General features: G+C 49.6%; 2 protein-coding genes and 2 long non-coding RNA genes across 6 annotated transcripts; all 4 read right to left on the reverse strand.

Annotated features, from left to right (window-relative positions):
- Window positions 1–13,539: 13,539 nt before the first annotated feature.
- Window positions 13,540–23,606, reverse strand: LOC142908915 (volume-regulated anion channel subunit LRRC8E-like). The gene is made up of 7 exons (XM_076059573.1): window positions 23,453–23,606; window positions 19,746–20,050; window positions 17,947–18,456; window positions 17,542–17,689; window positions 16,640–16,798; window positions 15,840–15,989; window positions 13,540–15,647 (listed from the first exon to the last, which is right to left on the reverse strand). The coding sequence occupies exons 1-7, from the start codon at window positions 23,561–23,563 to the stop codon at window positions 14,637–14,639; spliced, it is 2,394 nt and encodes a 797-aa protein (XP_075915688.1). The 5' UTR covers window positions 23,564–23,606; the 3' UTR covers window positions 13,540–14,636.
- Window positions 23,607–35,177: 11,571 nt separating this feature from the next.
- Window positions 35,178–43,036, reverse strand: LOC142908916 (cyclin-J-like). Of its 3 annotated transcripts, none has more exons than XM_076059574.1 (7): window positions 42,840–43,036; window positions 41,314–41,437; window positions 40,589–40,799; window positions 40,358–40,470; window positions 39,175–39,346; window positions 38,459–38,618; window positions 35,178–37,038 (listed from the first exon to the last, which is right to left on the reverse strand). In XM_076059574.1, exons 2-7 carry the CDS (start codon window positions 41,377–41,379, stop codon window positions 36,801–36,803), a joined length of 960 nt encoding a protein of 319 aa, XP_075915689.1. In that variant the 5' UTR covers window positions 41,380–41,437; window positions 42,840–43,036; the 3' UTR covers window positions 35,178–36,800. The 3 variants fall into 3 exon arrangements, with proteins under 3 accessions (XP_075915689.1, XP_075915691.1, XP_075915690.1); XM_076059576.1 differs by having other exon boundaries at window positions 36,953–37,038; window positions 39,120–39,346; XM_076059575.1 differs by lacking the exon at window positions 35,178–37,038 and having other exon boundaries at window positions 37,505–38,618; window positions 39,120–39,346.
- Window positions 43,037–51,108: 8,072 nt separating this feature from the next.
- LOC142908994 (uncharacterized) lies at window positions 51,109–51,895 on the reverse strand. The gene is made up of 3 exons (XR_012932052.1): window positions 51,766–51,895; window positions 51,375–51,436; window positions 51,109–51,204 (listed from the first exon to the last, which is right to left on the reverse strand). It is a non-coding gene; the product is annotated as an uncharacterized LOC142908994 (long non-coding RNA).
- Window positions 51,896–52,704: 809 nt separating this feature from the next.
- Window positions 52,705–57,903, reverse strand: LOC142908995 (uncharacterized). Its single transcript, XR_012932053.1, has 4 exons — window positions 57,696–57,903; window positions 56,754–56,871; window positions 53,510–53,661; window positions 52,705–52,758 (listed from the first exon to the last, which is right to left on the reverse strand). It is a non-coding gene; the product is annotated as an uncharacterized LOC142908995 (long non-coding RNA).
- Window positions 57,904–72,089: the final 14,186 nt, after the last annotated feature.

Raw genomic sequence — 72,089 nt, forward strand, 5'->3', positions numbered from 1 at the left:
AAGGCTATACGGGGGATCTTTGTCTCATTCATAGGCACTGCTGCTGCTACTCGCTGACAGCACTTGCCCCATCAGTCTGTGAAGGCTATACGGGGGGTCTTTGTCTCATTCATACGCACTGCTGCTGCTACTCGCTGACAGCAGTTGCCCCAACAGTCTGTTAAGGCTATACGGGGGATCTTTGTCTCATTCATAGGCACTGCTGCTGCTACTCACTGACAGCACTTGCCCCAACAGTCTGTCAAGGCACTTTTATTTGATTTTGGAGAGCGATGGTGCAGTGATTAGGGCCACGCTTGCGCTGAAACCCCATCTACCCGAGTTCAATTCCCGCTCAAGGCCTGCATCGGTGACGGCAATTATTTGAACCGGTCCTGGTCCTCACCGAGGTCGACTCGGACTTAAATGAGTGCTCTGTGCGATGTGGAATCATCGGCAGTGGGGGGACGTGGCGATGCTACTCGCCGTGACGGCACTTGCCCCGACAGCTTGCAAAGGCTACCCGGGTGGATGGAAGGCATCTTTATCTTTGTGCGTGTGTGTGCGTGCGTGTGTGCGTGTGTGTGTGTGCGTGTGCGTGGGTACGTGGGTGCGTGGGTGCGTGCGTGTGTATGTGGGTGCGTGCGTGTGTGGGTACGTGTGTGGGTGCGTGTGTGGGTACGTGGTTGCGTACGTGTGTGGGTACGTGCGTGTGTGCGTGGCGGCGCAGGCGTGCATCGAGTCGTCCCTGGAGGTGCTGCACCTGCAGATCGCTCAGCGACGCTCGCACGAGCAGCAGCAGCAGCAGCGGCTGCTGCTGCAGGCCGACCTTGTGCACCTCCGTGCAGACGGCGCCCGGCTCAGCCGGGTGAGAGGGACCCCCATGCCCCATCCCCTCACCCTCCCATCCCCTCAACCTCCCATCCTCCCACTCACCCATCCCCCACCCGATCACCCCCCCCCCATCCCTCTCATCCCCCACCCAATCAGAGGCGACCTGGCCACAAATGTTGTGACCGTCACTCGTTGTTGTGACCGGTTGCTCGTTGTTGCGAGCGTCGCCCGTTGTTTGTCACCGCCGTCATCATCATCGTCACCATCGTCGCCGCCATCGTCATCGTGGCCATCGTTTTCGTCATTGCTAGGAGCGGCCCAAGAGCGCGATGGACGCGCTGTACCCGGCGGGCGGTCCCGGTGCCGCCCGGGGCAAGATGACCGTGGAGGAGCAACTGGAGCGGCTCAAGCTCAATCAAAAGGCGGCGGCGGCGGCGGCCGGGAGCGGCGTCGGGGGGGACGCAGCGACGACGGTGACCCCGGGGGGATCGGGCCGACGCGGCCACGCGATGACGCTGGACCGCCGGACCGTCCTGGCGGCGCGGTCGCCCACACGGCCCGCGTCCGTGGACGTCTCGCGGGTGTGTGAGTGTGTTGGGGTTGGCACGTGCCCTGTATGTGTGGGTTGAAGGTGGCACGTGCCCTGTGTGTGTGTTGGCACGACCGTGGTGCTGGCCAGCCCACCCCCTCGTGTGCCGTGCCGGCCTTCATAGGTGCTGCTACTCGCTAGCAGCGTTTGCCCCGACGGTTTGTTTGTTGGCACCAGTAGGGGGGCACAGGTGGTGCATCTGCCAGTCTATCTCAGTCAGTCAACCCATGGCACGTACAAAGTAGCACAGAGAGGACGGCCATCCCAGTCAGTAGACACTTTCCACGAGCCGTGGCTTTTCGCGCCGTTGCTACGTTGAGGTGCCGCCATTTCCGCGTCATTACCACTCGGTGGGCCTGGCGTCAACCGATGTGGCGCATTTTATCGCGGGGGAGACACCGTGGCGAGACGGTGGGCGATGCCGTGGGCCATGAGGTTTTGGGCCAAGAGGCCGTGGGCCACGAGGCCGTGGTGGTGTGGTGTCCGCCTGCCTTATCCAACACCGCCGCCGCGTCATTGCAGCTCACGAAGGTGAGGCAGCACCAAGACGACCTGGACATCGCCGAGATGGAGCGCGCTGTGCAGGACGCGCCGGCGCCAGAGACGCCGGCGCAGGAGATCGCGCGGCTCCGCATCGCATGCACGGAGCTCGACGGCAGCTACGATCCGGGGTCAGAGGTGAGATGCAGCCGGGGGTTCGGGGTGAGAGACGGTGAGGGTCAGAGGTGAGACACAGCCAAATCCTGGGTGAAAGTCGGAGGTGAGATGGCAGGGTCATAGGGGTGGGACACAGCCTGGGTCAGAGTTGAGACACAACCGGGGTCAGGAGTGAGACACACTAGCGCCAGGGGTGAGAGACAGCCAAGGTCAGAGGTGAGACACAGCCAGGGTCAGAGGTGATCCAGGGTTAGAGATCAGTGGGTAGAGATCCGGGTCTGGATTGAGAGCTATATCCGGTTGATGAGTGAGAGGTGGGGGGGGTAGGTGTTGGGATGGTGAGAGATGTGGCACTTGGCGGTGATGTTTCAAATGCTGCTGAGAGTTCTGGGATTTTGGGCTTACGAGGCCTGGGTTCCAATCAGGAGTCGGAGGTCAGGAGCGAAAACAGCTGGACCCGGGCAGGAGGTCATGGAGAGAGAGATCCAAATCTGAGCATTGTTCTGCGTCTGTTGTTAGGTGCTGGTGATCACAGCCATAAAGGCAATGGTAGCGTTGTGATGTAGAAAATGATTTTGATTATAGCAATGCTAATTATATATATGATGATGGCAAAGGCAGCAATGATAACCGTAGTTGCGACGACGATTGTCATGACGATGACAGTGGTAAAGAGAGCCATGACGATGTCAGTATTCATGACCGTGGTTACGATGTTTGCAACGGCATGTAATGGTGACGATGACAGCGAGCGATGACGACGATGTTTACCGATGATAACGGGAGCGATGATGTTGATGACGAGCCGGTCACGGTTATGCCCCCGGCACGCAGGTGCCCCCCCCTCGTCGCCACGTGACGGTGCCTGAGCGCCACGTGGACGAGGACCCCGAGGAGCCGCCGATCCCCCTGGGAATGGAGGCGTGGCAGAAGAACACGGAGCGGATCAAGGCGATGCTCGCCAAGTCCAGGTACAGCGTCGTCACGCTCGCGTCGTCACGCACGCGTCACGGTGCGTCGCGGTATTAACCGGGGCCGCCTTCCGGTTTTGCACCGCCGCGACCGCCCGCCGTCACATTTCCCCGCCCCCTCCGCGTTGCCAGCGTGCAGAACGCGGCGCCGCCGCCATCGCCGGCGAACCGCGAGGCGACGCGGGGCAAGGCGGAGGTGCACGTGCAGGAGCGCATCGTCAGCATGTCGTGCGCCCTCGCCGCGGAGGCATGCCAGCGCAGCAAGGCCGGTACGGCGCCACCGCCGCGGGTGGCCCGGCCGCGCGTCGGCGGAACCCGGCGCGCGGTATTCCAGGGGTCCCCCTCACGGGGTTTGGCGCCTCGCCATTTGTTCACCGGGTCGCCGGTAAACTGCGGTAGGTGGCGCTCGACTCCGTGGTATATCGGATGCGGTGTGCCGGAGCGGGGATATATTTTCCGGGTGACCAACCCGGCCGAAGCGAGTCTCCGCGTTCCTCACGCCCGTCGCTCCGCTCTCTGGTTTTGTTTCCTGCCGCCCGCCCGACAGCCAAAGTCGTTTCCCCGACGAAGGAGGCGTCCCCTTCCCAGAATGCATCGGCGCCCGGCGGCGGCAGCCATTCTACGCTTGTTTAAAACGCCAAGGTTTCCGCTCAGCTCAGCGGTGAGAGACTCACTCGCTCACCCACTGGCTCATCCGCTCGCTCACCCGCTCATTCGCTTGCTCACTCACCCACTCGATAACCCGCTTGCACGCTCACCCAATCGCTCAACCTGCTCGCTCATGGACTTTCTCACCCACTCGCTCGCTTGCTCAGGCACTCGGTCACTCACTCGCTCACCCACTCGGAACAATCTCGGGCTCACGGCCACCGCTGTGGTTGACATCTCGGCATGAGTACTCGTGTTGCCGGTGGTACCCTCAGTTTCACCGTTGCTCTTGAAATCCCCTACCCCCCCCCCCTAGGTGTCATCCACCTGACGGAAGAGGTGAAGGAAGAGGACGACGACGATTAAGGGAACAAGAAGAGGTGTCCGCGAGAACGCGGCCGCACGGGGAGGAGGGAGCGGGGGGAGAATGCAGGATGCCGCCGCGAACGGCCGTGCGTCTCTCACCGTCGTCATCCCGACGATCGTTACAGAGCCCCAACGACGAGCGGCGTCGTTACCGGATGAAGAAGTGGCGGTGCGGGCGGTGCAGGTGGTGTGGGCGGTGCCCCTTCTCCGCTCACAAAGAGTTTCTTCAAGTGTTCGATTCTCGTAGAAGGGAGAGGGAAAGTTGTATCGGCATTCTTAGCAGATTTCATAAAAGTGTACAGTAGATTTAGCGACCCTAGGGAGCTACTGTTTGTATGCCCACGTTAAATGGTGATAACTTTAAAATGACCCCCAAACGATTTTATAACCACACTTGCATTTGGAATATTAGAAACATGCTTTAATAATGACGATGACGACGATGCTCAACCGTCAAAGACAGGATAACAACACGTGACGATTTCCAGACGCACGCATTTTGTTCAAATGCTCTCGCTGCGGGGAGAAAATGGCTTTTGATTGTATTCTTACCCCCAGGTATCCTTTTTTGCAAGAGACTTTAGCCCCCCCCCAACGCCCATATCGATGTCTGGGTTTTAATGTGGAGGTCGGCGAAGGTAACTCTCTCTATGGCCTTCCTGGGTGCTCTGGGTGAGTCGACCCACGCACGCGGCACCTGGGTCTGTCCCCTTCGTCACGGCCTCAGGAGGGCCGCCACCTCGTCTGGCGCACAACGCCGTGGCGGACGTCGCCGCCAACTCGACAACGAGCAGCGGTTGTTGTTTGTTTGTTGTTTGTTGGTTGTTTGTTGGGCCAGGGACGCGCGCCCTCTCCCAACACGCGCGTGCCGCACCCCGACCTCAAGCGCGCCCGTGTCCGTTGTGACGTGGCCCGTTGTGACGTGGTCCATTGTGATGATGAATGGTGTCAGCCAATCAAATCCATCGTCGCACGCACGCGCCTTGAGTCACCCCCCCCCTCCCCCCCCCAAGATTGCGTTTTTAGACTTTGAGCGACAGCATCTCGGTGCCTATATATCGACTTGCCGCATTTGGCAAAGCAATGCACCCCCTTTTACCCGATGGGTGGCATTTGCACACAAAAGTTGCTGCAAAAAAATAAAAATAAACTACTAGCGGTGTATTAAAAGTTAATTTAAAAAAACTAAGTGATGCAAAAATATGTAAGACACGCAAAAAAACATGACACTTCAATACAGCACGTTGATAAATTATCCCGTTACATTTGTGGTGGTTATAAATTGACGAATAAAACTTCTGATCAGGCAACACATGTATCGTCTTTTATGCAAGGTCCCTAACACAAAGGGTTTATCGGTGTTGAGTGTGTGTATCTGTCCCTTAACCCGATGCCTGGGGAGGTATGGCCTCTATGAGCCCTATCACTGGGCAACTCGCTCCCTATCACTGGGCAACTTGCTCCCTATCACTGGGCAACTCGCTCCCTATCACTAGGCAACTTGCTCTCTATCACTGGGCAACTCGCTCTCTATCACTGGGCAACTCGCTCCCTATCACTAGGCAACTTGCTCTCTATCACTGGGCAACTCGCTCCCTATCATCCTCCGGCTGGGACCTAGGGGAGGCTATCTGACCCCACCGTCCCGGTCCGTGGGTTCTGACCACTGGCCTCACTGAGCTCCGGCCTTTAGAAGGACATCAGAGCTTGGGGTCCAGGGTCCTCTCTTCAGCCCAGGTCTTCGTTCTTCAGCTTGCAGATGACTGAGCCAGACCTCTGAGAGGTCCGGCTTATATACTGGTTCGTGGCTTGCTCCGCCCTAGCCACGCCTTCCTTCTGGAACATTCTGGAAGGTTATGTCATCCCCTGGTTCCCCCCTCCCGGGGCCCCGGGGAATGTGTCCCAGGATCCGTTTGCTGGGTTTTGTCGTTGGTCCCTTTTTGGGCCCATGGACATTTGCCTTGTCGTGGTTTATTTATTTCAGTTTTTTTTTTGGTATAGCCCTGTGAGCCATTCGGCTCTTGAATCGGGTGCAACCACAACAAAAAAACAAAAACATTGCTCAACCTATATCATCTGACCTAATAATTAAGAGTAATCAAATTAGTAAACAATAAATCTATGTTTTAACGGAGCTGTGAATATATAAGCGTTTTGCGCATGCGCAAATGTGTGCTGTCGCGCGCTGAGTGGTAAAATAATAAGTAAAAATCTCACTAAATCGTTAATTAAACTACCTTAAAGTTTAGGGATGGGAAAACGGAATAGCCTATGCCAAGCAGGGGGCTTAGGGCTTGCCGCCCAGCAATGTTATTTTTCTACGCGAACCCCGCGGTTAGAGAGCCAAATCCCTCGCAAGCGAGCGTCGTCGCTTCAAGACGATTCTAAAGGAATCTACAATCGTCGATTCATTTGCGCGATTGAAATAATCGATTCTTGGCGCGCTCGGATTTTATTTTAAACGGATTTTATTTGAAATTAATGAGTTATCTTTTCATTTGTATGTTATGTTTTTAAGTTTTCAGACGTTTTAAAATGTTTCCCCGCTAGTAGCAGTATATATCGACTCTATAGCACAAAGTACTCACATGACAGATTGCCGTGACGAGGCCTAGTCCCGTGCAAAGCCTCCGGCCTCGCCTAGATTGCCCGGCCGGCCGTGGCCTGGGCCGCTACCACCCCCCCACAATAATCCTATTTAATCGCTATATTTTTAGTATCTACGACCCTATAATAGTAAGTGCACACATTGGGGTGGAGGGGGAGAGAAGAGGACGTGACACTTTGATGAATTTACCTCAGCGTCGCGTGTAAATTTTTGGCATTTTGAAAATCGGCCATGTCCATATATTTTATCTGTCTAAAACGCCGCCAACAACAGAACCATCATCTATTTATTATTACTATATAATCGGCCACTTCCATGTATTATATTGTCTAAAACGCCGCCAACAACAGAACCATCATATAACTATTATTACCATATATCGGCCACGTCCATGTATTATATTGTCTAAAACGCTGCCAACAACAGAACCATCATCTATCTATTATTACTTTATTTCGGCCACGTCCATGTATTATATTGTCTAAAACGCCGCCAACAACAGAACCATCATCTATCTATTATTACTATATATCGGCATCGTCCATGTATTATATCTGTCTAAACCGCCGCAAACAACAGAATCATAATCTATATATTATGTCTATACATCGACCATGTCCATGTATTATAGCTGTCTAAAACGCCGCCAACAACGGAACCATCATCTATATATTATAACTATATATCGACCATGTCCATGTATTATATCTGTCTAAAACGCCGCCAACAACAGATCCATCATATAACTATTTTTACTATATATCGGCCATGTCCATGTATTATATCTGTCTAAAACGCCGCCAACAACAGAACAATCATCTATATATTATGTCTATATATCGGCCATGTACAAGTATTATGCCTGTCTAAAACGCCCCAAACAACAGAACCATCATCTATATGTTATGTCTATATATCGGCCATGTACAAGTATTAAATCTGTCTAAAACGCCACTAACAACACAACCATCATCTATCTATTATTACTATATATCGGCCATGTCCATGTATTATATGTCTAAAATGCCGCCAACAACAGAACCATTATATATCTATTATTACTATATATCGGCCAAGTCCATGCATTATATCTGTTCAAAACGCCCCCAACAACAGAACCATCATATATCTATTATTACTATATATCGGCAATGTTCATATATTATATCTGTCAAAAACGCCGCCAACAACAGAACCATCACCTATCTATTATTACTATATATCGGCCACTTCCATGTATTATAGCTGTCTAAAACGCTGCCAACAACGGAACCATCATCTTTCTATTATTACTATATATCGGCCATGTCCATGTATCATATCTGTCTAAAACGCCGCCCATCATCTGTCTATTATTACTATATTTCAGCATCCTCCATGTATTATATGTCTAAAACGCCGCCAACAACAAAACCATTATCTGTCTAAAACGCCGCCAACAACAGATCCATCATATATATATTATTACTATATATTGGCCATGTCATGTATTATGTCTGTCTAAAACGCCGCCAACAACAGAACCATCATATATCTATTATTACTATATATCGTCCATGTCCATGTATTATATCTGTCTTAAACGCCGCAAACAACAGAACCATCATCTCTCTATTATTACTATATTTCGGCCATGTCATGTATTATATCTGTCTAAGACGCAGCAAACACCAGATATAATACATGGACTTGGCCGATATATAGTAATAATAGAGAGATGATTGTTCTGTTGTTGGCGGCGTTTTAGACAGATATAATACAAGGACATGGCCGATATATAATAATAATTATAATAGATATATGATGGTTCTGTTGTTGGCGGCGTTTTAGACAGATATAATTCATGGACATGGCCGATATATAGTATAGTATTCTGTCTAAAACGCCACCAACAACAGAACCATCATCTATCTATTATTACTATATATCGGCCATGTCCATGTATTATATCTGTCTAAAACGCCGCCAACAACAGAACCATCATATAACTATTATTACCATATATCGGCCACGTCCATGTATTATATTGTCTAAAACGCTGCCAACAACAGAACCATCATCTATCTATTATTACTTTATTTCGGCCACGTCCATGTATTATATTGTCTAAAACGCCGCCAACAACAGAACCATCATCTATCTATTATTACTATATATCGGCATCGTCCATGTAATATATGTCTAAAACGCCGCAAACAACAGAACCATAATCTATATATTATGTCTATACATCGACCATGTCCATGTATTATAGCTGTCTAAAACGCCGCCAACAACGGAACCATCATCTATATATTATAACTATATATCGGCCATGTCCATTTATTATATCTGTCTAAAACGCCGCAAACAACAGAACCATAATCTATATATTATGTCTATACATCGACCATGTCCATGTATTATAGCTGTCTAAAACGCCGCCAACAACGGAACCATCATCTATATATTATAACTATATATCGGCCATGTCCATTTATTATATCTGTCTAAAACACCGCCAACAACAGAACCATCATCTATATATTATGTCTATATATCGGCCATGTACAAGTATTATGCCTGTCTAAAACGCCGCAAACAACAGAACCATCATCTATATATTATGTCTATATATCGGCCATGTACAAGTATTAAATCTGTCTAAAACGCCACTAACAACACAACCATCATATATCTATTATTACTATATATCGGCCATGTCCATGTATTATATGTCTAAAACGCCACCAACAACAGAACCATTATATATCTATTATTACTATATATCGGCCACGTCCATGCATCATATCTGTTCAAAACGCCCCCAACAACAGAACCATCATATATATTATTACTATATATCGGTCACTTCTATGTATTATATTGTCTAAAACGCCGCCAACAACAGAACCATCATCTATCTATTATTACTATATTTCGGCCACTTTCATGTATTATATCTGTCTAAAACGCCGCCAACAACGGAACCATCATCTTTCTATTATTACTATATATCGGCCACGTCACGTATTATATCTGTCTAAAACGCAGCAAACACCAGATATAATACATGGACTTGGCCGATATATAGTAATAATAGAGAGATGATTGTTCTGTTGTTGGCGGCGTTTTAAACAGATATAATACAAGGACATGGCCGATATATAATAACAATTATAATAGATATATGATGGTTCTGTTGTTGGCGGCGTTTTAGACAGATATAATTCATGGACATGGCCGATATATAGTATAGTATTCTGTCTAAAACGCCACCAACAACAGAACCATCATCTATCTATTATTACTATATATCGGCCATGTCCATGTATTATATCTGTCTAAAACGCTGCCAACAACAGAACCATAATATATCTAATATTACTATATATCGGCCACGTCCATGCATTATATCTGTCTAAAACTCCCCCAACAACAGAACCATCATCTTTCTATTATTACTATATATCGGCCACGTCACGTATTATATCTGTCTAAAACGCAGCAAACACCAGATATAATACATGGACTTGGCCGATATATAGTAATAATAGAGAGATGATTGTTCTGTTGTTGGCGGCGTTTTAAACAGATATAATACAAGGACATGGCCGATATATAATAACAATTATAATAGATATATGATGGTTCTGTTGTTGGCGGCGTTTTAGACAGATATAATTCATGGACATGGCCGATATATAGTATAGTATTCTGTCTAAAACGCCACCAACAACAGAACCATCATCTATCTATTATTACTATATATCGGCCATGTCCATGTATTATATCTGTCTAAAACGCTGCCAACAACAGAACCATAATATATCTAATATTACTATATATCGGCCACGTCCATGCATTATATCTGTCTAAAACTCCCCCAACAACAGAACCATCATATATCTATTACTATATATCGGCCATGTCCATATATAATATCTGTCTAAAACGCCGCCAACAACAGAACCATCATCTATCTATTATTACTATATATCGGCATCGTCCATGTATTGTATCTGTCTAAACCGCCGCAAACAACAGAACCATAATCTATATATTATGTCTATAGATCGACCATGTCCATGTATTATAGCTGTCTAAAACGCCGCCAACAACGGAACCATCATCTATGTATTATAACTATATATCGACCATGTCCATGTATTATATCTGTCTAAAACGCCGCCAACAACAGATCCATCATATATCTATTTTTACTATATATCGGCCATGTCCATGTATTATATCTGTCTAAAACGCCGCCAACAACAGAACCATCATCTATATATTGTCTATATATCGGCCATGTACAAGTATTATGCCTGTCTAAAACGCCGCAAACAACAGAACAATCATCTATATATTATGTCTATATATCGGCCATATACAAGTATTAAATCTGTCTAAAACGCCACTAACAACACAACCATCATCTATCTATTATTACTATATATCGGCCATGTCCATGTATTATATGTCTAAAACGCCGCCAACAACAGAACCATTATATATCTATTATTACTATATATCGGCCACGTCCATGCATTATATCTGTTCAAAACGCCCCCAACAACAGAACCATCATATATCTATTATTACTATATATCGGCCACTTCCATGTATTATAGATGTCTAAAACGCCGCCAACAACGGAACCATCATCTATATATTATGTCTATATATCGGCCATGTACAAGTATTATATCTGTCTAAAACGCCGCAAAACAACAGAACCATCATCTATCTATTAGTACTATATATCGGCCACATCCATGTATTATATTGTCTAAAACGCCGCCAACAACAGAACCATCATCTATCTATTATTACTATATTTCGGCCACTTTCATGTATTATATTATCTAAAACGCCGCCAACAACAGAACCATCATATATCTAATATTACTATATTTCGGCCACTTTCATGTATTATATTATCTAAAACGCCGCCAACAACAGAACCATCATATATCTAATATTACTATATATCGGCCATATCCATGTATTATATGTCTAAAACGCCGCCAACAACGGAACCATCATCTTTCTATTATTACTATATTTCGGCCACGTCCATGTATTATATTGTCTAAAACGCTGCCAACAACAGAACCATCATCTATCTATTATTACTTTATTTCGGCCACGTCCATGTATTATATTGGCTAAAACGCCGCCAATAACGGAACCATCATCTTTCTATTATTACTATATATCGGCCATGTCCATGTATCATATCTGTCTAAAACGCCGCCCATCATCTGTCTATTATTACTATATTTCAGCATCCTCCATGTATTATACGTCTAAAACGCCGCCAACAACAGAACCATTATCTGTCTAAAACGCCGCCAACAACAGATCCATCATATATCTATTATTACTATATATTGGCCATGTCATGTATTATGTCTGTCTAAAACTCCGCCAACAACAGAACCATCATATATCCATTATTACTATATATCGGCCATGTCCATGTATTAAATTGTCTAAAACGCCGTCAACAATGGAACCATCATATATATTACTATATATCGGCCATGTCCATGTATTAAATCTGTCTAAAACGCCGCCAACAACAGAACCATCATCTATCTATTATTACTATATATCGGCTACTTCCATGTATTATATTGTCTAAAACGCCGCCAACAATAAAACCATCATATATCTATTATTACTATATATCGGCCACGTCCATGTATTATATTGTCTAAAACGCCGCCAATAACAGAACCATCATCTATATATTGTCTATATATCGGCCATGTCCATGTATTATAGCTTTCGTGACTGCAGGAATTCATATTCTTTGGTTCTTTCGGTAAAGTCATGTAGGTAGAAAAAATATAATAGATCACGACGTTTCGATCGCAACACAAGCGACCATCTTCAGATGTGAAACAAACACAGGACTGCTGACGTAGGAGAAAGAGCCGCTGCAGCAAGAGGTTATATAGGATATTGGTGGGCCCAACCCACTGATAAGTGGGTGGAGCTAGAGAAGGAATTTGCACATAAATGTAAATGTGGGAGATTAGCATGTCAACGTGAGACGGCCCAATGTCAGAGAGCCGGGCAACAGGAACAAAAACCCCTAAGAGCAAGAGGTACACATGATGTGAGACACACAGAGAGTCGGAATAACAGCTGACATAGGCTGGTAGGAGGGAAACATCACAGTCAGTTAAGAATTTACTTGGTTAATAACGTTCTTCCAATGATTGCTCAGTTTGCACCCATCTCGGTTGAAGTTGTCTGTGTTTATATATCTGGATGGCTTCATGAGCAAATCTCTAAAGGTTGCCGGTAGGTTTGCAGAGTAACTCCGTCTTGGAAAAATCAATTTCGTGTGAGCCCACAGTGTTAAAACAATGATCGGCAATGGCAGAGGTATTGGTCCTACCGTGTTTCAGATCTGCCTTGTGTTCACGAACACGGTCCGAGACATGTCATTTCGTTTCCCCAATGTAACTGCTGCCGCAACCATAACTCCGTTTCTAGACAACAGGGTATTGCATGTCAGGAATCACATCCTTTACAGATGGGATTAAATCACACACACAAACTGACACACACTGACACACACAGAGGATTCATAATGGTTGTCTCTCTCTCTCTCAGGGGATTCATAATAGCTCTCTCTCTCTCAGGGGATTCATAATAGCGCTCTCTCTCTTTCTCAGTGGATTCATAATGGCTGTGTCTCTCTGGGAATTCGCAATGGTTAAGACGGAGACATCGAGATGCTGGGTTTCCAGCTCTGGGTCCATGTGTATCAGCATCTCCTTTGGCCGCGCGTCTCTTCAAGGAGGGTCCTGGCGGCATGGCCTCGCAGGGACAATCAGAACACCCAAGGCAACGAAATCAACAGGACGTAGCAAACAAAGACAGCCCGGTCAAGACGGGGAAACGTTTTAATGTTTGCATTCACGCTCTCGAGCATCCCGGCGGAAGCGGCGAGAAGAAGCGATTCACGGACCGCCCTTAAAAGCTGGGGGCTATGATCAAGCGCTTGGAGCCAACGGAGAAAAACAAAAAAACCGGGGGTCCAAATTGGTCAACGGTGGCTTCCCCTAATACAGGTTTTGTATTTATTTTGGTGTTAGATCCCTTATCAGTGACTACACTCAGACCTGTCAACCCCTTATCAGTGACTACACTCAGACCTGTCAACCCCCTATCAATGCCTACACCCAGACCTGTCAATCTCTAATCAATGGCTACACCCAGACCTGTCAACCCCTTATCAGTGCCTACACCCAGACCTGTCAATCTCTAATCAATGCCTACACCCAGACCTGTCAATCTCTAATCAATGCCTACACCCAGACCTGTCAACCCCTTATCAGTGCCTACACCCAGACCTGTAAATCTCTAATCAATGCCTACACCCAGACCTGTCAATCTCTAATCAATGCCTACACCCAGACCTGTCAACCCCTTATCAGTGCCTACACCCAGACCTGTCAATCTATAATCAATGCCTACACCCAGACTGTCAATCTCTAATCAATGCCTACACCCAGATCTGTCAATCTCTAATCAATGCCTAAACCCTGACCTGTCAACCCCTTATCAGTGCCTACACCCAGACCTGTCAATCCCTATTCAGTGCCTACACCCAGACCTGTCAACCCCTAATCATACAAACTCCACTCACTCTCACTGTAGAATAGGGGGAGATAGAACAGGGGGGAGATTATACAAATTATCAGACAAGCTACTTCACGTGACTTTCAGCCACGGATTATTCAATGCGCATAACTGTAGTTTGCGGCTACATGAACCAACTGTTCGATCAATAAAACACAGACACAAGACCATGTATTATTAGGCCCACCCTAGACTCACTGGACATGTGCGACCCACTCGGCCCAAACTCAGTCCGGTGGTCGTCTGGACCTTCATTGGTGTCTACGCCTTGGTAATTGAGACGTTAACTACTTTACCTGATATACAGGAGGTCGTGGTTGTAATTACTGGTAAAAGCATCTCAGTGTCTTGGGGTTCCCTCCCAGTTTCTTGCGTTTCTCTCCCGGCTTCCAGAGGGGCTCTGCGTCGTTCTGCTGGGCTCGCCCCGCATCGCCTCCTTCACCCGCGCGGGCAGCGACTCGAAGAGCTCTTCCTCCACCACCAGCCCCCCGCGCCTCAGCTCCGCGCACTCCCCCAGCTCGGCCGGCAGCTCCGTCAGCCGGTTCCCCACCAGCTCCAACCTGCGCAGCCTCCTTAGCCTCCCCACCAGGCCGCTGAGTTCGCACAGCTCGTTGTTGGCGAGCGCCAGTGTCCGCAATCCCTCGCACCGGAACAACTCATCGGGCAGACACCGCAGGGCATTGCCCGACAGAAGAAGGGTGCTCAGCTGAGTCAGCAGCCACACGTCGGGCGGCAGGGCAGCGATGGCGTTGCGGCTCAGGTCGAGGACGCGCAGGCCGTGCAGGCGGAGCAGCCCCGCGGGCAGCTCGCCCTCGATGAGGTTCCCGTCGAGGAAGAGCGAGCGCAGGGCCGGCGACCCCGCCCCCGCCGCGAACCGTGGGACGCTCACGAGGGCGTTGTCCGAAAGGCGCAGGACGGCGAGGCGCTCCCAGGCGGCCGCCGGCAGCGACGCGTCATCGCCGTCGCCCAGCGAGCGGAGGCCGTTGCGGGACAGGTCGAGGTCGCTCAAGCGTCCCAGCGCCAGCAGGGGCCGCGGAAGCTCGGCGGGCTCCAGGCCGCAGCGCGTCAGCCGCAGCGTCTCCAAGCCGCGCAGCTTGCTCAGGGGCGCCGGCGACTCGAGGCGCACGCCGCCGTTGTCGAGGGCGAACGCGCGCAGGCCGCCGCCAGCGACGGCGGCCAGGCCGGGCGGGAGGCGGGCGACGCTTGTCGTCAGGCGCAGGCCCCGCAGGCGCCTGAGGCCGCCCAGCGGCTTAAGGAGCGCGGGCGTCAGGGGCCCCTCCAGGGACAGCTCCTCCAGGTGGCGCATTTCACGCAGCCAGCCCGGGACCTCCGCCTTGACCGCAAACTTCACCTGCAAGAGGGCGCGGGGGGGGCGGACGCCGCGAACGGCAACGGTGAATATCGGTCCCCGACACTGCGACTTAAATACATTTGGTGGGGGAGGTGACTTTTTGGTGATGTCACGGCCGGGTCAGTGGAGCCGAATGGACCGCTCCGACCGACCCACCCTCGCGCCCGCCCGCCCATCCACCCACCCACGCACCTCCAACTGGTGCAGCTCCTCGCTGAGGAAGGCGAGTGCGCGATTGTCGACGCTCACGGTGCAGTTCAGCAGCCGGAGTTGGTGCAGGTTCACCAACTGCACCACCGCCGCCCCCAGCGCCACCCCGTGCATCGAGTCCAGCGTCAGCACCTTCGGTGGGGGATTGGGTATGAGGGTGAGTAAGTTGGTGGGTGAGTGGGTGTGTGGGTCAGTGGGTATGTGGGTGAGTTGGTTGGGCGAGTGGGTGAGTTGGTAGACGAGTGGATGTGTGGGTGAGTGAGTTGGTGGGTGAGTGGGTGTGTGAGTTGGTGGGTGTATGGGTGAGTGGATGGGTGTGTGGGTGAGTGGGTTAGTGAGTGAGTGGGTGTGTGGGTGGGTGTGTGCGTGGGTGGGTGTGTTGGCGAGTGAGTGGGTGAGTGAGCAAGTGGGTGGGTGTGTGCGCGAGTGGTTGGGTGGGTGTGTGGGTGAGTTGGTGGGTAAGTGGGTGTCTGGATGAGTGGGTGGGTGTGTGGGTGAGTTGGTGGGTCAGTGGGTGTGTGAGTTGGTGGGTGTATGGGTGAGTGGGTGGGTGTGTGGGTGAGTGGGTTGGTGAGTGAGTGAGTGGGTGTGTGGGTGGGTGTGTGCATGGGTGGGTGTGTTGGCAAGCGAGTGGGTGAGTGAGCAAGTGGGTGGGTGTGTGCGAGAGTGGTTGGGTGGGTGTGTGGGCGAGTTGGTGGTTAAGTGGGTGTCTAGGTGAGTGAATTGGTGGGTGAGTGAGCAGGTGGGTGGGTGGGTGGGTGCATGGGTGTGTCCACGGGCACCTGTATCTCAGTGAGGCGGTATGTGTCCACTGGCACCGCTGCCAGCTTGCAGAGGCGTAGCTCGCTCTCGCCCTGCACGTTGATCTCCAGCAGCCCCGTCAGATGCGACAGGGTCCACGCTTGATCCACGTTGACCTGCCTCAGCTTATTTTCGCTCACCTGCAGCAGCAGCAACAGCACCAGCAGCCAAGCGTGGATGGATTTTATTTGTTTCAGCAGCGAGGGCCCAATGAGCCGTACCGCCCCATGTTATACATATGTAGTGAGCAGCTTCCGAGACACATCGCGTAGAGGCCTTCTTATTTATTCTCACACTGGACGATACGTATATGTAAACATCTCTACGTAGCTACACAACCCCATCGTCGGCGTCCAACTACACAGTTACTTGACTTAGCGCAGCCAGGACTCAGGACCCCCTCATGTACACCCCGGTGCGGCCAAGCCCCGCCTCCGGCCACGTCCCCTTCCAGAATCTTCAAGCAGGTTCCCGGAGCTTGCGGTCTGACTCAGCCTTTGACCTTTACTACCGATACGCCCCCCCCCTTATAATTAGTCATTACATAACTTGCCCATAACTGTAATTACCCCTCCAGGCCGACAGGTGGCACCCTGTCATTACACATAGACTAACACGGCCCATAGACTCAGACAGAGACCCAAAGACTCAACATCCCCCCGTATAGCCTCGATGGACTGTTGGGGCAAGTGCTGTTAGCGAGCACCGATGCAGGCCAGGCCAGAACGGCACACGAGGGGGTGGGTGGCCAGCACCACGCTCACCACACAGAGACCCACAGTTTGTTGTCCTAACCCCGCATCTCAGATCAGCGCGGTCGGCTCCGTCCAGTGTACGGCGTGCGTGCAGCGCACAGCGTGCTCTGCGAGCGGCTTCTCCTCACCTCGGACAGGAAGACGGAGAACTTGGATGCGTAGCAGGGGTCGTACTTGTCCACTAGGTGCAGGAGGAAGGCGAAGTCGTTGCGCACATCCGGAATGTCGTCCACCCCCGTCTCCTGGCGCGTCTCCGCGAAGCTGTACTCCTTGAGCCTGCAGTGTCAGCGCCCCCCCCACCCCCCAGCACAGAGAACTCAGTGCCCGTCGACCCTTGTCCCGACGCGGAAGATCTCCCACGAAGCCAATAGTAAAACGTTACGTTTAGATCTTTGTTGCAGTGTCGCCGTCCGCGCTAACCGCGTCTCCACGATCGCCGAAAAGCCCGTAGGCCAAAGCCAGAAGGCTGCCAGACGGCGATCCGGTGCCACACAACCGCTCTGCGGCAGCACCGCCGCCCCCCCCCCTCTCACCTGCAGGTCACCACCCAGTAGACGACGTAGGCACAGGTGAGCGCGTAAACACACATCGTGGTCGCGTAGGCCATCCACATCATGCGGAAGATGCGCCACAGCCCGTGGACGCAGTAGAAGTTCCCGTAGCCCGTGATGTACTCGCCTTCCACGCAGTGGATGTGGTAGCGCATATTGGGGCAGGCGTAGCCGGTGTACGCGAGCACCACCAGCGCCTGTAGCAAGCGGGCCGCCGTCTGCAACACGTATATCCTGTGGAGCCCGCCGCCCGCCTCCGTGTGAGCGCGGAGTTTCTTCACCTTCTCGAAGAGAGCCTTAGCCTGCTCGCCCTCCTTCTTGTCCAGGATGCGATCATCCGATGGCGTCCGCCGGTCCTCGCTCTGCCCCGGGGGGGACCGGTCGGGTGGTGCGGCCTCGCCGGGGTCGACAAACTGGACGGAGGGCCGGGGCGGTCCCGGCGGAGACTCAGGAGGCAGCTTCTCCATGGGGATTTCGCCGGATCTCGGGTCGCTGCGTACGTGGGATTGCGTGGACATCGGGCAACGCGTCATGACGCAGAGAAGCACAGAGACCCATAGAGACTCACAGAGACCCTTAGAGACTCAGAGACCCATAGAGACTCACAGAGACCCGCAGAGACCCACAGAGACCCATAGAGACTCACAGAGACCCATAGAGACTCAGCGACCCATAGAGACTCAATGAGACCCATAGAGACTCACAGAGACCCATGGAGACTCACAGAGATCCTTAGAGACTCAGAGACCCATAGAGACTCACAGAGACCCACAGAGACCCACAGAGACCCATAGAGACCCACAGAGACCCATAGAGACTCACAGATACCCGCAGAGACCCATCGAGACTCACAGAGACCCGTAGAGACCCACAAAGACCCATACAGACTCACAGACACCCACATCATTACGCACATACACACGCACACAAAGATCCCCTGTATAGCCTTAACAGACTGTAGGGGCAAGTGCTGTTAGCGAGCACTTATGAAGGCTGGAATTGTACAAGAGGGGGTGGGTGGCCAGCACCACGCCTGGTCGCCTTTGTCTCCCCAGTGGCGATGTTTACCAGGTACTCATTTGAGACCGAGTCGACCTAGGGGAGGCCCAGAACTGGTTCAGATAATCGTCGCTGGTCTTGGCCGTGAGGGGGAATCGAACCTGGGTCGCCGGGTTCATAGCGCAGGTCGCTAACCGCTTCACTACCGCTCCCCACAAAAACAAAACAAAGATCCCCCGTATAGCCTTAACAGACTGTAGGGGCAAGTGCTGTTAGCGAGCACCTATGAAGGCTGGAACGGTATACGAGGGGGTGGGCAGCCAGCACGACGCCCGACCGCCTTTGTCTCCGCAGTGGCAATGTTTTTATTCACCACACCAGGTACTCATTTGAGGCTGAGTCGACCTAGGGGAGGCCCAGGACCGGTTCAGATAATCGTCACTGGTGTTAGCCGTGAGCGGGAATCGAACCCGGGTCGCCAGGTTCATACCACAGCAGCGCGCTAACCGCTATACTACCGCTCCCCACACACACGTCACACACACGTACACACACACGCACACCGCCAACCTTAAGCCAGACCGGTTATGAAAAGCAGGGGGATAGAGATATGTGTGAATGGGCTCGCTGCCCCAAACCCACGCGGGGTCCCCCTGCAGGGAGAAAGGGGAACTTTTTAGGTTTTTTTTACTTAAGGGGGGAAGGAATGACAAAGGCAAGAGAGGGGATAATAATAACCAGGAAGGAGCCGTGGGCCGTCTCTCCGTCAGCCCCCTTCTGACCTGCAGCTCCCCGCCGTGGCGGGCAGCGACGGCCGCAACGCCGCCGCCGTTGTTGCCACCCCATCAAGCGCGGCCTCGTGGACGGCGTGCGTGGTCCACTGCGAATCCATGCACTTGCCCAGCACGGACACAAAGTGCTCAATCTTGGAGCTCGTCTCCGGGAACCTGAACCAGAAGTTTCTGGTGGCCGTCAGGACGAGCGTGTGCAGCACCACGAGGTGCGGGAAGTACTTGCTGATCCACAGCACCGCGTTGTCGTAGCAGAACTGGTTGATCAACCGGTACTGGTACTGGTCGAAGCCGGTCTGGGCGAGTGTGGGAACGCACGCAGAAGGGCAAAGTGAACTGGCGTGGCGGTGATATCGCATGCCCCTCCCTTGCAGGGTGACAGAGCTGGCTCAAATCTGGCTTTCGCCTGATGATGCCGGTTGTAATTACTGGCAAAACGTCACCGTACTCAAGATCGTCAATGTTGTGGCTTTGCTCTCCAACACACTGGTGTGCTGTACTAGGATATTACACTATACACTACACTATACACTACACTATATATTACACTATACATTACACTATCACGTACATTACAATATACACTACACTATAAATTACACTATACACTACACTACTATACACTACACTATACATTACACTATATACTACACACCACACGTTATACTATACACTACACTATACATTACACTATATACTACACACCACACGTTATACTATACACTACACTATACATTACACTATACACTACACTATATATTACACTACACTATACACTACACTATACATTACACTATATACTACACACCACACGTTATACTATACACTACACTATACATTACACTATACACTACACTATATATTACACTACACTATACATTACACTATACACTACACACCACATTATAGTATTCACTACACTATACATTACACTATACATTACACTACACTATACACTACACTATACATTACACTATACATTACACTACATTATACATTACACCACACGTTATACATTACACTACACTATACATTACACTATAATGTACATTACAATATACACTGCACTATACATTACACTATACACTACACTACTATAGACACTATACATTACAGTTTAACACGTAGGCTTTCGCGACCAATATTATTCTTAATAAAGGTTTTTGGGTTAGATCGCGTTTATTTTAATGTGTCGTAACCCTCCACCACCCGACACGGCCAATCAGCAAAAAAAAGTGTCACGTTGACAAAAGACAAATAATTCACTACTTTAGCCCACCGGTGTGTTGAAGAGTGAATCCACATTTACAGATTGAGTACGACGTTTCGCTGGTAAATACATCCAGCATCATCGGGCAATTCGCCAAAATGGTAAAGCCCTCGCTTGCTCCCGGTTTTATATAGAGCAGCAGGATGACGTCATCACTTAACTCATATCAGGTGCAGTGATTAGAGGCGGAGGGGGGGGGGGTATTGTAATTATATAATCGATTAGTAATCAGTCATTGGTTATGATTAGTAATGAGTTGTAGATTAGTAATTCTTTAAATCAAAATGTAATGTGTATTATTTAATAATACGCTTCCAGGCCGCACTAAGCCGGTAGCTGTCAGAGCGATTAAAGTTATTCTTGTTCCTCTCAATTTCAATGGATTCTCTAATTAGTCTTTGCCAGTAATAATTAGTTTTACACACCACTGCAACATTGTCAAAATCAATTGAGTGTCCTTGTTGACAAGCATGTTCTGCCACTGCCGACAGTTGTGTTTGAGATAATTTAATATTTCTCTGATGTTATTTTAGTCTTACGCTGATGTTACGTCCCGTCTGCCCAATGTAGCAGCTGCCACATGAACAATTAATCCGATATACACCTTCTGTTGATAGTTTAGGTAATGCGTCTTTAGTGCAAGATACTAGTTTTTGAATATTGTGTACTGTACCAAATGTTACTGTAATGTTTTGCTTTTGCAAAACACGGGCTAATTTGTCAGTTACTCCTGAGATATATGGAATTTTTATTGTTTTAACAATCTGGTCGCTTTCAGCAGTATTGCTTTGCGATCGTGATTTGGCATTCAATGCTCTGTTAATTTGAGCATTATTGTAGCCATTCTGTCGTAGTGCGTCTTTAACGTGTTTAATCTCTCTCACTAGACTCTCACCATCTGACACTGTTTTAGCCCGATGTATGAGCGTCTTGATAAGAGAGGATTTCTGAGCTGGATGATGATGTGATTCTGCATTCAGATAGGCATCAGTGTGCGTTTGCTTTCTGTAAACGCTGTGTGTTATTTTACCGTTTAGGCCATGTCCAAGCAAAATATCTAGGAATGGGAGTGTGTTATTCACCTCCATTTCCATGGTGAACTGGATGGCCGGGTTTTGTGCATTGAGATGATTTAGAAAATCATTAAGTGTATCTTTACCATGTGGCCAGACAACCAAAGTGTCATCCACATATCTAAACCAAAAGGATGGTTTTAATGTGCTCGAGGCAAGTGCTCTTATTTCAAAGTTTTCCATGTACAAATTTGCTATAGCAGGGGATAAAGGAGAACCCATTACTGCTCCTTCTTTTTGTTTAAAGAAATCCCCTCTCCATAAGAAGTAAGTGTTATTTAAACAATGGCCAGCAAGTTTCGGAATATCTTTTGGTAAACCGGTTTTCTTTACTAGTGTATCAAGTAATTTAAGCGATTCGTCCACTGGAACCTTAGTGAATAGAGAAATCACATCAAAACTTACCAGAATATCATCAGGAGTAAGTTTAATATCTTTAATCACATTCACAAGATGTTCTGAATTTTTTATGAATGAAGATGTCTTACCGATGTAGGGCTGTATTTGTTTGGTTATATATTTTGCTAATTGATATGTGGCAGAGCCAATTGTACTGACTATGGGTCGTAATGGGATGCCGATTTTATGAATCTTTGGTAGCCCATAGAGTCTAGGTGGTTTTGAGGCCCTTGGCTTAATTAGGTATTGCTCATTTTTAGGGATTAATGAATTTGCAATTATTGCAGTGGTCTTACGTTCTAAAGTATTAGTTGGATCTCGTTTAATTTTAATGTAAGTACTTTCCTCTAGTAAATTTCTAATTTTATTATCATAATCGGCTCGTGACATCACTACAGTAGTGCGGCCTTTATCAGCTGCTAGGATTTGGATATCCTTATTTACACGCAGCTCTCTTAAGGCTTTTGCCGTTACCCCACGCACAATTCCAGTGGATGAGATAATTGCTGAGGTAGAATCAGCAGTTAGACTCCTTCCACATAATGAGGCAGAGATAACTAGACATGAGGTTGCTAAAATAATTGAGAATAGCAAAGTTCCAAAAGTAAATATTAGCTCTACCAGCGAAACGTCACAGTACTCAAACTGTAAATGTGGATTCACTCTTCAACACACCGGTGGGCTAAAGTAGTGAATTATTTGTCTTTTGTCAACGTGACACTTTTTTTTTGCTGATTGGCCGTGTCGGGTGGTGGAGGGTTACGACACATTTATAAATAAACGCGATCTAACCCAAAAACCTTTATTATGAACTATACATTACACTATACACTACACTATACATGACACTATTCCTCGGGCAACTGTCGGTGGCGCAGCCGGCCTTTCCGCTGGCAACCAGCGGTTCCCCCCCTGCACGGTGGTGCCGAGCCGGCCTGAGGGGGACCCTCACTCACCCTGTGGGCCCTGGGGTTGGCCACGAGGTCCCTCAGCACGGTCTCGTTCCACTCCTTCAGATCCACGTCGAAGCCGCTCGGCACCGGCACACACAGGATGCGCTCGTTCATGTTCTGGGCAGAGGCGGGGGAAGTGGGTACCGCGTGACCATGACGAGCGGTCGTCATGGTCACGTGACGCCGTGTGGTCTCCTGGAGGACGCCGCTCCACGCAGGTGGTTCACTTTGCGCGATTTCCGGTGTGTACGGGGGGGGGGGGGGGGGGGCAACCCAAATCGACCCAAGATTCGCTCTCTTTGAGTTAGCTCGCACGCAGAGTTGGAACCCACGACCTCCTGCGTGCCAGCCGAGGTAGTAAACATCTCGCGGCCACCGTGCTGATGAGACATACGCAGAGTCCGAATATGCAGCAGGGGTCGGGGATGGAACCTGTGACCTCCTACATACCAGGCGAGGTCGTCAATATCTCCCGGCCACCGTGGCACGCGGCCACTGCGTGGGCCAGAACGGGCACCGTTCTGGCCCACGCAGTGGCCGCGTGTCGCGGGAAGGCCGGCGAGGCGACCACAGATGTCTCGTGGCCACGGTGAAGCGGAGGAGCGAGCCGGGCGAATCATGGATGGACGCGCTGCGTTGCAAGAATTCCGATTTTATCCGGCGAGCGGCGGGGCGAATTTTCAAAACATTTTCAGTCAGGGTAAATATGACACTTTGGCCGCACGTCCCTGATGGCAGCACCGCATTGACACGGGCAACGCCGCTTCCGTACGCCAGAATTCACACGGGCTCAGTCGTCAGGAGGAGGACCACGTTCGCCACTGCGGTCGACGAGGGGAGCTCACGTTGGTCCCGTTAAGAAACACGATGGGAGTCTGCGGCTTCGCGCGGATTTACGCCAATTGAACAAGGTCTCCGTGGCAGATGCACACCCGCTCCCACGGTTGGACGATTCATTGGATGCCCTGTCGGCCGTGTGGGTTTTCTACCACACTTGACTTGTCGTCGGGGTGTTGGCAGTTGCCTCTTGATGAGAGCTCTAAACCAAATCCTGTGTTCTGAACACCTCGGGCTCTAAATTTTGATTTAAAGCTTTCGTGACTGCAGTGATTCATATTCTTAGCTCTTTCGGTAAAGTCACCACGTTGAAGGGAAAAAATAAAATAATAAAATATATATAAAACAATAAAAATTCTCACGACGTTTCGACCATAACGCACACGGTCATCATCAGTTTGTGTTATGGTCGAAACGTCGTGAGAATTTTTATTGTTTTATATATATTTTATTATTTTATTTTTTCCCTTCAACGTGGTGACTTTACCGAAAGAGCTAAGAACACCTCGGGCTCTGTTCCAGTTTAATTGTCTCCCGATGGGACTCCACTCGGCTCCTGTCACGTTCCAGCGACTCACGCAGCTGGTCCTAGCAGGCCTCCAATGGGACTCGCGCCTCGTTTATTTGGACGACGTGATCGTCTTCGGACGCACGTTCCAGGAGCAGCTGCAGCGGCCGCGATCGGTGTTTGTTCAAAGTTCGGGCGGCCAATCTTACGTTTAAACCACAGTCAAGTGTCACCTCCTGCAGACATCGGTTCGCTACTTGGGGCGCGTCGTCAGCGAGTCCGGGGATAGCCACGGACCCCAACAAAACTGCGTGCGTGCGCAACATGGCCAACCCCCACGTCGGTGGGTGACGTTTGCAGATTTGTCGTATTACCGCCGCTTTGTGCCCAAATTTTGCAAAAATTGCAAACCGCTCCACGCTCTCACCGCGAAAAGGCCAAAGATTTCGGTGGGGGGGGGGGGGGGGGTGGAGGAGGAGGAAACCTCGTTTGTCGCGCCGGGGGACGGCCTCGTGACTGCTTTGTGATGTCATACACCAACGTGCATTGAGGCCCTTGTAAGGACTGCTTTGTGACGTCATACACCGTGCATTGAGGCCCTTGTAAGGACTGCTTTGTGACGTCATACACCAACGTGCATTGAGGCCCTTGTAAGGACTGCTTTGTGACGTCATAAACCAACGTGCATTGAGGCCCTTGTAAGGACTGCTTTGTGACGTCATACACCAACGTGCATTGAGGCCCTTGTAAGGACTGCTTTGTGACGTCATACACCAACGTGCATTGAGGCCCTTGTAAGGACTGCTTTGTGACGTCATACACCAACGTGCATTGAGGCCCTTATAAGGACTGCTTTGTGACATCATACACAAACACACCACATCCGGGGGCTCGCTCTAATGAGTTGAAAAACATTCCAAGGGGCAATTCAGTGGCCCTGTATCTACACAAGTTTTTTGGGACGACCTCCGGAGGGAGAATACTAGCGGGGAGGGGGGGGGGTTGATGACATTAAACGCCAGGAGGTCCGTGGAGCCAGAAGCAAAGATGACCCAAGGCTGGCCCCATGAATCCTCAGGAGGCGTGAAAGTGGCAGGAGCTTTGAGCTTTTGATGGGTCTAAGAGAATTAATGAAGCAAGGTAGAAATTCCTACATAACAGGTACCGTGTACAAACTTCACATTCGTCAGTCCTGCACAGATTCCGAGTAGTACTCGCAATCAGCCTTAAGTTGAGATTTGCAGAAGCAAAAACTCTGATCAATTAAGAGTTCAGTTATTGCTCAAGCAGATGAAGTATCACTGAAAGTTTTATTTTATTTTTTTTCTTAATATTTCGAGTCACTTGCAGAGTCAAGGACCTCAAGAAGGTGTACTGCACTAAGCTACGAGTTTGTGATAAAGTTAAGACTCGTGACAAATGGAGACTTGAGTCGCACACCGATAACAAGTGCGCATTAACTTATTGTCCAAGGGATAGGCTGACCGGGTGTTCAACTCCCCCCACTCGCCTCGGCACTCTCGCAGGCCAATGGCAATTTCTGGTTCGGACTGCAGAAGGTTGGAATCGCACCACCAGGAGCAGGCAACAAGCAGCAGTGGTAGTGGTGGATGGATGAATTTTTATTATGAACGGGTGTTGATTTACCTTGCATCAACACCATCATCAACATCACTAACAACATTCAAAACATCATCAACATCAAAATCATTAACACCATCTTCAACATCATCAACATCGTCTCTCTCTCTGTCTCTTTGTGTCTCTCTGTGTATATCTCCCCATCTCTTTCCCCATGCCTCTCCCTATCCATCTCTCTGTGTGGCCATGTATCTCTCTGTCTCTCTGTGTCTCCGCTGTCTCTGTGTCTCTGTATTTCTCCCCGTCTCTTTCCCCATGCCTCTCCCTATCCGTCTCTCTGTGTGGCCATGTATCTCTCTGTCTCTCTGTGTCTCCGCTGTCACTGTGTCTCTCTCTCTATTTCTCCCCATCTCTTTCCCCATGTCTCTCCGTCTCCAACTCTCTCTCTCTCTGTCTCTCCATGTCTCTCTCTGTCTCCCTGTCTGTGTCTATCTCGCTTTCGGTTTGAGCGGTCGATGTCCCGCAGAGGGCGGTGGAAATGATAAAACATTTTTTTTTTTACAATGAACATTAAGTAAATACAATTAAACATCCCGGCATCGAGTTGCAGTTTGTAAAATTAACTCTCAAATTACGATTCTCGCTACGCATCATCACACGGCGGATATACGCACAATCGTCGTGTTCGGCAAAGGAATGACAAATCCTCTTCAAGTCAAAATATTAAAATATGATCGCCCGTGAAGAACCAACGGTGAACGAGCAGTTAACAATGAACACCGGCAAAGTGGCTCAGTGGAAAAGGGGGCCAGATTCAATCCCTGGTTGACTCAGCCCATCATCATCACAACTAAAGTGAGCACCACTCTGCAGGGAAGTGAACCTGCAGTGTGCCACAGCTACCGCGCTCCTTTCCTCTCGCACATCCAGCCCTCTCACTATCTCCTTCATTTCTACCCCACACCTCTCCCTCCCTCCCCCCCGCTCACCCTCTCCTTACAGCACCCCGTGTCCCTCTCACTCTCTCCCTCCCTCCCTCTCCTGGCCTCCCTCAGGGCTCCTAATCGGAACGAATCTCCCCAACAATCTCAACAGACCCCTCTGCCTCTCTCCCTCTCCACCTCCTCTCCCGCCCTCCCTCTCTCCACCTCCTCTCCCACCCTCCCTCTCTCCACCTCCTCTCCCGCCCTCCCTCTCTCCACCTCCTCTCCCACCCTCCCTCTCTCCACCTCCTCTCCCGCCCTCCCTCTCTCCACCTCCTCTCCCGCCCTCCCTCCCGCTCTCTCCCTGTCGGTTCCTAATCGGCACGACCCTTCCCGGCAGCCCCACGGCGCCCACGGCCGCGGCGATCTGCCGCAGCGTCCGTCTCTGCTCCGCCGCCGCCCCCGTCTGCGGCCGCCCCCCCTCCACGTCCCGGCGGCCTCCCTCTCTCGCTCTCCCCACCTCTCGCCTCGTCGCCTCCACCGCCCTCTCCACCAGTCTGTCGACCGTCCTCTCGTTCTCCCTCGCGGCAATATCAAACCGAGCTTGCTGCGCCTCGGTCCTTGGCCGCGAGTCGCCGACCCTCTGATCCACTCGCCTCCTCGCGTCTGCCTGTCTGTCCCACGCAGCCCTCTCCGCCTCCAGCCTCTCTCTCCCCGCCTCCTCCCTGTTGAGCGTCCTCTCTTCGCCAATGGCTCGTCTCACCCACGCCGTCAGCAGCCTGGCTCTCTCCGCGTTGGGCATCGCCATCTCCACGTCCTCCCCGCGGGGCACCGACCGGTTCACCAGCCTCCTCACGGGCATCTCTCTCCGCCACTGGTCCCTGTCTGCGATGAGCCCCTGTCGGGCCCGCACGCCCGCAGCAGCCGGCTCTCTCCTCGGCTCCCTCTCGACCCCCCTCTCTCCCCCTCGCCTCGCTTCCTCCTCCCTGCCGCGTCCTCTCCTCGCTCCCCCTCCCCTCTCCATGGCGCTCCTCTGGATGCCGCTTCGGCCCACACACGCTTCCCGTACCGTCACAAACATCGCCATCATCGTCAAAACACACGTACACACACAGATACACACGCAGATACATACACACACACACAGACACACACACAGATACACACGCAGACAAACACATATAACAATAACCGCCATTCACCACTAAGTGGCGGTGATGTCACCACGACGCTTGTGCCAGGCAATGTACACCCTGAGGCCACGTGAAGTGTCGAACGCCCGCTGGCAGGAGGTCACGGGGCAGACCCAGGTGCCACGGGTCGACTGACTGAGATGACTGGCTGATGCACCACCTGTGCCCCCTACTGTGTCAACCCGCTGTGCTTTAGCCACCCGGCGCTCCGCTCGTTGTTGTGAGCGTCGCTCCTCCGCCCTCCGTTGTTGTTGGAGGGCGACTGCCTCCAACTGCCCAGTAGCGTCCTTCACGAGCCTCCTCCACAGAGGCCGATCTTGACACCGCTGGTACCGGTCATCGGCAAGTCCACTCAGCTCCACGTCCTCCTGTACCACATCACTCCATCTCTTCTCTAGCCCGTGCCGCGCCCGCTTAGCCCCCTCAATCCGGCCGAACAGAAGCTGTTTCGGCATGCAGTGGCTGGGCATGCGGGCTACATGACCCAGCCATCGCAGCCTTGCCCGCCAGAGGAGCTCACCGATGGGACCTTGCCCAGATCTTTCAAGGATTTGTGAGCTCCTCACACAATCCAGTCTGGTTAAACCCAGGATGGATCGCAGGCAGGCCAGCCTAAATGTTTCTAACCGGCGAAGGTGTTCCATTAGGGGGGTCCATGTTTCGCAAGCGTAGAGAAGGGAGGGAATGACCGTGGCCGAGAAGACCTGAAGCTTAGTGCGGAGCGACAGACCAGGTAGCTTCCACACAGTGTTACGCAACCGATGAAAAGATATTGCCGCGCGACTGATTCGGAGTGAGACCTCTGCTGTTAAACTGGAGCCAGTCATAAGCACACTGCCCAGGTATGGGAAACTCTCCACTCTCTCCACAACTGCCCCATCACCGATTGGGAGTTGTGGGGGTGATAGTGTCCGATGGTACAAAATACCCAGGCAGGTGCTTAGTTTTGGTGGGGCTGATGGTAAGGCCCCACCTCTTAGTGGCACGCTCCAGTCCCAGCAGCAGCGTCTCCAACTCCTCCTCTGACTGAGCAGCTATTACCAAATCATCAGCATACATAACGTGGTTGAGCAATAGGGAGCCATCGCTTGACCGCACCCGGGCATCGATCAGCCTTCCATTATATCTGTACCATATGGAGATTCCCCCGGTACAGCTATTGAAGGCTTCACGAACTACGTGGTCAAAATAGATGTTAAATAATGTGGGAGCCAGAGGACACCCCTGTCGCACCCCAAGGTGTACAAAGAATGGCTCTGACTCCCGGCCACGTAGTTTTACCCGGGCCCGCTCACCATCATGAAGGTCCTTAATGATCGTGAGCAGAGGGTCAGGTACTCCAAAAGCACGAAGCACAACCCAGAGCCCAGGCCTACTGATGGTATCATAGGCCTTGACCAGGTCAATAAAGCAGAGATGTAGGTCTTGTTGGAATTCTCTACACCTCTGCTGTAGCAGACGGACAGAAAATATGGCATCTGTGCAGGACCGCCCTATCCTGAAACCGCATTGGGGCTCCGCAAGCCTCTCCTCAGCGTGCCTGGCAAGGCGATGCTGAATAATCCTTGCCAGGACCTTTCCCGGCACACAGACACACACACACAGACACACACTCACAGACACACACACAGACACACACAGACACACACACAGACAACGCAAACCGCTACACTGCAATGAGTTACGCTTCCACGTGCAAGGACCACGTGACAAATTTGACGTCACAGCACCAACTTACCCGCTTGAGGCTGAGTCGACCTAGGGAAGGGCCCAGGAGTGCTGCTGCTGCTGGTGGCCGTGAGCGGGAGTCGAACTCGGCTCGCGCGCTCAACGACTGCGCGTGTTGGGGAAGGGGCGCACCTCTGGTTGGCTGTCCCGGTCACGTGACACACTTTTAACCAATCCGTGCAACCTACATTTGTGAGGTGCGCACCTCTGGTTGGCTGTCCCGGTCACGTGACACACTTTTAACCAATCCGTGCAACCTACATTTGTGAGGGGCGCACCTCTGGTTGGCTGTCCCGGTCACGTGACGCGCTTTAACCAATCCGTGCAACGTACACGTTTGGTGAGGGGCGCACCCTCTGGGTTGGCTGTCCCGGTCACGTGGCACACTTTAACCAATCCGTGCAACGTACAATTTTGGTGAAAACGTACCTCTGGTTGGCTGCTTCGTTCCGGTCACGTGACGCACTTCAACCAATCCGTGCCGCGTTAGCAGCACTAACGACAGAGCTGGGTGATTGTATTAATTATGGCTGTTACACATTTCACTCTTGTAGAGTGGCAATGTCGTTAGTGCAAGGCAGAGTTGGTAGTTAATTGTAGTGTAATTATTTTTTACAATTTTGTACAAGTAACATGATAAAGCGTTATCTTTCAGCTAACCAGAGTTTTGATGAGCGTTAAGAGATTCACATTTGTATGCAGCCTCTGGCAAAGAGGCATCTGTGGGGGGCTAATGCCCCCCTTCCCACTACGTGGGGGGGGCTGATCTCCCCCTCTCCCCTCCCCATTACTTGAGGGGGGGCTGATCTCCCCCTCCCCACTACGTGTGGGGGGGGGGGCTGATCTCCCTCCTCCCCACTACGAGGAGGGGGGGGCTGATCTCCCCCTCCCCACTACGTGTGGGGGGGGGGCTGATCTCCCCCTCCCCGCGAGCGGGTGGGGTGTGACGTCAGTGCCCCCCACTCACGGCTGTTTAAGAGTTAATGATTTATACTAAGCCGTCGTGTCAACAAGGCTGTGCCACAACACGTATTGAGTACAATTCTTAAAGATTGTGTGTCTTGTGTGTGTGCGTTGTTCCTCAAGGCTGGGATTTAGAATGAAACCGTGCGAATTTTCACCGTGTTCATAGTGTCATCTTCATTGGAAGCTTCCTTCATTAACAGAACTTCCCAGTTTGTTGAGAGAAACATCAAATAGTCCACTCAACACAAATACAGTTGTGTAACTTTAATAACGCACGTTGATATTTAGCGCCTGCTAATGATGCCAGGGCTGGGCACACAGGAAGGAGTTTGTGCAACAGCGTTGTGTAACAGTCTGAATGTGTACATCATAGCCTGTCAAAGACTTGGTGGTGGTGATGGTGGTGTGGGTGGTGGTGGTGAGGGTGGTGGTGGTGATGGTGGTGAGGGTGGTGGTGATGGTGGTGAGGGTGGTGGTGGTGAGGGTGGTGGTGGTGGTGATGGTGGTGGTGAGGGTGATGGTGAGGGTGGTGGTGATGGTGGTGGTGGTGATGGTGGTGAGGGTGGTGGTGGTGAGGGTGGTGGTGGTGAGGGTGGTGGTGGTGGTGGTGATAGTGGTGATGGTGGTGAGGGTGATGGTGATGGTGGTGGTGATGGTGGTGGTGGTGAGGGTGGTGGTGATGGTGGTGAGGGTGGTGGTGATGGTGGTGATGGTGGTGGTGAGGGTGGTGGTGATGGTGGTGGTGATGGTGGTGATGGTGGTGGTGAGGGTGATGGTGAGGGTGATGGTGGTGATGGTGGTGGTGGTGATGGTGGTGGTGGTGATGGTGGTGGTGAGGGTGGTGGTGATGGTGGTGGTGATGGTGGTGGTGGTGATGGTGGTGGTGAGGGTGGTGGTGATGGTGGTGGTGATGGTGGTGATGGTGGTGGTGAGGGTGGTAGTAGTGGTGGTGGTGATGGTGGTGGTGGTGATGGTGGTGGTGAGGGTGGTGGTGATGGTGATGATGATGGTGGTGGTGGTGAGGGTGGTGGTGGTGGTGGTGATGGTGGTGGTGAGGGTGGTGGTGATGGTGGTGGTGATGGTGGTGATGGTGGTGGTGAGGGTGGTGGCGGTGATGATGATGGTGATGGTGGTGATGATGATGGTGATGATGGTGGTGGTGGTGATGGTGGTGCTGGCAAGGGGGTTGACAGGCCTCATCAACATCTGGGTCTATGCAGGAGGACCATAAACCCCTCACGCAGACTCTGGGTCATCCTCGCCGCGGCTACAGTCAAAACCACCCAACACAAAGGTGATCACTGCATCATCATCATAATTACAACAATAATAATAACAATAATAATAACAATAATAGGGGTGGGGGGGTTCCCCTTTTTTTCTGGCAACAAAACTGAAACCTTTTTACAAGGATTCATGTCGCTACATTAACCACAATACCTGCAGTCAAAATGTAAACAAAACACAAACACTATGATAATATTTACGTGGCATTGTCCTTCAAACTGATTGGTCCACACCTGATGATGATTGCTTCTTGTGTTGCAGTCGAAACGTCGTGAGAATTTTATTGTTTTATATTTTTATTATTTTATTGTTTCCCTTCTACGTGGTGTACACAAACAGTGTGATTAACATGGTGTACACACACAGTGTGATTAACATGGTGTACACACACAGTGTGATTAACATAGGTGTACACACACAGTGTGATTAACATGGTGTACACACAGTGTGATTAACATAGGTGTACACACACACAGTGTGATTAACATAGGTGTACACACACAGTATGATTAACATAGTGTATACACACAGTGTGATTAACATAGGTGTACACACACAGTGTGATTAACATAGGTGTACACAGACACACAGTGTTACTATTATGATAGGCTCATCTTGCCTTAGCAGTAGCGTGACATCAGACGCTGAGTTTGTATTGTATTTTTCTAAAGCAGCTTTGATTTAGCCCAGCTAATTGACCCCGCGGTGTGAAAGTGGTAACTCTACATGTGTGGCTTGCCAGAGGCAGTCTTCACTGCAGTGAGCATTGGTGATGATACCACACTGATGAGTCTGATCAATGACTACATGGGCCTAGTTACCCATCTCTGTATTGGTGATGATACCACACTGATGAGTCTGATCAATCACTAAATGGGCTTAGAGTTAACCATCTCTGTATTGGTGATAATACCACACTGATGAGTCTGATCAATGACTACATGGGCCTAGAGTTACCCATCTCTGTATTGGTGATGATACCACACTGATGAGTCTGATCAATGACTAAATGGGCCTAGAGTTACCCATCTCTGTATTGGTGATGATACCACACTGATGAGTCTGATCAATGACTACATGGGCCTAGAGTTACCCATCTCTGTATTGGTGATGATACCACACTGATGAGTCTGATCAATGACTACATGGGCCTAGTTACCCATCTCTGTATTGGTGATGATACCACACTGATGAGTCTGATCAATCACTAAATGGGCTTAGAGTTACCCATCTCTGTATTGGTGATAATACCACACTGATGAGTCTGATCAATGACTAAATGGGCCTAGAGTTACCCATCTCTGTATTGGTGATGATACCACACTGATGAGTCTGATCAATGACTAAATGGACCTAGAGTTACCCATCTCTGTATTGGTGATGATACCACACTGATGAGTCTGATCAATGACTACATGGGCCTAGAGTTACCCATCTCTGTATTGGTGATGATACCACACTGATGAGTCTGATCAATGACTAAATGGGCCTAGTTACCCATCTCTGTATTGGTGATGATACCACACTGATGAGTCTGATCAATCACTAAATGGGCTTAGAGTTACCCATCTCTGTATTGGTGATAATACCACACTGATGAGTCTGATCAATGACTACATGGGCCTAGAGTTACCCATCTCTGTATTGGTGATGATACCACACTGATGAATCTGATCAATCACTAAATGGGCTTAGAGTTACCCATCTCTGTATTGGTGATGATACCATACTGATGAGTCTGATCAATGACTACATGGGCCTAGAGTTACCCATCTCTGTATTGGTGATGATACCACATTGATGAGTCTGATCAATGACTACATGGGCCTAGTTACCCATCTCTGTATTGGTGATGATACCACACTGATGAGTCTGATCAATCACTAAATGGGCTTAGAGTTAACCATCTCTGTATTGGTGATAATACCACACTGATGAGTCTGATCAATGACTACATGGGCCTAGAGTTACCCATCTCTGTATTGGTGATGATACCACACTGATGAGTCTGATCAATGACTAAATGGGCCTAGAGTTACCCATCTCTGTATTGGTGATGATACCACACTGATGAGTCTGATCAATGACTACATGGGCCTAGAGTTACCCATCTCTGTATTGGTGATGATACCACACTGATGAGTCTGATCAATGACTACATGGGCCTAGTTACCCATCTCTGTATTGGTGATGATACCACACTGATGAGTCTGATCAATCACTAAATGGGCTTAGAGTTACCCATCTCTGTATTGGTGATAATACCACACTGATGAGTCTGATCAATGACTACATGGGCCTAGAGTTACCCATCTCTGTATTGGTGATACCACACTGATGAGTCTGATCAATGACTAAATGGGCCTAGAGTTACCCATCTCTGTATTGGTGATGATACCACACTGATGAGTCTGATCAATGACTAAATGGGCCTAGAGTTACCCATCTCTGTATTGGTGCTACCTGACAGTCGGTCAGATTTGCTCAGATTTATTTTGACAGTGACCAAAGGTAAGAGAACCACAATGCACTGCTTAAGAAGAAACCGTTGGTGTTTATTCGCAAGTAAAACATGATTTTACAACCTGCGCTGTTATGATCGGATTTTTTCGTCAATTGCAGGTTTAACTAGTCTTTGATGGTGATATTAAAGGAATTACCAACACTGGATCAGGACCACAAATACGAATATCATGCCATGATCGTTTGAGCAGGAAGACAGTTTTATCAGTAACACAATTTTCTCTAGATTAATAGTCTAAAACAATGAATGATTCCCTTGTCTCACATGCAAGAGATAATTCTGAATCTAAATGCTGTCACCCAGTCACACACAGGATTAAATGTGCCCATTTAAAGTGTACATAATTATCCACAATGAAATTACAGCATTACACCTGTCCGTAGCAGCATCTTTCACATGTCGATGCAGAAAACTGCGAACCTGACTTTGCCATCCCTACAATTTCACGTAATTTCATTAATACACATTCTTTCTGAGAGATGCATAAGTGACAAGGTCGCAATATATAAAAACAAGTAGCAGAGAGTTCGCACTGTTTAATGGAAGTGTCTGGGTGGCTTTGGGCTAACACTATGCCCCGCAACAGAGACATGAGATTGGTACAAATTCCACGCATGGTTATTTTTTTCTCCTCAATTCTTTTAACGGCTAAACAGATGGCACATTATGTTCAGTGTATTTGGTAATGTTGTTCAGTGTAGCGCAGTGATAAAAGTGTCCAACCTATAACCAGATAGTCGCCAGTTCAATTCGCACACAGAGGTGGATTCTACAATTATTCCAGTTTAACACGTAGGCTTTCGCGACCAATTATTCCTCCGGGATTGACGCAGTAAGTACCGCTTTGTGGAACGGCAACGATCGCTTCACAGACATGTCCTTAAAAAATACCTTCATTGGCTGAGAAACTCCCGTGAAAATAAGCATCAACCAATGCTCACTTTGGCTTGAAGACAATTCTTACTATGTCTCTTTGGCCATTTGAATTCATGGCCAAACATAAAATGGCCAGAGCGGAGCCGGGCCCCAACAGCGTGGCTTTTAACTGCAGGCCGACCCACTATTTGTCGGCGTTCGGCTGGCCTCTTGACCAGCGGAAGTCGGTTTGTGATATTCGCGGGATTGCGTGCGGCACGACACCTCATTAATTGAAATTTGCAACCGTCACGAAGATTCTGCGACGCTTTCGTTGCCGGTAATCTACAGCCCCCTTGAACACCCCCCACCCCCCAGCTTGCCGACCAAAGCTCTGACGAGCTGAGCTTTGACCGACAACTCGCTCCGCGTTCTGCATTCCTGAAATCAGTGCCCTGCCGAAAACGCAACATCAAGCGCCGCACAGCCCGCCGATATATCTGTTGTGCGGCTCGATGGCCAGGTTCCTGCTGACACGCGGCTTGCGCGGCCAAATCGTGGTCATCCCAAATGTTGCCAAGGGTCTCTTTGCTGAACGGCGGCGGCAGCGGCGGCGACGACGACTCCATCTCCTGACCCACCTCCACAGGTGGCGTCTGCACCGACTTGGGCACCAGATGCTTGGCCGGCACGAGGCAGCGTGGGGGGGGGGGGCACGGCGTGGGGGGCACGGCGTGGGGGGCACGGCGTGGGGGGCACGGCGTGGGGGGCACGGCGTGGGCACTCAGTGCTTCTGCTCCTCCTGCTGCTGCTGTGGCTGCTGCTGATGCTGCTGCATCATTTGTTGCTGCTGTTGCTGCTGCTGTGACTGCTGCTGCTGCTGTGGCTGCTGCTGCTGTTGCTGTTGTTGCTGTTGCTGTTGTTGCTGTTGCTGTTGTTGCTGTTGTTGCTACTGTTGCTGCTGCTGCTGTTGCTGCTGTTGCTGCTGCTGTGGCTGCTGCTGTTGCTGCTGCTGTTGCTGCTGTTGCTGTGGCTGCTGTAGTGGCTGTGGCTGCTGCTGCTGCTGTTGAGTTGACTGGTGACGAGGCACACGTGGTATGGCTGAGGCTGAGTGGGAGGGCTGCTCAGAGTGGACAGCAGGATTTTCCTGAAGCTCCATGACCTGCTTCCTGTTGAAGTTGTATTTACTGAAGAGTTCGAACACAGGGGGAGGACGTAGAGTTAGAACAGACACACAGGTCCATGCCTGTGGGTCTCATCATGTTAGGTTCAAGCCCATCTTGACACACACAGGTCCATGCCTGTGTGTCTAATCATGTTAGGTTCAAGCCCATCTTGACACACACAGGTCTATGCCTGTGTGTCTAATCATGTTAGGTTCAAGCCCATCTTGACACACACAGGTCCATGCCTGTGGGTCTAATCATGTTAGGTTCAAGCCCATCTTGACACACACAGGTCCATGCCTGTGTGTCTAATCATGTTAGGTTCAAGCCCATCTTGACACACACAGGTCCATGCCTGTGTGTCTAATCATGTTAGGTTCAAGCCCATCTTGACGCACACAGGTCCATGCCTGTGGGTCTAATCATGTTAGGTTCAAGCCCATCTTGACACACACAGGTCCATGCCTGTGTGTCTAATCATGTTAGGTTCAAGCCATCTTGTAATCCTTGAACCCAATATCACACCGTGCCCTTGACAGCAATATAATAATTTGACATCAATAAAAACACATGGGATGTACTGCAGTAATTAACACCACTGCATAGTACTGTCGTTTGTAGTAGTTTGTCCTCAATATAGCATAAGTGGAAAAAACCCTGGGGCAAAATCTGAAAAGCATACTTCCCAATCTCTAAAAATTAAGAGTGTGCAACTTAATGTTGTTAAGTTTAAATAACGGTCGCTAAGCACAGGCCCAAAATGCTAAGAAGCCAGCAACAGCACCGTAAGAATGTCTACTCGTTTAGCGTTCATCTGCTTATTTAATTCAGCAAGGTGATGAGAAACCTCAACCATAAGGGCCCATCTACCAATGAGTCACAAGGCACCATGGGTAATGCTGGGGCCCCTCACCGAGTCTCAGGGCATCCGTGATGGACTAGGACGTGAAATTCGCACGCACAGGAATCCACATATCAGCTTCATTTAGTCGTCATGGATATTGTTTAAAATATTTGCCATCTGTTGCACAATGGCATACTCGTTGGTTTTTTTAGTAGTCTCTCGTCATGCCAACTTGACAACAGTATTTGTCCTCTGGAGATACTGGCCTCCACCGTGTGAATGTTGAATCGACATGACTACCTTGGTCCCACCGACATTGCTCAGTTGATCTGGGAGACACTTTCACCTTCCTGTGACTAACAGTTAATCTTAAAGCAGTGATGGTTTGGGCAGCAGTGATGGTTTGGGCAGCGATGCATAACCTGTATTCAATTTCCCTTGGGTAAATTCGGCTTTAACGGGTAACCGGTATGGTTTGTAAACATAAATTGTGGAGAGAAAAGAGCACGTTGCTGCCTCGTGAGCCACAACTCAGCCTTAATAGGTCTCTTAAACGGTCACTTAGGAGAGCTTTGTGTTGTTTGTCGTGCAAATCACCAAATCAGCTGCTCCGCGCATGGCAGGATCATCTCCCAGGCAAGGCCAGTGAAGTGTTGCATGTACAGAGTCCACGCAGAGGGCAGCTTCACTTCTATACGGGCCAATGCTATGCTTGCAGCCGCCACCACGGATGGACGGAAACTCAGGAATACGTGGTCTGCATACACACAAACAAAGACAATAACCCTCCGTTTAGCCTTAACAGACTGTTGGGGCAAGTGCTGCTAGCGAGTAGCAGCACCTATGAAGGTCGGCACGACACACGAGGGGGTGGGCGGTCAGCACCACGCCCGGCCGCCTTTGTCTCCCCAGTGCTGGCGATGTTTACACACCGCAATGAGTTACTCATTTGAGGCCGAGTCGACCTAGGGGAGGCCCAGGACCGGTTCAGATAATCGTCACCGGTGATAGCCGTGAGCGGGCGTTGGACCAGGGTGTCCAGGGTCGTAGCTGCAGCGTAGCGCTAACCGCTACGCCACCTCTACCCTGCACACAGGAATGACAGGCAGGCACACAGACGCTTAAACGCACAAGCACCCAGTGAATGAGGAACGTTGGGCCAACGGCACCCTGAACATTTGAACAAACATTCCGACGTTGGACAAAAATATATATATTCGGTGACGTTTCAGGCACTGCCCCTTCTGTCGCCGGTCACCTTAGCGCTGCAAGGCCGGTGCCTACGAAGCGCTCCTCTACAGCTCTGCGAGCACCTTGCAGGGCGAGCTGAAGGAAGTGGGCCGTGTACTTGATGGTGTACGCGTGCCGGTAGGACGAGCCTCCAGCCGGGGCGTCCTCACGCCGCGACAGCCACAGGAAGTGGTCCACGAAGTGCGCCGCTGTGGGCATGCACAGGTTCCAGTCGAGTGTACGCAGCAGCAGGAACTGTGCAGGGGGGAGGCAGACGGGAGAGTGGGCTGGCACGGCACAGCTGCCACCACTCCGTGAAGCATTCAGTCCGCCACGCTGCTGCGTGTTGCCTGGAGGGTTTATTTGGTGCATGGCTCGCAAAACAGTTCAAATGTCTGGTCAAGGAGTCAACTCGGCCCTTCGTCTGCACGGGTAAATGCAATGACCATCATATTAAATTTCGATGTGAAGCTTTCGTGACTTGCAAGGATTCATCTTCTTTGGTTCTTTTGGTAAAGTCACGTAGAATGAGAATAAAATAATAAATTGATAAAATAACACAATAATATTCTCATTATTGTGTTATTTTATTTTATCAAGTTATTATTTTATTCTCATTCTACGTGACTTTACCGAAAGAACCAAAGAAGACCATCATATTCTTTTGGGTCTGTCGGTAAAGCCACGTAGATTTGAAAAATTATTTAAAAATATCACGACGTTTCCATCGCATCGCAAGCAAATCGTCACGGGGTGATTGTTTTATGGAGAGACTGAGCCCCACTATAGGATGGGAGAATTTCCTGCACTTGTTCCAGTGCCATACAAATAAATGAGCACCACTCCACGTTCATTCGTCAGGTCTGCTGTGGTAATGTTATTCTGCAGCTTTTGCCTTCCTGTTATCTAGTAAGAAGACACGCTTCTATATTCAAATTCGGGCTGTACATTCAAATTGTCTACAGAATAATTAGTTGGCATGAAACAGAGATGATGTGTTCATATTCTTTGGGTCTTTGACGTTTCGATCGCAACAAAAGCAATCACCTGAGGACGACTGCTTGTGTTGCCATCGAAACGTCGAGATTTTTAAAATTATTTTTCTATCTACGTGACTTTACCGACAGACCCAAAGAGTAAGATTTTAAAGTAACAAGACAAAACAATTGGTTTCTTGAATCAAATCGCGACCTTGAATCATGACAATGCACGGAACGGTTCTGGGGTGAAACATTGCATGCCAAATTAATATGGGCATGCAGCTACCTCCGTCTGCTGCAATTCCTCCTTGGACAGACTCAGCCCTTGCTTGGTCATCACCTCCAGCCGGTTCACCCAGTCCAGTCGCGGCACCTGCTCACCCATCTCCTCGAACTTGGCTGCGCAGGGTGTCAGGGACACGCATGCCGACGGTGAACAAGCGACCAAGCATGCGAGCGAGAGATGAGCGAGTGATCGGGTGGGTGGGTGGGTGGGTCACGTGAGCGATTGACCGACCTGCTATAATGAGGTAGCAGATTGAGCAGGTGTAGAGGCAGCGGACGGTGATGTTGTGGCGGTCCATGAACACGTCTAACATCGGGATGGCCAGGTGGTGCGTGGCCACACCCAGCTGCAGCTGCTCGCTCAGAGTTGCCAGGAGGTCGACGAAGTGGCGACGGAGGTGCAGCTGGGGCGAGCGTGCGCAAAACCGAGGCAGCGACAGCTCCTGCGAGGGGGAAAAAACAGAGGACACGGGCTTGGGAGAGCAGTTGGGATGCTGTAGAGTTGGGTCAAGAGGTCAAGAGGTGTTTTTAAACGATAATAGATTATTCTGGGGGTCTAAGGAGGCGACGTGCCCGGTTACGGTGGGCCACAGCAGTTAATTTTCGCCGTCACGCAAACCAAGAGTGACAAAAGCCACGGGCCAAATTGTCTCCCTGTTCAAGCGAGTGAAAGATGGCGAAGAACTCATTCGGTAGTCCTCAGCCTATGATGAAAAAAAACCATAAGGTGTGGAGATCCGTACCTCCAAAGCACAGCCACTTTTATTCTTCCACAAGGTACCATATCGCTCGTGTTATAGTCCCCGGAGAGATAGGGGGCCGGGTCGACCCGCTGGCCAGGATTGAACTTGCAACTTTCCCACTGCGAGTCGAGCACTCAAACGTACGTGCCGTGTAAATCAGTTCGTGGGATTTGCGTCTGCGTGTAGGAGGCCTATTAATGAGAGAGGCGGATACCTTCTCTCGAAGGACGCGGTAGACGTCGTCTGCCAACTCGCCTTGCCACCACTCGCTTCTGTCCATGTCTTGGTTAGTCGCTCGCGCCTCGTGCTCAGGAGTTTATTACTTGGGCAGGCACGTGCTGGGTACACACAAGTGTTCACGTGTGGAGTTTATTACTTGGACAGGCACGTGCTGGGTACACACAAGTGGAGTTTATTACTCGGACAGGCACGTGCTGGGTACACACAAGTGTTCACGAGTGGAGTGTATTACTTGGACAGGCACGTGCTGGGTACACACAAGTGGAGTTTATTACTCGGACAGGCACGTGCTGGGTACACACAAGTGTTCACGAGTGGAGTTTATTACTCGGATAGGCACGTGCTGGGTACACACAAGTGTTCACGAGTGGAGTTTATTACTCAGACAGGCACGTGCTGGGTTCACACAAGTGTTCACGAGTGGAGTTTATTACTCGGACAGGCACGTGCTGGGTACACACAAGTGTTAACGAGTGGAGTTTATTACTTGGACAGGCACGTGCTGGGTACACACAAGTGTTCACGAGTGGCGTTTATTACTCAGACAGGCACGTGCTGGGTTCACACAAGTGTTCACGAGTGGAGTTTATTACTCGGACAGGCACGTGCTGGGTACACACAAGTGTTAACGAGTGGAGTTTATTACTCGGACAGGCACGTGCTGGGTTCACACAAGTGTTCACGAGTGGAGTTTATTACTTGGACAGGCACATGCTGGGCGCACACAAGTGTTAACGAGTGGAGTTTATTACTCGGACAGGCACGTGCTGGGTACACACAAGTGTTCACGTGTGGAGTTTATTACTCGGGCAGGCACGTGCTGGGTACACACAAGTGGAGTTTATTACTTGGGCAGGCACGTGCTGGGTACACACAAGTGTTCACAAGTGGAGTTTATTACTCGGACAGGCACGTGCTGGGTGCACACAAGTAGTCACGTGACAGATTTGACGTCACAGCTCACTTGCCGTGCAAAAAATAAATACATTATTGAGCCCCCCCCCCCCTAAAAAAATATACCAAAGTGTATTTTCATAATTTGTGCATGGTGTACAGTCTGTAAAGTACCCACATGGCAAATTTCCAGTTTGTTGCATGTGGAGAAGTACAGACAACACACACAATCACAACTTTGCCTTTCATATATATGGAGATTACCACAGGTTACGCCACGGGCACTTCGTGCTCAACAGAGCATTAAGAATAAAGGCAGAATTTTCACAACACTTGGAAAAGAAACTACATTTGCAATTTTCTGCAAAAAAAAATGAACACATTTTCCCATGTGTAAAAAATAAATGCAATTTGTTATTGACACGTGTGCAAACTTCATAATGCATTTGCTTGAGCAACACCGATTACATTATTGACGAAATCTTAAAAGTGCTCATGCTAAACCGGCTTCCAAACGTCTCAAGCTCACACCCTACCCCCCGCTATGCATGTGGAATAATGTAAAAAATGTGTCCCGTTATGATGAAAAATAAAACAAAGTCTTACCAAACACTGTCCATTATTACACGGCGGGAAGGGAAATCGTTCAAGTAACAAACCGTGATTGTTTAAACGCCTCAATATGTCACGATATAGTCTAAATACAGCAAGTCTCAAGTCTTTCACGGTAACTACGGACGGAGCGGGCAGCACGCAGCCACGTGGGAGTCGTCACGTGACGCAGCCGCCGACTCCCAGGACTCTCCACGCCCCCGGAAGTGCTGCTGAGCGCCGGAAGCCGGAGGTGACGCGTCATCCGTGAGCCAGAGACTCCTGATTGGATGAGGTGTGGGCGTGGCCGCACCCGAGGGGGAGGCGACGGCCAGGGGATAAAGGGGGGGAGGGAAAGACCCACACAGACCCATAGAGACCCACAGAGACCCATACTCATAGAGACCCACACAGACCCATAGAGACTCATAGAGACCCACAGAGACCCACACAGACTCACAGACTCATAGAGACCCATACTCACAGAGACCCACAGAGACTCATAGAGACCCATACTCATAGAGACCCATCAGAATCAGAATCAGAAAGGGTTTTATTCGCCATGTAAGTTCACACCGACACGGAATTTACTTTGGCAGGATGGTGCATACATTCAACATATAGGAATCTAAAATCTTAAATAAGTTTTAAACAAGTCTTACTATAATAAGGGTTAAAAGTCTAACACCAAGGGGCTGAAGTATATAAAATTAAATACATATCGAATATAAAATAGCTTTAAGATATAATTTAAAAATAAAAAATACAAATAGGGTAACATAGTTAATATCGGCAAGGTGTCGTTATGTAGATCAAATGTTAAAAACAGTGTTAGCCCTTGGCCTTGTTTAACAGGCCAGCAGCAGATGGGAAGAAACTGTTTTTATGGCGTGAGGTTTTGGTCCTGATGGACCGAAGCCTTCTGCCGGAGGGGAGTAGCTGAAACAGAGAGTGTCCAGGGTGGGAGAAATCGGCCATAATCTTCCTCGCTCGCCTCATGGACCTTGTCGTGTGCAGGTCCTCGAGGGTTGGTAGATTGCAGGCAATCACCTTCTCAGCAGTGTGGATGATACGCTGCAGTCTGCTCTTGTCCTTGGCAGTGGCAGCAGCGTACCAGACGGTTATGGAGGAGGTGAGGATGGATTCAATGATCGCTGTATAGAATTGCACCATCATTGTCTTTGGCAGGTTGAATTTCTTCAGCTGCCGTAGAAAGTACATCCTCTGTTGAGCTTTCTTGGTGAGGGAGCTGATGTTCAATTCCCACTTGAGGTCCCGGGAGAGAATAGTGCCCAGGAAGCGGAAGGACTCTACAATTTTTACTGGGGAGTCTAACAGGGTGATGGGGGTGAGTGGTGCTGTATTCTTCCTGAAGTCCACAACCATCTCAACTGTCTTTAGAGCATTTAGCTCTAAGTTGTTCTGGCTACACCAGGTCACCAGATTGTCAGCTTCCCACCTATAGTCAGACTCATCCCCACCAGAGATCAGCCCAATGAGGGTGGTGTCATCCGCAAACTTCAATAGTTTGACGGACAGATGATTGGAGGTGCAGCTGTTGGTATACAGGGAGAAGAGCAGAGGGGAAAGGACGCAGCCCTGAGGAGTTCCGGTGCTGATGGACCTGGAGTCAGAGACTTGTGTTCCCAGCTTAACGCACTGCTTCCTGTCAGACAGGAAGTCTGTGATCCATTTACAGGTGGTGTATGGCACGTTCAGCTGGAAGAGCTTGTCCTGAAGCAGGGCAGGGATGATGGTGTTGAAGGCAGAGCTGAAGTCCACAAACAGGATCCTGGCGTAGGATGCTGGGGCGTCCAGATGCTGTAGGGTGAAGTGGAGGGCCATGTTAACTGCATCGTCCACAGACCTGTTGGCTCTGTAGGCAAACTGAAGGGGGTCCAGGAGAGGGTCTGTGATGGCTTTGAGGTGTGCCAGGACCAGGCGCTCAAAAGACTTCATTACCACAGATGTAAGGGCGACCGGTCTGTAATCATTTAGTCCTGTTGGCCTTAGCTTTTTGGGCACAGGGATGATGGTGGAGGACTTGAGACAGGCTGGTACATGGCATGTCTCCAGGGAGGTGTTAAAGATGTTGGTGAACACCGGAGACAGCTGGTCAGCACAGTGCCTGAGGGTGGCTGGAGAGACAGAGTCCGGCCCGGCTGCTTTGCGTGGATTCTGCCTCTTGAAAAGTCTATTAACTTCTCCCTCCTGAAAGGAGATAGTCGTCTCTGTAGTATTGGTGGGGGATGGGGCCTCTTGGGTTGGAAGGGGTGGTTCAGGACAGTCCAATTGTCTTTCAAATCTACAGTAGAACTCGTTCAGGTCGTTGGCTAGGCGGGAGTCGTTAGTGGTGTGGTGGGCTCTGGGTTTGTAGTTGGTGATCTGCCTGAGCCCTCTCCAGACAGAAGCAGCGTCGTTTGTAGAGAACTGGTGTTTTAGTCTCTCTGAGTACAGTCGTTTAGCCTCTCTCACCGCTTTGCTAAACCTGTTCTTCGACTCCTTGAATCTGTCTCTATCTCCACTCCTAAACGCTTCCTCCTTCTCCAACCTCAACCTTCTGAGCTTTGCTGAGAACCAGGGCTTATTGTTGTTAAAGTTCACCCTGGTACGTGTTGGGATACAGCAGTCCTCACAGAAGCTGATGTAGGACGTCACAGCCTCTGTGAGTTCATCCAGACTATTGGTAGCAGTCGTGAACATATCCCAGTCAGTACAGTCTAAGCACGCCCGCAAATCTTCCACAGCCTCACTGGTCCACTGTTTAGATGTCCTCACAGCAGGTTTACAGAGTTTTAGTTTCTGCCTGTATGCAGGAATCAGGTGGACCATGGCATGGTCAGAGTGTCCTAGTGCTGCTCGGGGGACGGCGTGGTAGGCTCTACTGACTGTAGTGTAACAGTGATCCAGAGTGTTCCCTTCTCTGGTTGGGCATTTAATGAATTGTATGTATTTGGGGAGTTCGTGGCTGAGATTACCTTTGTTAAAGTCGCCAAGTACGATAACCAACGAATCTGGATTTGCTCGCTCCACACTCAGAATCTGATCGGCGAGCATGCGTTGGGCCTCTTTAACCTGAGGACAAGGCGGCAAATAAACTCCGACCAAAATGAGCGACGCGAACTCGCGAGGCGAGTAAAACGGTTTACAGGTTATAAAAATTGATTCAAGGAGTGGAGAACAATGTTGCAGAATCACTGTGACATCTACACACCAGCCACTGTTAATGTAAAAACAAATACCACCGCCTTTCGTCTTGCCGGAGAGTGCTATGTCACGATCCGATCTTACAAGATGGAATCCTGCTAGTTGTAGCGAAGTGTCCGGAATCAAATCACACAGCCATGTTTCCGTGAAGCACAATGCAGAAGCTGAAAGAAAGTCTTTGTTTTTTACCATCAGTAGCTGAAGTTCATCCATTTTGTTGCACAGTGAACGTACGTTGGAGAGGAAAAAGCTCGGAAGCACTGTTCGGATCCCGCGTCTGCGTAGCCGTACTAGAGCCCCCGACCGTTTACCCCTTGGGCGGCGTTTCGTCGCTTGAGCAAAGCCTAGCGCGGCATTGACTAGAATGCCTACTAATTCTGCCGCTGGAAGCAGAAAAGTAGGAATTAAATCCACAGGAGTTGTTTCCCTGATATTTAAAAGTTCGTCTCTTGTTAGAGAACTCCGAAAATCTTGGCAAAACACTGAATTGACAGACAAAACAAGACAAAACAGGGCGCACCGACCGGCTGAGGCTACCATCATCAGCGCCATCTTCGCACCAGCACGGGTGTGCTGAACAGCAGGCCTCTCTCACCAGCACTGGTGTGATGAACAGCAGGACTCTCTCACCAGCACTGGTGTGTTGAACAGTAGGCCCCTCTCACCAGCATGGGAGTGGTGAACAGCAGGCCCCTCTCACCAACACAGGTGTGATGAACAGTAGGCCTCTCTCACCAGCATGGGAGTGAACAGCAGGCCCCTCTCACCAACACGGGGGTGATGAACAGCACGCCCCTCACACCAGCACGGGTGTGATGAATAGTAGGCCTCTTACACCAGCATGGGTGTGATGAACAGCAGGCCCCTCTCACCAGCACGGGTGTGTTGAACAGCAGGCCCCTCTCACCAGCACGGGTGTGTTGAACAGCAGGCCCCTCTCACCAGCACGGGTGTGTTGAACAGCAGGCCCCTCTCACCAGCACGGGTGTGCTGAACAGTAGGCCCCTCAACACGGGTGTGCTGAACAGCAGGCCCCTCTCACCAGCACGGGTCTGTTGAACAGCAGGCCCCTCTCACCAGCACGGGTGTGCTGAACAGTAGGCCCCTCAACACGGGTGTGTTGAACAGCAGGCCCCTCTCACCAGCACGGGTCTGTTGAACAGCAGGCCCCTCTCACCAGCACGGGTGTGCTGAACAGTAGGCCCCTCAACACGGGTGTGCTGAACAGCAGGCCTCTCTCACCAACACGGGTGTGCTGAACAGTAGGCCCCTCAACAGCAGGCCCCTCTCACCAGCACGGGTGTGCTGAACAGCAGGCCCCTCAACACGGGTGTGCTGAACAGCAGGCCTCTCTCACCAGCACCGGTGTGCTGAACAGCAGGCCCCTCTCACCAACACGGATGTGATGAACAGCAGGCCCCTCTCACCAGCACGGGTGTGCTGAACAGCAGGCCCCTCAACACGTGTGAGCTGAACAGCAGGCCTCTCTCACCAGCACGGGTGTGCTGAACAGCAGGCCCCTCTCACCAGCACGGGTGTGCTGAAAAGCAGGCCCCTCTCACCAGCACGGGTGTGTTGAACAGCAGGCCTCTCTCACCAGCACGGGTGTGCTGAAAAGCAGGCCCCTCTCACCAGCACGGGTGTGTTGAACAGCAGGCCTCTCTCACCAGCAAGGGTGTGCTGAAAAGCAGGCCCCTCTCACCAGCACGGGTGTGTTGAACAGCAGGCCCCTCAACACGGGTGTACTGAACAGCAGGCCTCTCTCACCAGCACGGGTGTGATGAACAGCAGGCCCCAAAACAGCAGGCCTCTCTCACCAGCACGGGTGTGATGAAAAGCAGGCCTCTCTCACCAGCACGAGTGTGTTGAACAGCAAGCCCCTCTCAAGACAAAACAAGACAAAACTGGACAAAACAGGGCGCACCAACCGGCCGAGGCTGCCATCATCGGCGCCATCTTGCCATACTCATAGAGACCCACACAGACTCACAGAGACCCACACAGACCAACAGAGACACCCACAGAGACTCATAGAGACCCACAGAGACACCCACAGAGACTCATAGAGACCCACAGAGACACCCACAGAGACTCATAGAGACGCACAGACACCCAAAGAGACTCATAGAGACCCACATAGACTCACAGAGACCCACAGACACCCACACTCACATAGACCCACAGACCCATACTCATAGAGACCCACACAGACCCACAGAGACACCCACAGAGACCCATACTCATAGAGACCCACACAGACACCCACAGAGACCCATACTCATAGAGACCCACATAGACCCACAGAGACCCATAGAGACCCACACACACTCACAGAGACCCATACTCATAGAGACCCACACAGACTCACAGAGACCCACATAGACTCACAGAGACCCACACTCATAGAGACCCACACAGGCCCACAGAGACCCATACTCATAGAGACCCACACAGACCCACAGAGACCCATACCCACAGAGACCCACAGAGACCCATACTCATAGAGACCCACAGAGACCCACAGAGACCCATAGAGACCCACACAGATACCCACAGAGACCCACACTAACAGAGACCTAAGTAAAACTAAACTAAGTGTATTGCCACCAGGGTGTAGGGGGGCCCCCCACTGAGCTACTGTGCCAATCTTGGTCCACGCGAGCGGCCTGCCCTGCACCAAGTGAAAGCAGCTCCGTCAGGTCGCTCGTCACGTGGCAACGGCGTTAGAGCTGCCAGGAGAATAATCCTCGCACTCTTAAGACGCACCGCTCGGATCGCGAGGGATGGGTTAGCGCGTCTCCCACGTGCGTGTGAATATTCACAGAGGGTGGACGTGGATGTAAGATAATTTTGTCGTGACGGTGGTCGCAGCTGCTGCGAGCTGCTAAGAGACACTTGCCCCTACAGTCTGTTAGAGGCCACACGGGGGACCTTCACTGGAGGGGTTTGCTTTGCCGCACCAACGCCTCGTAAAGTGATGACAGGAAACGATGAGGTAAAATGTGCAAAAGTTTAATATATTAAACGGCAATAAACGCATTCAAGAGTGCGAGTGAGGTAAAAAAATAGAATTTCTACATTGAGGTAAACATTTTTTTTTTATATTCTGAGGTAAAAGCAAATCTTTTTTACATTGAGGTAAAAAAATAACATTCTGAGGTTAATTTTTTTATAAACATTCTGAGGTAGACAAAAAAATATTTTGAACATTACGAGGAACATTTTTTTTACATTCTGAGGTAAAAACATGAACATTAAATTGTCCTTAAGGAGACATAAATTAACAAACGCTCTCTGTGTATCTATCTGTCTCTCTCTGTCTCTCTCTGTCTCTCTGTGTATCTGTGTCTGTGTGTGTCTGTGTGTATCTGTGTCTGTGTATCTGTCTCTCTGTGTCTCTTTGTGTGTATCTCATCTCAGTCAGTCGACCCGTGGCACCTGGGTCTGCCCCGTGACCTCCTGCCAGCGGTCGTTCGACACTTCACGTGGCCTCAAGGTGCACATGTCCTGGCACAAGCGTCGTGGTGACGCGATTCGCCACTTAGTGGCGAATGGCAGTTGTTGTTATTGTTGTGCATGTCTGTGTGTGTGCGTGTCTGTGTGTGTATGTCTGTGTATTTTGTACCATCGGACACTCCACCCCCACAACTCCCAATCGGTGATGGGGCAGTTGTGGAGAGAGTGGAGAGTTTCCCATACCTGGGCAGTGTGCTTATGATTGGCACCAGTTTAACAGCAGAGGTCTCACTCCGAATCAGTCGAGCGGCAATATCTTTTCATCGGTTGCGTAACGCTGTGTGGAAGCTACCTGGTCTGTCGCTCCGCACTAAGCTTCAGGTCCTCTCGGCCACGGTCATTCCCTCCCTTCTCTACGCTTGCGAAACGTGGACCCCCCTAATGGAACATCTTCGCCGGTTAGAAACATTTAAGCTGGCCTGCCTACGATCCATCCTGGGTTTAACCAGACTGGATTGTGTGAGGAGCTCACAAATCCTTCAAAGATCTGGGCAAGGTCCCATCGGTGAGCTCCTCCAGCGGGCAAGGCTGCAATGGCTGGGTCATGTAGCCCGCATGCCCTGCCACCGCATGCCGAAACAGCTTTTGTTCGGCCGGATTGAGGGGGCTAAGCGGGTGCGGCACGGGTTAGAGAAGAAATGGAGTGATGTGGTACAGGAGGACGTGGAGCTGAGTGGACTTGCCGATGACTGGTACCAGCGGTGTCAAGATCGGCCTCTGTGGAGGAGGCTCGTGAAGGATGCTACTGGGCAGTTGGAGGTAGTCGCACTCCAACAACAATGGAGGGCGGAGGAGCGACGCTCAGAACGAGCGGAGCGCCGGGTGGCTAAAGCACAGCAGGTTGGCACAGTAGGAGGCACAGGTGGTGCATCAGCCAGTCATCTCAGTCAGTCGACCCGTGGCACCTGGGTCTGCCCTGTGACCTGCCAGCGGACGTTCTGCACTTCACGTTGCCTCAGGGTACACATAGCCTGGCACAAGCGTCGTGGTGACGTCACCGCCACTTAGTGGCGAATGGCGGTTGTTGTTGTTGTGTCTGTGTGTGTGTCTGTGTGTGTCTGTTGTGTGTCGTGTCAGGACAGGAACGTGTGCACCACAGAGTGGATCTCCCTGCGGCAGAGTGGGCAGGCCATGCCACGCCGCTGCAGCTCCAAGGCGCAGCGGCGGCACGTGGCAAGGTGACCGCTGTCGCCGTGAACTAACGTGCAGCTACGCGGCTCACTCTGGCACACCACGCACTCACCCACGATAACACCACCAGCACCACCCACACCACCAGCACCACCCACACCACCAACCACACCAACAACACCAACACTACCACCCACACCAACACCACCACCCACACCACCACCATCACCCACACCAACACCACCACCCACACCACCGCCACCACCACTGCCACCACCACCCACACCAACACCACCACCCACACCAACACCACCAACCACACCAACACCACCACCACCACCCACACCACCACCATCACAACCACCACCCACACCACCGCCACCACCACCCACACCACTACCACCACCACAACCACCCACACCACCACCCACACCACCACCACCACCACCCACACCAACAGCACCGCCACCGGTCGGAGCGCAAGATGGAGAGGAAGTGGTGGAGGTGGTGGTGACGTTGGCACCGGCTGAAGGGGAAGAAAAAGAAGAGAGTGAGTGAGTGAATGTGTGAGTGTGTGAGTGTGTGACTGTATATGGGTAGCGGTAGTGTAGTAGTAGTTAGTGCTACGTCGCGCTATGAACCCGGGGAGGGAGTGAGAAGGAGGGAGGGAGTGAGGAGGAGGGAGGGGAACTTCACCTCGCCTGCTGTCGGCCGTCACTATGGAGAATGACTTCACGAACAGCGCTGCCACCGAGTGTCTGGAAGAGAGAGACAGGGAGATCCAGGCTGCGTTTGGATGCAGGCTCTATCTCCCGCCCCTCTCTCTCTCTCCACCCCTCTCTCTCTTGTGCTTGTTTATTTTTATTTAACTTTTTTTAATATAATTTTTCTATCTACGTGACTTTAGTGAAAGAACCAAAGAATATTCACCCACTCAATCACTCGCCCACTCACTAAACAGCTCACCCATCCACTCAATAATTCACTCCCCCACTCGCCTTCCCACTCACTCACTAAATAACTCATCCGCTCACCCACACTCACTCACCCACCCACTCTCTCTCCACCCTCTTTGTATCTCCCTCACCTGGGATCTCTGAGTGAGAATCCCTCCACACCAAACACCTCCCCCAGGGGGTCCCCGCCACACCTCACCAGGTACGGCCTCTCTACATCGTAAAGTTGTCTCCGCTTGATGTATTGTCCCACGTAGTGGTGCGCCTACGTGGGACGCACACACACATGCACACACACACGCATGCATGCACACACACGAGTGGGTGACTGAGTGGGTGAGTAGGTGGGTGGGTGAGTGAGTGGGTGAGTGAGTGGATGAGTTAGTGAGTGGGTGGTTGAGTGATTGAGTGGGTGAGTGGGTGGGTAGGTGAGTGGGTGGTTGAGTGATTGAGTGGGTGAGTAGGTGGGTAGGTGAGTGAGTAGGTGAGTGAGTGGGTGTGTGGATCAGTGAGAGAATCAGTGAGTGGGTGGGTGGATCAGTGATTTAGTGGCATGGGCGGAAGAGATGGACTAGTCAGTGAGTGGATGGGTTAGAGGGTGAGTGGATGGGTTAGAGGGTGAGTCGAGTGAGTGGTTGGGTGAGTGAGTGGATGAGTGAGTGGTTGGATGAGTGAGTGTTAGTGTGTGGGTAAATGGAGTGGGTGAGTGGTTGGGTGAGTGGGTGGCTGAGTGAGTAGGTCAGTGAATGAGTGGGTGGACGAGTGGTTGGGTGAGTGGGTGGGTGAGTGTAACGTCTGTACTATGTTGAACTTCTTTCGCACCACACGTAGCCATGTGTGATAATCCTGCAAATCCAAATTATACAGCAGGTGTCAGGGTCGCGATGGAATCCACGACCTCCTGTACACCAGGCGAGGTAGTCAACATCTCCTAGCCACCCTGATAATGATGATGGTGGGTCCCACGACCTCCTGTACACCAGGCGAGGTAGTCAACATCTCCTAGCCACGCAGATGATGATGGTGTTGGTGGTCGTGATGGGACCCACCTGCTCCCACGTGAATGTGTCGCCCTCAACACCGACCGACTGCAGCAGACGAAGCATCGCAGGCACCGGCTTCAGCTGCATCCCAGCGGACAGAGGCATCACGGAGCCACATGTCATCACTCACACAGACACAAAGGTCCCCCGTGTAGCCACGGCAGGCTATAGGGGCAAGTGCTGTTAGCGAAGAGAAGCACCTATCAAGGCTGCCGGCACTGTGGCACATGAGAGGGTGGGTGGCCAGCACCACGCCGAACCGCCTTTGTCTCCCCAGTGGCTTTGTTTACTACGACACACCGCTACACCAGCTACTCTTTTGAGTCAACCTAGGGGAGGCCCAGGACCGATTGTAGTGTATAGTAGTGTATATTACATTGTAGTGTATAGTAGTGCATAGTGTATAGTAGCGTATAGTACTGTAGTTTATAGTAGTGTAGGGTATAGTGTAGTGTATAGTAGTGTAGTGTATAGTAATGTAGTGCATAGTAGTGTAGTGTATAGTAATTGTAGTGTATAGTTGTGTATAGTGTACAGTGTATAGTTGTGTAGTGTATAGTAATGTAGTGTATAGTTGTGTATAGTGTACAGTGTATAGTTGTGTAGTGTATAGTAATGTAGTGTATAGTTGTGTATAGTATAGTGTACAGTGTATAGTATAGCGTACAGTATAGTGTACAGTGTATAGTATAGTGTACAGTGTATAGTGTGCAGTGTATAGTGTACAGTGTATAGTATAGTGTACAGTGTATAGTATAGCGTACAGTGTATAGTAGTGTACAGTGTATAGTAGTACACAGAGCACCGGTGAGCCCCCCTAAAAGCGACTCACCAGAATGTTCCTGTGAGCTCCAGCAGCGGCCAGAGACAACCTGGAGTCACCGGCACTCATCACGGCAGCGGCCAGAGACAACCTGGAGTCACCGGCACTCATCACGGCAGCGGCCAGAGACAACCTGGAGTCACCGGCACTAATTACGGCAGCTGTGGAGACAGCAGGAAGACAGCGACACTCGTCACGGCAGCTGTGAGACAGCAGGAAGACAGCGACACTCGTCACGGCAGCTGTGGAGACAGCAGGAAGACAGCGACACTCGTCACGGCAGCTGTGGAGACAGCAGGAAGATAGCGACACTCGTCACGGCAGCTGTGGAGACAGCAGGAAGACAGCGACACTCGTCACGGCAGCTGTGGAGACAGCAGGAAGACAGCGACACTCGTCACGGCAGCTGTGGAGACAGCAGGAAGACAGCGACACTCGTCACGGCAGCTGTGGAGACAGCAGGAAGACAGCGACACTCGTCACGGTAGCTGTGAGACAGCAGGAAGACAGCCACACTCGTCACGGCAGCTGTGGAGACAGCAGGAAGACAGCGACACTCGTCACGGCAGCTGTGGAGACAGCAGGAAGACAGCGACACTCGTCACGGCAGCTGTGGAGACAGCAGGAAGACAGCGACACTCGTCACAGCAGCTGTGGAGACAGCAGGAAGACAGCGACACTCGTCACGGTAGCTGTGAGACAGCAGGAAGACAGCCACACTCGTCACGGCAGCTGTGGAGACAGCAGGAAGACAGCGACACTCGTCACGGCAGCTGTGGAGACAGCAGGAAGACAGCCACACTCATCACGGCAGCTGTGGAGACAGCAGGAAGACAGCCACACTCGTCACAGCAGCTGTAGAGACAGCAGGAAGACAGCGACACTCGTCTCCGCAGCTGTGGAGACTGCAGGAAGTCACCGGCACTCATCACGGCAGCTGTGGAGACAGCAGGAAGACAGCAACACTAGTCACGGCAGCTGTGGAGACAGCAGGAAGACAGCGACACTCGTCACAGCAGCTGTGGAGACAGCAGGAAGACAGCGACACTCATCACGGCAGCTGTGGAGACAGCGACGTGGTGGGGGGGGGGGGGGGGGGTGAGTAATGCTCAGCCGCCGGGCACGGCTGACGACCACCTCGTGGGGACCGCCTGTGTCGTGAGTCTATGGGTCTCTGTGTGAGTCTGTGGGTCTCTGTGTGAGTCTGTGGGCTTATGGGTATCTGTGTGAGTCTTTGGGCCTCTGTCAGAGTAAATTGGTATCTGTGTGAGTCTATGGGTATCTGTGTGAGTCTGTGGGCCTCTATCAGAGTAAATTGGTATCTGTGTGAGTCTATGGGTCTCTGTGTGAGTCTGTGGGTCTCTGTCAGAGTAAATTTGTCTCTGTGTGAGTCTATGGGGCTCTGTGTGAGTCTGTGGGTCTCTGTCAGAGTAAACTGGTCTCTGTGTGGGTCTATGGGTCTCTGTGTGAATCTGTGGGCCTCTGTCAGAGTAAATTGGTATTTGTGTGAGTCTATGGGTCTCTGTGTGAGTCTGTGGGCCTCTGTCAGAGTAAATTGGTATCTGTGTGAGTCTATCAGTCTATGGGTCTCTGTGTGAGTCTGTGGGTCTCTGTCAGAGTAAATTTGTCTCTGTGTGAGTCTATGGGTCTCTGTGTGAGTCTGTGGGTCTCTGTCAGAGTAAATTGGTCTGTAGTGATAGCAAGTACCGCCACAGTCAGTATGCACTGCTGTAGTGATAGCAGTTACCACCACAGTAAGTATGCACTGCTGTAGTGAGAGCAGGATCCACCACAGTCGGTATGCACTGCTGTAGTAATAGTAAATAATGCTATCGAGTTGGTACATACCGCTATATAGAGTTAGTAGATACTAAAACAGTCAGACTATACCACTACAGTCAGCAAATACTGCTACAGTCAGCAGATACAACTACGGTCAGTAGCTACTAGAGTCAGTAGGCACTACTATAGAGTGAGTAGATACTGATATAGAGTTAGTAGTTACTACTATAGTCAGTGAATACTCCTATAGAGTCAGCAGATACTACTATACAGCTAGTCGTTACTACTATAGAGCCGGTAGACACTACTGTAGGGCCAGTAAATACTACTACGGTCAGTAGTTACTACAGTCAGTAAATACCACTAAACAGTCAGTAGCTACTACTGGCTCAGTAGATACTCCTGTACAGTCAGTAGATACAACTACAGGGCCAAGAGATACTACTTATTCTGTTGTATGTAGGCTGTGTAGGTATATACAGGACTAGCTGTACTACCCAGGCTTGAATTCACCACACCCGGCCGCCTTTGTCTCCCCAGTGGCGATGTTCACACCACAACAGTTACTCGTTAGAGGCTGAGTCGACCTAGGGGAGGCCCAGGACCGGTTCAAATAATCGTCACCGGTGGTGGCCGTGAGCGGGAATCGAACTCGGGTCGCCGGGTTCGTAGCGCGGCGTAGCGCTAACCACTACACTACAATGCATTAGGCTTCCACACACAGACACAAACACACAGACACACACACAGACACACACAGACACAAAAAGATCCCCCATATAGCCTTAACAGACTGTAGGACCAAGTGCTGTTAGCGAGCACCTATGAAGGCCGGGACGGTACACGAGGGGGTGGGTGGCCAGCACCACGCTCGACCGCCTTTGTCTCCCTAGTGGCAATGTTTACACACCGCACCAGGTACTCATTTGAGGCTGAGTCGACCTAGGGGAGGCCCGGGACCGGTTCAGATAATCGTCACTGGTGTTGGCCGTGAGCAGGAATCGAACCTGGGTCGCCAGGTTCATAGCGCAGCGCGCTAACCGCTACACTATCGCTCCCCACAACACACAGACACACACACAGACACACACACAGACAACGCTAACCGCTACACTACAATGCGTGACGCTTCCACATGCACGGGTCACGTGACAGATTTGACGTCAGAGCTCACTTGCCGTGCATAAAATCTAGGCATTATTGAGCTCCCCTCCCCACCCCTAAAAAAAACACAAAAGTGTATTTGTATAATGTTTGCACGGTGTACAGTCTGGGAAATACCCACATGGCAAATTTCCAGTTTGTTGCATGTCGGGAAGTAGGCTAAACATTTTGAACAGACAACACACACAATCACAACTTTACATATTTTTATATATATGGAGATAAACAGTAAGAGCCAATTTGTTAATCCATTGCCGGACGAGGGTCTCCCCACGCCGCCCCGGGTCGTGATTTGACCATACTTCACCACGCTCGTCCGTGTGGCGGCTTGGTGGAGGAGGGTAGCGTAGACGTGGGAGCGTAGTGACATTGTACTCTACAATGAATGTTGCCCCCACCGCTCCGTTGCACAGTCCCGCAGCCGCCTAAAACAACAACAAAGTCCCATCACAAGGGAGAAACACACAAATAGAGATTCACTTCGAGTACACTCACCACCACGTAGCTGTCAACCTCTATCAGTGCCCCTACCTTATTACAGATCAATTCAGGCCATATCGGCCACCACGTGTCTTTATGAATATCAACGTTCGTCCTGCGAAGTCCCATCACAATGTAGAAACACAAATAGACAATACTGTTACCAAAGCATGTTTTTTTGCCCGTATTGAAACGGCTGTACCCCGTATGGGCGTGAAAACTCAATGTCTCTGTACAAGAATACGGGGTAAACCGTACGGGTTATGACAGCTGTGATGCATCAAGAGATAACTTGACCCGTGGTTGTGTTACCTCGTTTAACCAAAGGCTTCAAACTCGCGTGCAACAGCCCGAAACCCAAAGCATGAGGACAAACACAAAGACGGGTATATCACGAGAGAAAAACCCCTACATATTTACCAATAACACTGCCCTTGAAAGTAAATACTGTAGTGCATAATCGTGCAATGGCCCTTTTTCATAACACCTCTGTTACCGACGATTGTATTTCAGCCTTTTTTCTTACGACTGCTGCCTGTGTATCTTACTGTGAAAACAGTTCCACAAAGCATGTATAATTCTTTATTTTCTTTGTGACAGACTAGGCCCGAGACGCCAGGGAGGGCCTGAATGGCCTGGATTGCCTACCGAGGAGACGCCTTCCCCGGCGGGGAGCAACCACAGCCTGCGGTGTCACCGCCGCAACGGGGGTCACACAACACCGGATTTTTTTTGTGGTCAAAATTTTTAAACCAAAACACCCACTTACCGGTTCGCGTGAGTTCAATCCTGCTCAGAGTTTTAAGGGGCGAGAGGAATTGTTCGTGCAAGTTTAGAGTTTAGGGTGGGGGTGGGGAGTCGTTATGTTCCGAACAGTTTAGAAGCGTCCTGGGAGCCGCGCTTGAGGCGTCAGCCATTGGCACTTGGGAGCTACCACTCCCAGCGAAGGGTTGACGCTCAAACTATCAATCTTATACTTTCACTTCCATCACATAATTTGAATCGTATTTACTCAAACAATATATGCTGAATGATCTACTGTGATAGTCACGGTCGCTCCGTCATTGTATTGCTGTTGTAGATGTATATATTTATATATTTTAAAAAAATATTACCGCGTCTGCGACCCCCCCCCCCCCCTATTTAAAGCGGTAAGTTGGTTCGTTCCAAATGATGACGTTCACACAACGCGATCAAAGTTCGGAACGCTCTTGCAGAATTGTACAACATTTAACTCCGACAGTTATCGCGATATGGCGACACTACGATATTACCTAATCATATCCACCATAAGCGTATCGTACATTTTTTTCCACACGGCACGTGCACACACTCAAAGCACTTGCAATTCAAATTTCTATTTAAAGCTTTCGTGACTGCAGGGATTCATCTTCTTGGTTATTTCGGTAAAGTCACCACGTAGAATGGAAACAATAAAATAAAAAATATATTTTGATCCCCTGCTGATTTTGTACGTTTGCCCACTGACAAAGAAATGATCAGTCTATAATTTTAATGGTAGATTTATTTGAACAGTGAGACAGAATAACAACAAAAATCCAGAGAAACGCATGTCAAAAATGTTATAAATTTATTTGCATTTAATGAGTGAAATGAGTATTTGGCCCATCAGAAAGATTTCTGGCTCCCAGGTGTCTATGTGTACACTGTATGTGTGTACACTGTTTGTATACACTGTGTGTGTACACTGTGTGTGTACACTGTATACAGTGCGTGTACACTGTGTGTATACACTGTGTGTGTACACTGTGTGTGTATACACTGTGTGTGTGTGTGTCACTGTGTGTACACTGTGTGTCACTGTGTCACTGTGTGTGTGTACACTGTGTGTGTGTACACTGTGTGTGTGTACACTGTGTGTATGTAAACTGTGTATACCCTGTGTGTACACTGTGTGTGTGTACACTGTGTGTGTACACTGTGTGTGTATACACTGTGTGTGTACCCTATGTGTGTACGCTGTGTGTGTGTACACTGTGTATACACTGTGTGTGTACACTGCGTATGTGTACACTGTGTGTATAAATTGTGTGTGTACACTGTGTGTGTGTACACTGTGTGTGTACACTGTGTGTGTGTACATTGTGTATATTGTGTATACACTGTGTGTGTACACTATGTGTGTACACTATGTGTATACACTGTGTGTGTACACTGCGTGTGTACGCTGTGTGTGTACACTATGTGTATACACTGTGTGTGTACACTGCGTGTGTATGCTGTGTGTGTGTACACTATGTGTATACACTGTGTGTGTACACTGCGTATGTGTACACTGTGTGTATAAATTGTGTGTGTACACTGTGTGTGTGTACACTGTGTGTGTGTGTACACTGTGTGTACATTGTGTACATTGTGTGTGTACACTGTGTGTGTGTACATTGTGTGTGTACACTGTGTACAGACACTGTGTGTGTACACTGTGTGTGTGTACACTATGTGTATACACTGTGTGTGTGTACACTGCGTATGTGTACACTGTGTGTGTAGAGTGTGTACACTGTGTGTGTACACTGTGTGTGTACACTGCGTATGTGTACACTGTGTGTGTACAGTGTGTGTACACTGTGTGTACATTGTGTGTGTACACTGTGTGTGTGTACACTGTGTGTGTGTACACTGTATACACTGTGTGTGTGTATACACTGTGTATACCCTGTGTGTCACTGTGTGTACACTGTGTGTGTGTATATATACACTGTGTGTACCCTGTGTGTGTACACTGGGTGTATACACTGTATGTACACCGTGTGTACACTGTGTGTGTACACTGTGTATACCCTGTGTGTGTGTACACTGTGTGTTTACACTGTGTATACACTGTGTATGTGTACACTGTGTGTGTGTACATTGTGTGTGTACACTGTGTGTGTACACTGTGTGTATACACTGTGTGCACACTGTGTATATACACTGTGTGTGTGTACACTGTGTGTACACTGTTTGTATACACTGTGTGTGTGTACACTGTGTATACACTGTGTGTGTGTACACTGTGTGTATACAGTGTGTGTCACTGTGTGTCGCTGTGTGTGTCACTGTGTCACTGTGTGTCACTGTGCTTGGCACAAGCGTCGTGGTGACGTCACCGCCACTTAGTAGCAAATGGCGGTTGTTGTTGTGTCACTGTGTCACTGTGTGTGTGTCACTGTGTGTGTACACTGTCACTGTGTGTGCGTCACTGTGTCACTGTGTGTGTACACTGTGTGTGCACACAGTGTACACACACAGTGTACACACAGTGTACACTGTGTGTGTCACTGTGTCACTGTGTGCGTGTAAACTGTGTGTGTACACTGTGTGTGTGTACACTGTGTGTGTGTACACTGTTTGTGTTCGCATTGAATCGAACCCCCGGCAAGGCCGTCTACTTAATGACGAGAGAAAATTCACACGAAATGTCCTTTTCAATGAAGTCTTCCAGATGTAAATTGATACAAGCTTTTAATGAAGAAATAAAAATCATCTAATTCAAAACACAACACAATTCAAAGATGTTTCATTTTAAAACTTCAAAACAGAGCACCGGGTGTTTGCGTGAATGCGTCCTTCGTGTGCAAATGTTGTGACTTTCCTGGCCTGAAGGCCGTCAATGTGTTGGACCCTTATTGGTGCACAGCGTCTCAACAACAGCAGTGGGGTTTGCTTCAACCGACAGGTACGAACATCCAGACGTTAATCAGCAAGGTGCATTTCTAGTCCTAGTTAGACAAAATCTACGTCAACACGTAAGACAAAACTACAATTCGTGTTGTAGAGAATGTACCTCCTCCGCTACATGTAACTTTTAAGTGGTATGCCTTGTAACTGATGAATGATCCGAGCGTGCTACCTATTTCAAAGACGATGAGTTGCTCCAGAGGCAGACGCTTCGTGGAACACAAAAACACCATTGGACCTGTATCACAAGAACAACGGGTCCCACCTGAGTTCTCTGTACAGGTTACTTCCAAAACACACACACACACTTTGTCCTAACATCACTTATTCAATGTTTGACCCTTACAGATCAAATGTTACAAGTATGCACAAAATCAAGCAAGTATTAATTCTAAATTATTGACAGGCACATTAACAAAATTGGATTACTTCAGTGAAACATACTGCATCACGTTACATCGCATTAACAAGAAGCTTTCACAAAAAAGTTGCACAGTCTGCTTCACAGTGTATGTAAAACATACTATTGTGTCATTCAAAACGAGTAGGCCATTGCATGCTGGCGTCTGAGTGAAAATGTAGCAAATTCTAAACATTACCTACAAACTACACAACTGAGATGACGCATCAATCATCGCTCCCTACTGACAGGCTCTTGTCCACATGCAGGCCGGTGCAGGGCCACCACCTTGTGCCGCACAGGGGCAGCTGCTACTTGGGGATGCTCTTCGAGTGTTTCAGACGAGGTACGACACAAAACTCCGAGTTGCTGAGGCGATTAAGCAAGCACCATGTAAAAGCAATTATAACATAGTGAATGCTTGGGAGCTTATTGGCTCTTGCTCCTGGTTAGAGATCTACCCAACCCATGGGCCCACAAAGTGTCCAACTTCACATTCTTGTCATTAAAGGCCTGTGACAAAGGTGCATCCATTGTAGCGACATCGTCTCTGGCTTACACATCTACCGGGTCTCCATTTGACTTTGTATTGTCTAGGAGCAAGTCCACCCACACCTCCAATTCCACAAACTGCTGGGAGTTGCCTCACTCTGCCTCAGTCAGAATTCTCCTCCTGCTTTACGATGTGAAGGTCCCATTTTGGAGTTGAATCTTCATCTTCACATTTTACCTTCACTTCTTCGCTCTTCACTTCTTCACATTTCACCATCACCTCTTCATATTTCACCTCGATACCTTTAAAAGTGTCCAAGCTGGGATTTTCGTCCGGTTCGTGTTTCATGAGGGATGGGCTCATTGCGGTACTTTGACTTTCACAAGCTGATTTCAGACTGCACTCCTTGTGGATCTTCTGATGCTTCTGTGTTCTCTGGTGTACTTGAAGAGTTGATGAACGTGCAAATGACTTCCCGCACAGAGTGCACCTGAAGGGTTTCTCCCGTGTGTGTTCTCTCGTGTAATACGAGATTATATGACTGTGTAAACGCCATCCCGCACATCGTGCACCTGAAGGGTTTCTCGCCTGTGTGTGTTCTCTGGTGTTTTTTAAGAGTAGATAAATCTGAAAATGCCTTCCCACACACACTGCACTTGAAGGGTTTCTCTCCCGTGTGTGTTCTCTGGTGTGTTACAAGATTACATGACTGTGTAAACGCCATTCCGCACATCGTGCACCTGAAGGGTTTCTCTCCCGTGTGTGTTCTCTGGTGTTCTTTAAGAGCAGATGACTGTGCAAACGCCTTCACGCACACACTGCACTTGAAGGGTTTCTCTCCCGTGTGTGTTCTCTGGTGTGTTACAAGATTACATGACTGTGTAAACGCCTTCACGCACATACTGCACTTGAAGGGTTTCTCTCCCGTGTGTGTTCTCTGGTGGTTCTGAAAAACTGATGGCCATGCAAATGCCTTGTTACACACAGTACATTTGAAGGGTTTCTCTCCTGTGTGACTTCTCTGGTGCCATGTCAAATTTCCAGTCCGGTCCGTGCTGTATGCACGCTGGTCGCATTGTTGACTTGTCGTACCGAGCTGCGCTGAGTGCCTTTGCTCCATCAGACCAAATCTGCAGAGGAAGCGTCAGCTGCAGACAGAAAAAAAGAATATCCACACCATCTACACGTCAGGCACAGAGGAATGCACACGTGACTTACACGTCTATACTTATTAATATATTCATGATGTGAAAAAGTTTCCCAAATTCATCAGATTTGATGAACGTGCAAACGCCTTCACGCACACACTGCAACTTGAAGGGTTTATCTCCCGTGTGTGTTCTCTGGTGTACTTTAAGATGTGGTGACTGTGCAAACGCCTTCACGTACAGAGTGCACCTGAAGGGTTTCTCTCCACGGGCTGCTATGGCACACAATGAGAGGGAAAATGTCATTAATATGCCTGGAAGCCTTCATATCTTCAAGATGAATGTTAACCCAAAACTCTAAGCACACAATTTCGGCTGTCTGACTACAAAATGAATATTTATGAAAACTAAATTCAGCTGACATAGCAAAGGGTTTTGAAAACAATACTATTTGTGTTTTGCAGAAATGCATGAATTAATGTTCAATCGCAACTCAGGTGTGAGTCCAGGCTCAGATGTTCTTGAATGCTGGGGATGAACAGTTCTGACTTCAGCTGAATGTGTGTGCTGTGTTCACATCCTGTTTCCATTCTTACAAAGAGTTCCAGAGGAAAACAAAAATAAACTATTGCTTTGATATAACCTCCGTGTTCAACCTAGTTAATAGACTTTACTGCAAACACAAACTTGACACTGTCACACACTGCCATGAGTAAACAGGTGGTGGTGTGACCAGCACCATGCCTGGCCACCTTCATCTGCTCAGCATTAATTCTTCCTCACTCCACCAAATAATGAATCGAGGATCATCAACATAGCCGAGGCTATCCGTGTCTCTGTCTCTCTCTCCCCGTGGTGAAGGTGTTCCCATCCACACATTCAGAGTCAACAGCGGCACGCGCTTAGCGTCTTTGACCGAGAGATACATTGACGCACGTATTGTTGGTTCTTTCAGTAAAGTAACGTAGATAGAAAATAAAATAACAGATTAAATTCAATAAGATAAAGACCACTTGTGTTGCGATCGAAAGTCGTGGGTTTTTTGCTTCATTTTCAATTTTTTTTTATTTTTCATTAAATTTATTATCTGTTATTTTAAGTTAATTTTCTATCTACGTGACTTTACCGAAAGAACCAAGAATATTAATTCCTGCAGTCACCAAAGTTTTAAGTCAAAACATTCACACACGTTGACAAAGCCTCACCTTGTGTTGTTGTGGGCAGGTCGCTTCTGATAACAAGAGCGGTATAGCAGCTCAAGCGGGCTTGGCCTGGTAACAAAAGAACGAAAATAAAAACTGCATGAATATTTACAATAAAACAAAGTTACAAAGTGGCGAGCCGGGTGAAGACAAATTAAACTTAAGCGAGATAATTAAAGTGAATGCAATCAGGCGAGGGCAGGAGGCAAGGCCCCGCGTGGCTAGGCCCCGCGTTGTAAAGTTCCAACCTGGACATCGATTCCCATGCTCGCTGCTACTCAACTGACATCCCTGAGAGAGAGAGAGGCTCTACCTTGGTAAACAACAACAACCACCACGATGAGAATTTCTCACCTCGGATTTCAATGCAAGCGTGGATCGGCAGCCTCCTGTTACCTCGCGACATCACACGGGTAAGCAGGTAACATGACGTCACTTCCGGGGTAAGAGACACGCCCCTCCCATATGTCGAGGGATGGGGCGTGGCTGCTGAACCCAACAGCTTCAACGAATACATTATATTTTGATTTAAAGCTTTCGTGACTGCAGTAATTCATGACTTTACCGAAAAAACTAAGAATACGAACACATTATGTTAATGAACCTCAGTCACTTGGGCGTAGCTTTGCCCAAACAAGGATTGCCACTGGATATCGGCAGTGACCCAAGCGGAGGTGACGTCACGCTCAAGAGCGCTGTGGACGGGGTTGGGGGAGTGTGAATACCTTAGTGACATGACGTCCCTAGCGAGGTACACCTCCCGCTGGCACTTCATGCCGATGAGGTCATGCTGAGTGATGACGTCACAGAGCGGGGATGGAGTTTAAGTTGATTTAGCTTCATTTTCCATTGCCCCCTCCCTTGGGTGCGTGAACTCAGCAACTACAACGTGTACATTATTGTGTGTACGTACATACTGTGTGTATACACACTGTGTGTGTGTGTACGCACACACACACAGTGTGTACGTATACACTGTGTATGTACGTACACACTGTGTACGTACAGCCACTGTGTGTGTGTGTACGTACACACTGTGTGTGTGTGTGTAGTGGGGGGCAAAGGCGGTGCATTGGCCAGTCATCTGAGTCAGTCGACCCATGGCATCTTATCATCAATTAATTTTTTTAAATGTATTATTTTTATTTGTTATTTGTATTACATTTTTTCATTTTTTTATCTTTTATTTTGTTTATTTTTTGTTTTCTATCTACGTTAATCTTTACCGAAAGAACCAGGAATATGGTAGCGCATTCTATATTTGTTGCAGAGGTTCAAAGTTCAAATCCGACAGGCACACCTGGCTACTCCAGTAACAGTCACCACATTATGTGCTGTTCTGCTTCACGGCGGATGTCAAACAGAGTATTGTGTCACTCACAACGCACAGGTCATTGCATGTTGGTGTCACGGTCAAAATTGTGGTAATTCCAAACATTATCCGGAAACTCCACAATGTAGATGACGTGTCAATGATCGCCCCGTACCGACAGACTCATGCCAGGTGCAGGCCGGTGGAGGGCCACCTTGTGCCACGCAGGGGCAGCTGCCACTTAGGGGCGCCCTTCGATTGTTTGAGATGAGATTCGATACGAAACACCGAGTTGCTGAGGCAATTAGGCAAGCGACTTATGAGTGCAAATATGTTGTTTATAACGTAGTGAATGCTTGGGAGCTTAATTGTACCTCGCTCCTGCTCGCAGATTTACCCAGCCCACAGATCTTACATATGAAAAGCTAATGGTCAGTGAGGTCAGCAGCACTGTAGGTTCTGGTGTCAAGGACATGGGCCTGCATTAGCAGGTCCACTGCTATATAGTCCTGCGGATGATCTTGCTTGGACCCGGCGTGAATCCATGATGTTGTCTGGATGCACAGATGCCAGAACAGCGTGTTGGCAATGACAAGCCCATAGGCTGCACAGAAGTCTAACAGCCTCCTACCATTGTTATTGAGTTGATCTGGCCCATGCCTTCCAATCGCTCCAGACCAGGTGCCAGCATCATCACCAACTCGGGCATTGAAGTCACCCAACAGGATGACTCTATCCCGAGGAGCCACTTTTAGCTAACACCTGTGACAGGAGGTCACAGAAGGAATCTGAATCCACGGGCTTGCCTGCATCCCTCCACTGATGTTCATCTTCGGTGGGGGCGTAAGCAGCCACCACCACCACCATTCTCTGCCTCCTGTTGATGGGGAGGCGAGCCCAAAGTAGCCTGGGGCTTACAGCTTCCCACACCTCGCTGCCACCTTCCCATGCCGCCTTCATTCTTTTTTTCAGAATAAGAGCCACTCCTTGTTGTTTGGCAGTCTCCTGCCCCGAGTGGAGGACTCTGCACCCCTCATGATGATTGGAGCCAGAGCCGGTCCACTGGATCTCCTGAATGCCACAGAGATCCAGGTAGTACCGGTCCAGCTCTGTACAGAGTAGCAGCCTCTCCTCCACGTGGCCACTCTCAGTGGCTTTTTGCCATTTCTAGAGGAACCCCAAGGGTAAGGATTCAGGCATTGCTCCTCACAATGTTATCATCTGCCATCACAACCACCAACAACACACCTGTCTTTGAATTGCAAGTAACTTTAATGAACACAACGCAACCCACACAACCGTTCGTTTGAAAAACATATCCTTAATATTTCCGTTCTTCTCCGTGTGAGTCCCACGCCACACACCCGCTGCATTTAAATTCCAAATCGTGTTCATGAACACACCGCCAGTCACTTGAAACCGAGTCGGTGCTTAGAGGAGGGTGGCCCAGGACCGGTTCAGATAATCGTCACCGTTGTTGTTGGCCAGGAGCGGAAATCGAACTGGGGTCTCTGCTGTGTTGGTAGTGCAGTGTAGCCTGAATCTCTGCGCCGCTGCTTTCTCCTCACCCCCCTCAAAGTCCCCCCTCCCTGCAAACATCATCTATCAGCGGTCGTTGATGCAACAACGACAAGCCGGGGTCTTGTCTCTCTCTCTCCCTCCCTCTCTGTCCACCCACCTTCGCCCCCTGTTCCCAATACCCAGCACCCTATCTACCACTCCCACCAAGCGGTTCTCTCTCGCGATATGCCGCATCATGTGCATTAACTGTCCCCTCCCTCCCCCCTCTCCCCCTTCTCTTGTCCCCCCCTCTCCCTTTGCCGTCTATCTCTCTCCGCGACTCCTCTGTCTCTCACGACCACCTCCCCCCCCGCCCCCCGGTCTCGACCCTTCTCGGCCTCCACGACTCTCCACGCTCTGTCCAAGTATTGCCTAACCCTCTCAATCGACACTTCTACCTCTCTACCACCTCTGATCCTTCCAGCCCCCTCCATGCCCCTGTGTGCCACCTCTCTCTCATTTCTTCTATCTACCTCTCTCCCTCCCCTCCTTCCAAGCCCCTCTCTCTCCCACCTTAGCATCTCTCCCGCTCTCTCTCTTATCTGCTGCTCTCTACCCTGGCCACCGGCCCATCTGACAATGTCTGCCTCCGCTCTTTCCCTCTCTGCTCCCCTATCTACCCCTCTGTTATCTCTCCTTCGTGCTCCCTCTCTCTCCCACCTTAGCATCTCTCCCGCTCTCTCTCTTATCTGCTGCTCTCCACCCGGGCCACCGGCCCCTCTGACAATGTCCACCTCCACTCTTCCCCTGTCCATTGGCCTATGCACCTCTCCCTCTGCCCTCAATCTGGCCGCCTCTCTCTCCAATCGAGGCCTGTTTACTAACATCCTCTCCACTCTATTATCTACCTCTCTCATTGCCCTCAATCTGGCCCCCTCCATGTCCTACACACGCCGCTCTGCCGCCTGAACCACATCTCCCACTCCCCTCTGCCTGACCGGGTCCCTCTCCCCCCGCCTCTCTCCCCCCCGTCCACCCCTCTCGCCCTCCCTCGCCCACATCTCCCTCTCTTGTCCCCCCCGGTCCACGTTCTCCCTCGCTCCCAAAGCCCCGCCCGCATCCTCCCGTTCCCCGCGCACGTCTCTCCCTCCCCTCCGTCGAGCAAGCTCTCTACGAGCCCACTGCTCCTCCTCTAGCCCCATGACCCCCTCTTCCAACCGTCCACCTCCTCCTGCCCCCTCCCTCGCCCGCGTCTCATGCTCTCTTCCCGCCCGCCCCCGCTCCACATTCTTCCTCACTCTCCGTGGCCTCTCTCCGCCCTCTCCTCCGCCCCTCTCAATTCTGGCCATCTCCCTCTGTGCCCTCTGCCTCACGAGCTCTCTCATCTCACCCCATCTATCTCCCCCTGGTCGATCCCCCCCACCCCCTGGTCCTCTCTGTCCTCCCCCATCCCCGCCTCTCCTCTCTCTCTCCATCGTGGTACTCCGATTGCGCTCTTCCTCCTGGCCCCTCCCGCAGCGTCTTGCCGGGGGTAGCGATGCACCACGCGCACCTGTACCACGACAATGGCCGCCGTCGACACCGACATCAACGACCGCCGTTCGCCAGTAAGTGGCAGTGACATCGCCGTGGCGCCCGTGCCAGGCCAGGTACACTTTGAGGCCATGTGAAGTGTCAAAGGCTCGCTGGAAGGAGGAAGTCGCGTGACAGACTCAGCAGTTGCGATGGGTTAACTGACGGATGGCTATCGATTAGAAATCACATATCCCCGAGTCTCACCTGTGAGTGGCACCGCCTCACGCTGTTGTGGATCCCCACGTGGCTCGGAGCCTCAAAAGCTCCGTGACTCCTGGGTGGTGATACAAAGACAAAGAACCCCCGTGTAGCCTTAACAGACTGTTGGGGCAAGTGCTGTTAGCAAGTAGCAGCGCCACCTATGAAGGCCGGAACGGTACACGACGGGGTGGGTGGCCAGCACCGTGCCCGACCGCCTTTGTCTCCCAAAGTGGCGATGTTTGTACACCACACTGGGTACTCATTTGAGGCTGAGTCGACCTAGGGGAGGCCCAGAACCGGTTCAAATAATCGTCACTGGGTGTTGGCTGTGAGCGGGAATCAAACTCGAGTCGTTATGTTCGCAAGCAGCGTACTAACCGCTAGACTACCGCCACACACGTTACACACACACACGCACAGTACACACACATGGTACACACACAGTACACACAGTGTACACACAGTACACACACGCACAGTACACACACACACGCACAGTACACACACACACACGCACAGTACACACGCACGGTACACACAGACACACAGTACACACACACGGTGCACACACGCACAGTACACACACACGGTACACACAAACTCACAGTACACACACACGCACAGTACACACACACGCACAGTACACACACACACGCACAGTACACACACACACAGTACACACGCACGGTACACACACACAGTACACACAAACTCACAGTACACACGCACAGTACACACACAGTACACGCACAGTACACACACAAAGTACACACACATAGTACACACACACGCACGGCACGCCCACACTGCTTCCGTCACGTGACTAAGGTTGACGCGCCGCCCCGTCTCCCGAGGTGACCTCTTGGCTCTCTCGTCTCTCCTCGACACGTAGATTAATTTCTTACTCTTACCTAGAAACGTCATTGTCAGTCTGTCTGTCTCTGTGGACGCAACTTGCGAGGAATTGTACTCACAAACTGTACTCCCAAACTGTGGGGTCAAATTATAGTGCCCAGATACCACGCGATAAGGCCCGTGGTGAGCCAGTGCTATTCCTATTTCCAATCCATCAACATGAAAGTAGTTAAATTAACAATTTATTACTAATCTCCATATATATCAAAGGCAAAGTTGTGAATGTGTGTGTCTGTTCAAAATGTTTAGCGTACTTCCCGACACGCACCAAGCTTGAAATTTGCCATGTGGGTAATTTCCAGACTGTACACCATGCAAACATTATAAAAATACACTTTTGTATATTTTTTGGGGGGGCGCGCAATAATGGATAAGCATGAAAACACCAAGATACATAGGACTTACTTACATAGGACTTACTTTAGAATCTTGGAATTGATTGTGTACATGTTGAAATTGGTAAATTTGCATTTTGAGCACACTGCTGTTTTAATAAATGTTAATGATTCTGAGAATATAAGTGTAATTCTGAGCATCATAATGACCACATTGGAATTGTCATCATGAATGGGGGTTCAATTATTTTCTATAATAGGAATGAGGTTTTGAGCATGATTATTGATATTTCGGACTCATTTATGACAATAGATTGATGATTAAATTGCGATTTTGTTTTGCTCATCAATCAGGACACTGTTAATGATGTGCATGCCCATAAATTGTTGAAATGACTAGAAATGCAAGTTGTGTATACTCTCCAACCCCATTCCTCTACCTACCCATTCCCTTGACGGGCTCCGTGCCCACTTAAACCCATGACAATGGCGGTGATGATTCCACCTCTCGCTGTAACAATCAAAGCACCTCCAACTTCTGAATGCAAAGGTGTTGGTTGGTGCAACGCCAAAACACATCGTCAACGCCGCTCCCAAGCCCGCCCTACGTCATCATTAGGATCAACAAAATAAAAAGTTCCACAGAGGAAACTAAAATGACATTACGCAATCCCCAAAGTCGCACGCGGTAGGCTACACGACTCGGAGAACAGCGTCAGACTTCAAGACTTGCATCGCCATCATCATCATTCTTCCTCTCCACAAGTCATCGCACGTCAATATTCAACAAGCTGCACACACGTGCAAGTCACCTCTCGACCCGCCACCTGCACAGTTAACGCGATCAGACCCGGGGGTCAAATTAAAATTGTGTCGTCTTTGGTGACGTATTGCAATCGGTGTAATTTTAATGATGTACATACAGCAACTGCTGTACGTGCATCAAATTATATCATTGACAACGGGGTCCACTTTTGCGACATCTGCGTGCGGTCTTTTAATTATATAGATACGTAGTCAGTTCATTAGCATGGGGTTCCTCTATAAGGAATTGTAATTGTAAAATGTATTACTTAATAATACGCTTCCAGGCCGCACTTAGCTTGTAGCAGTCAGAGCAGTTAAAATGACTGTACATGTGTAGGTATGAAATAAAATAAATTTAAAATAAAATAAATTTAAATTATTAAAACATTTAATTTAACGTAGGTATTAGATAAATTTAAATTAAATAAATTTACTAAAAAAAATAATTTAACGTAGGTATAAAATTAATGTAATTTAGATAAATGTAATTTATAAAAAAAAATATTTAACGTAGGTATAAAATAAAATAAATTGAAATAAATGTAATTTATAAAAAAATTAAATTAAACGTAGGTATAAAATAAATTTAAATAAATTTGATTCACAAAAAAATTCAATTTTATTTAACATATGTATGAAATTAAATTTAATTTATTACACATTTAAATTAAATTTAACGTAGGTATAAAATAAAATGAATTTAAATTATAAAAAAATATTCATTTATAAAAAAAATTACGTAGGTATAAAATACATTTTAAATTAATCAAAATTTCAAATTAAATTTAACGTAGATATAAATTTAATAACATAATAAATAAATTTTATTTTCTACCTCCGTCACTTTTCCGAAAGACGCAAAGAGTGTGGACCCACGTGACATCAAGGCTGTCCTAGTCTAGGCAAGGCCTCAGGGTGTACCGAGCCTTTCACAACAATAACAGCAGCAGCAGCAACAACAGTTCTCTTGAGAAAATGCTTTAAAAAAAAGTCAACGTAGCTTACCTTGACACTCGCGAACTTTAATGATTAAAATAATTAAAACAAAACTAAACACTCACACGCACAAGGGCAAACCTGGGCGCATCTCCGGCGATGGTGCGCAGCGATTGGTCAACGGTTGTCCTATGCTAATTTTGGTATGCTAATTAATTTTAATCTGTATGCTAATGCAGTATATTTATCCATACTCATTAAGTTTAATGTTTATCCTAAATTAGTTAAAAATGTATGTTCGTTTCGTTAACATTCTATAATAGTATCGTTATATATTTTTATGCTATGATAACAGCAGTGCATACTGTGGTGGTACCTGCTATGATTACAGTAGTACATACTGACTGTGGTGGTACCTGCTATGATTACAGCAGTACATACTGACTAGTGGTACCTGCTATAATTACATCAGGGCATACTGTGGTGGTACTTGCTAAGATTACAGCAGGTATACTGACTAGTGATACCTACTTTCACTACAGCAGTGCATACTGCTGTGGTGGTACCTGCTATGATTACAGCAGGTATACCAACTAGTGGTACCTACTATAATTACATCAGTGCATACCGTGGTGGTACCTGCTTTCACTACAGCAGT

Source organism: Petromyzon marinus, unplaced genomic scaffold, assembly GCF_048934315.1.
Source record: "Petromyzon marinus isolate PM22_M1 ecotype Great Lakes invasive population unplaced genomic scaffold, UKy_Petmar_22M1.pri1.0 PM_G_Scaffold_11, whole genome shotgun sequence".
NCBI lineage: Eukaryota > Metazoa > Chordata > Hyperoartia > Petromyzontiformes > Petromyzontidae > Petromyzon > Petromyzon marinus.

Coding starts and splice junctions, on each gene's coding strand:
- LOC142908916 (XM_076059574.1), bottom strand. CDS start 41,379: ATGGACAGAAGCGAGTGGTGGCAAGGCGAGTTGGCAGACGACGTCTAC. Junction 40,800..41,313: donor ACCGCGTCCTTCGAGAGAAG/GTATCCGCCTCT, acceptor TCCCCCTCGCAG/GAGCTGTCGCTGCCTCGGTT. Junction 39,347..40,357: donor AGGAATTGCAGCAGACGGAG/GTAGCTGCATGC, acceptor CCCCCTGCACAG/TTCCTGCTGCTGCGTACACT.
- LOC142908915 (XM_076059573.1), bottom strand. CDS start 23,563: ATGAACGAGCGCATCCTGTGTGTGCCGGTGCCGAGCGGCTTCGACGTG. Junction 20,051..23,452: donor CCAACCCCAGGGCCCACAGG/GTGAGTGAGGGT, acceptor ACACTCGCCCAG/ACCGGCTTCGACCAGTACCA. Junction 15,990..16,639: donor ACCGCCTCACTGAGATACAG/GTGCCCGTGGAC, acceptor CCCCCACCGAAG/GTGCTGACGCTGGACTCGAT.